The 72089-nt window shown below is 36.1% G+C and overlaps 2 protein-coding genes across 3 annotated transcripts; both read left to right on the top strand.

Moving 5' to 3' along the window:
• The first annotated feature begins 18099 nt into the window (after positions 1-18099).
• LOC110466978 (cartilage intermediate layer protein 1-like) lies at positions 18100-54334 on the top strand. 2 transcript variants are annotated; one of them, XM_021523815.1, is made up of 11 exons: positions 18100-18514; positions 41043-41096; positions 41827-41925; positions 43014-43067; positions 43952-44008; positions 50815-50979; positions 51265-51429; positions 51857-52150; positions 52415-52523; positions 53001-53158; positions 53800-54334. In XM_021523815.1, exons 1-11 carry the CDS (start codon positions 18268-18270, stop codon positions 54309-54311), a joined length of 1914 nt encoding a protein of 637 aa, XP_021379490.1. In that variant the 5' UTR covers positions 18100-18267; the 3' UTR covers positions 54312-54334. The 2 variants fall into 2 exon arrangements, with proteins under 2 accessions (XP_021379490.1, XP_021379491.1); XM_021523816.1 differs by lacking the exon at positions 41827-41925.
• LOC110466979 (cartilage intermediate layer protein 1-like) lies at positions 54309-56861 on the top strand. The gene has a single exon (XM_021523817.1). It carries the CDS (start codon positions 54329-54331, stop codon positions 55946-55948), a length of 1620 nt encoding a protein of 539 aa, XP_021379492.1. The 5' UTR covers positions 54309-54328; the 3' UTR covers positions 55949-56861.
• Positions 56862-72089: the final 15228 nt, after the last annotated feature.

Genomic DNA, 72089 nt, shown 5'->3' with positions numbered 1-72089 from the left:
CTGGTCGTCTGTCAGGTCTATATATCACACCCGATATATCAGTAGTAAGAGCTGGTCGTCTGTCAGGTCTATATATAACACCCGATATATCAGTAGTAAGAGCTGGTCGTCTGTCAGGTCTATATATAACACCCGATATATCAGTAGTAGGAGCTGGTCGTCTGTCAGGTCTATATATCACCCCCGATATATCAGTAGTAAGAGCTGGTCGTTTGTCAGGTCTATATATCACACCCGATATATCAGGGGTAGGATCTGGTCGTCTGTCAGGTCTATAGGTAACACCTGCTATATCAATTATAGAAGCTGGTCGTCTGTCAGGTCTATAGGTAACACCTGATATATCAGTGGTAGGAACTGGTCGTCTGTCAGGTCTATAGGTAACACCTGATATATCAGTGGTAGGAACTGGTCGTCTGTCAGGTCTATAGGTAACACCTGATATATCAGTGGTAGGAACTGGTCGTCTGTCAGGTCTATAGGTAACACCTGATATATCAGTGGTAGGAACTGGTCGTCTGTCAGGTCTATAAATAACCCTCGATATATCAGTAATAGGAGCTGGTCTTCTGTCAGGTCTATAAATAACCCTCGATATATCAGTAGTAGGAGCTGGTCGTTTGTCAGGTCTATAGATAACCCTCGATATATAAGTTAGCTCATTATAATTTGTGTTGAGATTCTAAATAGAATATTGGAGCAATACAAATTTATTTACATATACTTATATTAGGTAAGCAGACACTCCTAACTGACGGTTTCACTCGACTTCGTCTAATTTATCGCTGAACCTGCATGTATATAAATTAAATAAAGCACATGGATTCGGAAATAAACTAGATTGATCTAAAATCACCTAAACAATGAAGACATCAAATGGAAAGTTGGATGATGTATAACCGATGTGATTTGTAACGATGCTTCCATGATGTTCTGTAAAATAGCAAAATATATTTAATGTCATTCCTGATTTTATGCACCTATCCTCCTGTTTAATCAATTTAGATGTCCATCTTCTTGGTCCATAGCATCACCGATGAGTCTTCGAAGGACGAAACAGCTGTATGGTGCATTTCTTTTTTTTATTTCTGGCATACTGTAAACACTGTGTGTCTTATAGTCGTAGACTGTTGTATTTAAAGTTGACTTTCCACACAGTACCCCCCATTTCACGCCTTCAAATAGATCTATGTCTTCAATAGATAACACATAGTCAATGTGATTTTAACAATGCTACTATGTTGTTATGTAAAATGGAAATATATATTAAATATCATTCCTGATTATATGCACCTCTCATTCTGTTCAATCAATTTAGATTTCCATCTTCTTGGCCCATATTGTCAAACTGTATGTATCACTACATTGAATAGGTGCATTAACATCTGTGTGTCATTTAGTTATATACTGTTATATCTACAGGCTGGAGGTAGTTATAGACAGGTTGTTATAGACAGGTGGTAGTTATAGAAATGTGGTAGTTATAGAAATGTGGTAGTTATATACTGTTATATCTACAGGCTCGAGGTAGTGATGGACAGGTTGTTATAGACAGGTGGTAGTTATAGACAGGTTGTTATAGACACGTAGTAGTTATAGACATGTGGTAGTTATATACTGTTATATCTACAGGCTGGAGGTAGTGATAGACAGGTTGTTATAGACAGGTGGTAGTTATAGAAATGTGGTAGTTATCGAAATGTGGTAGTTATATACTGTTATATCTACAGGCTGGAGGTAGTGATAGACATATTGTTAAAGACAGGTGGTAGTTATATACTGTTATATCTACAGGCTGGAGGTAGTTATAGACAGGTTGTTATAGACAGGTGGTAGTTATAGAAATGTGGTAGTTAAAGAAATGTGGTAGTTATATACTGTTATATCTACAGGCTCGAGGTAGTGATGGACAGGGTGTTATAGACAGGTGGTAGTTATAGACAGGTTGTTATAGGCACGTAGTAGTTATAGACATGTGGTAGTTATATACTGTTATATCTACAGGCTGGATGTAGTGATATAAATGTTGTTATAGACAGGTGGTAGTTATAGACATGTGGTAGTTATATACATTTGGTAGTTATAGACAGGTGGTAGTTATAGACGAGTGGTAGTAATAGACAGGTGGTAGTTATAGACAGGTTATTATAGACAGGTGGTATTAATAGACATGTGGTAGTTATAGACTGTTATATCTACAGGTTGGAGGTAGCTATAGACAGGTTGTTATAGACATGTGGTAGTTACAGACATTTGGTAGTTATAGACATTTGGTAGTTATATACAGGTGGTATTTATAGACAGGTTTATAATAGACAGGTGGTTGTAATAGATATGTGGTAGTTAGAGACTGTTATATCTACAGGCTGGAGGTAGTTAAATACAGATTGTAATAGACAGGTGGTAGTTATAGAAATGTGGTAGTTATAGACAGGCTGTAGTTATAGACTGTTATAGACAAGTGATTGTTATAAAGAGTGGAAGGTAGAGACGAGTGGAAGTTATAGACGAGTGGTTATTATAGACAGGTGGTAGGTATTCACAGGTTGTATTTGCAGACTGGTAGTAGTTATAGACAGGTGGTAGTTATAGACATGTGATTGTTATAAAGAGTGGAAGTTATAGACGAGTGGAAGTTATAAACGAGTGGTTATTATAGACAGGTGGTAGGTATTCACAGGTTGTATTTGCAGACTGGTAGTAGTTAAAGACAGGTGGTAGAAATAGACTGGTGGTAGTTATAGACAGGTGGTAGTTATAGACAGGTGGTAGTTAAAGACAGATTATATATATTCTGGTGGTAGTTATGAACAGGTGATGGTTAAAGACAAATTGTATTTACGGATGTGTGGTCGTTATATACAGGTTGTACTGACAGACTGGTGGTAGTTATATACAGGTGGTAGTTAGAGACTGTTGGTAGTTTCGTTATAGACAGGTGAAAGTTATATACTGAAGGAAGTTACAGATTAGTAGTAGTTATAGACAGGTGGTAGATATAGTCGGGAGGTTATTATATTACAGACAAACTGTGTTATATACGATACGTAACCCCTGGAGTATCGAGGATGAGACAGGAGGTAGATAATTAATATGTTATGGAATTGTGATAGTTTTAGACGCATGGAGATATAGACAAGTGGTATATATGGTATAACCTAGTGAACGGACCACCAGGTTGGAGTTATATACACATGTTTCTATAGACAGGTGGTACTTATTGACAGATCGCTTTATGTATTATATTGTTATAAAAACTTGTCTTCATTGTGTATTGGGATCAAAGCATTTGAAAATATTCGAAGGGTTCTCAAGTAAAATATGAGAGACATTTTTTCATCAGGAGTATCTGTCAATCAACATTACGGAGCACTACCATGTTAATTTGATAACTACTTTTGCGGTCTACGTTATAGACCTCATGCAGTTCAAAGGACGTTTATCTAATGATATATATCTAGGTTTGATGCCAAAGTTTCTCCGCTTAAATCCTTATATTTTTCAAATTAAACTTTTACATATTGATAACGGGAAAATAGTTGTTACAATGTATATCTGTGTATAAATTATAGCAACTAAACCCCCGATTTGATGACGACGGGACGGTGACCTAGTTAAATGTGTGCATGTATCATGCAATAATTCTTCAAATTGGAAATTTGGACTCATTTCTATTGTCTCAACTTCAAGATAGTCAATTTTTGAAATAATACTCCAAACACGGAAATTTTGCTATACCAATATTAGTAGTATGATATACATATATCAATATGACAGGTGTTGTTGATGCAGCAGAAGACGCTGACCCTTTCGGAACTCCTGGTCTTTCGTATTTTTTTTTTGTTCTCCATGTAATTCTTTTTCCTTTGTTCATATTTTGCTCTCGTATTTTTATTGATGAGATCGATATTCATATTTTTTTTGTAATTCATTCTTCTCTTGTTATCTCTACAAAATAACAGTTACTGATTAAATCACAACAAAAGGGAACGTTTAAAGTTGTCTCTGAATACAGGTGGTCGCTTAATAGGTTTGGTTATATGAGTATTTTTGATTGTATGAAGAAAGTCAATATAATTAGAGGAAAAATAAAAAGACTTAAGAGTAAGAAGATTAATCCTTAGGTTGACATAACACCAAATGCAATTATTTAACCAATGAATATTCAAAACAAATGTTGTTATAGTCCTATTACACACATTGCCATTGATGACAAACTTAATAAAACCCGGAGGGGTTTATGTAAGGTGGGGTGGGGGTCCCAAAATTACCCCTCCTTTGGTTTAAATTTGCATCAAAACACCCATTAAAATTCAAACTAGTACTTGGTTAGTTTTTCGTAGAAGAATAAAACTAAAATTATCAACAAGAGTTTTACCCCCAAAAGACGAATGTCATTTATGAATCGACCAAACCTAAGGATCATATGCTACAGTATACATATAAAAACCTCTTGCTTTTGTTAGTTATCAGATATTAACAGACAAATCAACAGCCAAAAGCCATCTCAAGCAATCGCATTTTCCAGACTAAAATGTGTTCATCTTAGAATAAAGGTATCTTATAACTTTTGTATACCAAAAAAATAAATTATAAATAAACTTGGTCATGAACTACCAGTGACAAAAATATCAATCCAAAATATGTGGTGGAACATATTCAAAGAAGGGATCAAATAACCATATGGACTACGCATCAGACTTCACGGTAATATGTAAAGTCTAATTATCATGACTGAAAACTGACAGAAAGATGAAAATATTTGTGCCAGTTTGAATGGAATGAATTTTCAATCAGCAGAGATGTTTGGGAAAGATTCGTTGGTTTATTCCTTTTCAAGATGGCCAACAAAATATTCATTGTACTGCCCAATGTGTCGTCAGACTCCCAGGCAATTTTATTGAGATATCAATGGAATTCAGAGGTTGTGTTTATTTGTTACTTTGTTTTTATATTCATTTTAAAGTAAGACGCCCTGTTAACGGCTGATGACATTTACAGATAATGTTTTATAAGATGCATGATTATGAAAAGTGTTCGAATGACAGACTTGAAAAAAAGAAGGAAGAAAAAAACATGCGAGGTTTTGAGTTAGTTTTCAAACTGGTAATCCTAGATTCACAAGAAAACAACTTTTTTCAAGCTTTGTCGGAACTTCTTAGCCCTGGAGTGGAGCGAAGCTGGCCTGGTTTTGAAAATTGCTATAATAGCCGAGATAATAAAGTACACTTTAGATATGAGCACACATTCCTATGGTTCTTTGACCAACTGGGCATTGTCGATAGTAATCTTTTATTGGATTACTATCAGTTGGTGTCATGCTGTACTGAATCCAAACATTATACTGAGTCCTGATTTTGTGTCCGGATCAAATCTGACAACGGATGAGATCTTGTGAGTGCTGATACACGCATATTTCATAATCTCCATCATCACTAAGATGTTCACTGATATAGCCTGGAGCTAATGATAACTAGTAGGTGTCGCACGTTATAGTGTTCAAATGTTCCAAAATTACCTCTAGAAAAGTGAACGAAGATACATCCATCTTTACGAATTCTGACTTTGCTCTTTTCGAGAGAGCTGGTTCTGTTTTCACCCTCTGAGCCAAACAGTTTGAGTTTTAAGTCGACACTTCATCTGTCGTGCGAGTTTTCTGTCTTTTCTGACAGTGTTTTGTAATCTTTGGTAAAGTGGTCCCCGTATCCCGTACAGACATGCAGTCACAATCTTTAGCACTTCCTTAATTATATCAATACATCCATTTGACATAGTTGAGTTCTAAAAACAAGTCCAATGCTTAAAGCGGCCATGATAAGACTCTACATTCCATCGGGATTTAGTTATTGTCCTGTCAATGTTAGCCTTTAGATCAGAGTGTTGGCTCTGACCAGGCTTAAGTTATCAGGGCATACTGGCATTAATACCAGATGCCTATACAAATATATGTACCAGTTAGTATGGCAGTCACTTTTTCCAGAAAGAATGTTTTCGAGAATACAGTATTGTGTGAAGGTATCTTTTCCCTACTTAAATTGTCAGGACCAAGAAACATTCGAACTATGGATTTATTCAATGCTTGTACTATACAATGAAAGACTTTTGAAATACTAGACAGGGAAATGTCCAAGCTTTGTAGCCAGGGACATCAAAGAGAGAATAAATTAGAGTGATTGATTCTTTGATAAGCTGTACGACACTTGTAAAAGGCCATCAATCATTTCAGATGACCTACTTAATAATTGAGAAACCAAAGACACTCTTCCTTGTAGGATAACATCTGTCCATGGGTTCAGGTCATTGCCAATGAGATGAAATGAGCATACACGTGATGACGCAGAACACCACAATTTGTGAGTGAAAATTATTTGATGCCTGGCACGTTTTTGCAGAACTAAAATTGTACATACAAAGACAACATTTTTTTATGTGAACAGGACCAGTAAAACACTTCCTTTATTGTGTCTTCATTCGAGCAATCTATGCCACTTTTAGTCAGTTTATCCGTTAGCCGTTTATGTTTATTTTACATTCATTTTACCTTTCCATTTACGAGATTTCTTGCAGTGACAGTGGCAACATTTACCAATACATTTACTCTTCATTATGAGATGAATGTTAGCAAATGAGTATGAAATATCCCCTAAACACCTAAAAGCAACGTAAAAAGAACAATCTGGTGATAAAATGTATAAGAAATGATAACAAATTGTATAAGAAATCTTTTCAAAAAGTAACAAGGATATTACATTTGATGTCAAAATTGATAAAAACTTTATCAATCACTGATATGGGTCACAGCGCACACAAGGTGTGCTGTGCTGTGACCGATATCAGTTCATATAGCATATGTGTATTTCAGACATTTGTTACGAACACCTGTGATAAAATTGATGTTTTGATACATCGCTTGTGTAACAGGAAAGAGAATAGTGTGCTTCCACCGGGGATCGAACCCACGATCCCTAGGTTCCTAGTCGGACGCTCTACTTCTGAGCTAAATGGGAATTTACTATAGCTCGAAACTAGAAGGCGACCTTAATTCTATGAACAATCGAAATTTGCCACACTTCTATTTGTAAGAGGTACGGTACACAACCTGTCTTAAAAATTTGACTCAAGCTTATCCACAATTTAGTGATATGTATTGATATACATTTGTACTCAGTGAGTCAATGTACATAATGTATTATAATACTCTGTGTCTGTGTTGATAGATAAAAATCTTTGGTACTGTACTATTTTTTATCTTTAAAAGAGCTAAAACATTAAAAGCTTTGTGTTATTGTCAAATTGCAGTTAAGATATGTGCAATGTGGTTCGTTACTACATAAAATAGCTTAATTTTATCTGTTTTATAAGAAACATATATTTTAATTTTCATTAATATTTGATAATTGTTAACTTCCAGAAATCAGGCATTTTATCACACTTTATTTCTGTAGCTAGTGTAAGCGCAATGTTCAAATTTAAGCCGGTATGATATTTTATGCACAATTAAATATTACAATTAATTATGATAAATTTTGCAATTTATTTAAGAAGGAGTGCAGATTTGACTGTGTTAAAAGTTAAAATCTCAATATAGAAGATGCAACAAACCGCCATTTTTTTTATATTGCTCAACATAATTCTGGTATATCTTTTGCAAATGACTTGATTTCATTTCGTTCTCTTTGTTTGGAAAATAAATTCTTGTGCTTATGGGTTTTGTGTATATTTATCAACCCGCTTCTGTTCTGGTGCACATTTCACAACTGTTACTGAGATGTATTGTCCGCAATTCCCTTTTTGTTGTGAGAAATACAATTTTACTGAAAAATTAAACAAGAATACTAAATGCAGTGAATATTTTTTAAATCATAACTTAACGTTTAATAACAATTTACAATAGTCTAATATGCAGAACCAGTTTCCACTAGTTTTTTATTCACTCTTTTTACTTTGAGGTTTATACAATTACAACTCTCAATCACTAATAACCTAGTAATTACCCTAAGTAATATGTACTAAATAACTCCCATGTGTGTCTATATCATTGCCATCTTGTCTTTGGGAATGTACAAAATAGACAAAATATGTACATGTATAACCAGGAAGAAAAGAATCCCAAATAAATCTGCAGTTCACACAAATTGTTTACATACAGAACCAGTAATGTCCTCGATTTGCGTTTTTTTTTTTTATATTCGATAGGCTCACTGTTGTAAAAACAAGGACCGATTGCTATCCTGAGTTGTTTCCCATGTTTTGCTTATCAAATCCAAAGGAAAGACCTGTAAGTTAATATGCTGTACTGTGGTATCTATCTGTGGGTCCAAAATCCCGACACAATATCCCTATGGCTAAAGGGCCTGTCCCTATCATAGGAACAATTTGATCAAAGAGGTTCAGTGTTCGAACTTAAGAGTAGACCCAGATAGGCAATCACAATGGTGTGCATATTGTGTTTTTATTTCAATTTCTCAGACTGCGTTTTATATAGTTATTTGAAATACCGGTAAATATATTTACATCAACATCCCATTAATTTTGTTTTGGATATATATCTTAAAAACAGCTGGGCCAGGACAGTTTCAATGACCATGCAACTCGATCAGTCTGTTATTGCAATCTAAAGTCCAAGGTTTAAATCCAGGACAAGCCCTGCAAAATTTTACACTTAGAAAACTTTTTTTTTATTGTATTTCCTACATTTTTTTTTCATCGTGATTTTTTTTATTCAAGTTCCCCAAGGTACATTTTATGATTTCTTCGACTTTATAACGACCTTTTTTTGTGATAAGGGTATCCAATTGTTGTTTCTGCCCCTATCACAGGGGTTAGCACAAATGCAAAGGGTAAACTGACCAAAATTTCAAAATTCATTTCCAGATTCAGATGAACTATACAATATCAAATACTGCTCATGGGTGAAAAGGTCCCTAGGTGATTTATAAAAATTGGAATTGCGCCATAGTCATCATGTCATTCTTTGAGAGTGGGTAAATTTTATTATATTTTATATACAGATGTAACACTTTCAGGTATATTTGACCTATTTTCAGCAGCTAGTCATTAAGACTTAGTTGGAATAATTAAAATGATTTGGCAATGCCATGGTATCAGAAAATAAGATTTTGCATCGCCTCTGGAGCCAGAGAGGTTAATTACAGGGACACAAAGAGGAAAAAATATAAAAGATACCATTTCAAATACGTCAATAAAATATTCTTCCTGGATGGAAAGATCCTGATGTGCTTTATATAATTGTAAATTACAATGGGGCAGGTAGATTTTATAAGATATGTACGATAGGGAAAACACTATTGTTCCTTCTCAGCAGGTAACCATAAAACTTTGTTGGAATAATTATGATGAAATGGAAATTAGATTGTATCAGAGAGAAAGATTTCTTTATCAACCCTGGAGCCAGAGTGGCAGGGTCAAAATGAGAGAAAATCATTGACAATATTTACAGTTTCTTTTTTTTGCACGACAATCAGCTATGTAAAATGTCCTTCCTGTACAATCAAATATAATGTTCATTGATGGAAAGGTTCTTGGTGCTTTATCTAAAATTGTAAATATTATTACCCCTGGGCTAACTGTTCTCCCTTAGGGAGAAAGTAAAGTTAGGTTAGTTTTCTATAGGGAAATATTCACTTTCTATAGGAAATAACTTTAGAAACTTCTTTTTAGGAATGAAGAGAAGGATTTGAATATCCAACCATATTTGGTTGGATGCTTTATCAGGCGGTGGGGATTCAAAATTATACTTATGGATAGCCTGGGCTGATCCCCTGGGGACTGCTGGGGATGGAGGGTATGGCAAAAACTTCTTTTTTAATTTGGACATTATCGAGATCCGTTCCCTTTATCTTTGTATGCAATTGCTGAGCATCAAGAGACAAGCACAATCAAGATATCATTATTGACTCTGGGGTTTGGCCCCATCACTAGGGACTTAATTTCTGGATATACCTTTGAAACAGTTGAGATCCAGTCCAAATAACCATATGTTTCATTGATGGTCCTCAAGAGACTAACACAATCATGATTTCATTATTGACTTTTGTGTCTGACCTCAACCCTAGGGACTTAAGTTTTGGGTCATAACTTGGAAAAGGTTGCGATCCCCACTCCATAACTATATATACATTTACAGAGAAAAATACAGTCATGACAAATACAGTCATGATATATGATTAACTCTTGGGTTTCTCCCCATCCCTTGGGATTTTATTATTGAGTCATAACTTTGATAAACACAATTTCGATATTAGTATTGACTCTTGGATCGTGTTCACCCAGGGATACACAATTTCTGGGCCATTACTTGGAAATGGTTGAGATTCCTAACCCATAGCCATATATACCAGTGATGGGCATAAATATCAAGGCAAGGTATACAGGTCCTCTGGACCTCTTGTTTATTGTTCGGTCTTTCTTATGACATGACAAATATTCAGTTATTCGTGGTTCTTTCTGTAAACAAGAAAATATAGAAAGCCTGAAGGAAATAAGTTATTTTGGACAAACTCTCGATGACAGGAGGCCATCTTTAATTTTAACAGTGAATGTTATCGCTATTTGTCAGGCAGTTCTGGATGGATCTTTCTTAATTTTTTTGTGCAAGTTCCTCTTAGTCTGTATGTGTGCATGTTAATTGAGACTGATTGAATTAACCAAAGGGCCGAAAGGCGGCCATCTTGTATTTTTAACAGTGAATGTTTGTATTGGCTATTTCTCATGAAGTTTTAGAGGGATTTTTCTAAAATTTCATATATTGATCTACTTATTTTAAACTTTGTTTTATTCACGTTACATATGTAATACACAATGATGAATTGGAGACAGAAACAAGTGTCAATGCACTTATATTAATATGTAACCTTTCATCGTAACCAACATTAACAACTATAGCTACCGGATAGTGACGTGAATAAATTACAGGGGAAGTTAAGAGAGTTGGGAAAATCCAATGTAAACTATGGCACATGTACAAAACACGTTATATTCATAAAATTAGTACATTGTTGTCAGGACAAATCCTTCTGTTGCGTCATAATTAATACACTTTATGGCCGATTTTTAGCCTATTTCGAGAAAGATATATATATATTTGCATATAAGTAAGATCTTACATAAACAAGCTGCATTATAACGCTAATATCAAATATACTATATGATAATCATGTAGATGGTTTTCCCTACGCAGACAGTCGTAGTGATAGACTGTTCACATTCCATACGCTGTTACTGATCAATTGTTGGTCACATCACGGCCTTAACATGTCCTTCTTTTCCTTCTTTCATATCCGTTTCCATCGGGAAAGACCATCCAACTGACTTACTCTACATATGATATATGTTATCATATGAAAATTATAGTCATTGGTTAAGAATCCTATTTAAAGGCGTCATAAGATAATAAATCAGAAATCAGTTGATATATTATTATGTTGGCAACTCAGCTATTTCTTTTGACATATGATCGCAAACAAACTTCAATGTATGCATCCCCACAAGTATCATACATACATACATACACCCCCTCCACACACACATACAGACATACATACATACACACACACACACACACACACATACGTACGTACGTACGTACGTACGTAAGTACATACCTACCCACTTACATACATATTTACATTATATTTACTTGCGCACATGCCTGTCCATGCATGCATACATACATAAATGCATACGCACATACATGGTTTGAGCTACACAATACCATCATAATATTCGATCACCCTAATGCTGTTGAAATTGCTTTGACTTAAGGATGTAGTCTTGAGCAACAAGGACAGTTATTTTGTTTTCTTCTAAAGATAACGATTCATCGCCATATAATAATAAATTGATCTTGCATAAATGGTTTTACGGTCTGCCACCAGGATTAACGCTTAAAATCTGGATCGGATACATTAAGTGGATAACCTGTTATGATATTTAATTTTTGATTGTCTAATGATATTTACACACGTATGACGAGTCTGTCTGAACTTTAACCAGTCTGAAGATTTATTAGGTACTTTAGCTTTTTTATGATTTTTTAACGTTTATATATCTTAAGGCATATTTTCGGATGGTCGTTTTTTCCTATAAGGACATTTTCTTCTAGGGACAGAAGAGGTTGTACAAGAAGTAGTATGATTATTCGGGAAGGTAATTACTGAGTCTATATCAGCGACATCGATGAGTGACCAATCCATTTCAGCCAATCAATTTCTCAGTTCATTGTAATCTCCATATTTATATAACCAGATCTTCCTTCTGTAATAGTCGGATACGTTTTTTTTTTATTAATATCTAATGACGCATAAATTGGATAGTAATACCATATCGGTTTGCCTACAAAAGATTCTCCTACGTATGCTGTGTCCATTACCAAGTCGTTGTTTACTAAAATAACATCAATTAATGATGAGGTGTGTTCAGTATAATTATTAACAAATACATATCCTTGACAAAAAAAAAAAGTCGACCCGTGTCTGTATCATTAGTAGGTTTGTAGCTGTAATTTAAGTATCAGCAATGCCTATTGATCACGTGTCTTAACCAGACATCTGAAAGTTGTAACGCTACCTAATATCAACAGATCAATACAATTCTTATTTGATACTACCTTAACAACATTTATAAATCAAATAGTTCATAATAATTACAGAAGTTTATTATTATTGTTCGTAGGTACCACTGATGCATTTGTATCCATATTTATATTTTTTATTCTTTTTGACATCGGAAAAAGAGTGTCTTTACGATGAAAACAAAATGGTGCATAGACATCGTGTTATTTGATATGCATTCAAACAATTATCTAGTTCGGTCGGGAGAGCTATTATGTCATAAAACTTTGCTAAATATGAGCGTCTCTGTCTGTCAACACTAATAACGCACTGCTGCCAGTGTATTGCTGACGTGATCCTCTAAAAGATCTCAACGATAAACACATACCTCAGTCATCAGACCTGTAAAATGAATACACCTGTTCTACGTCCATTATACTCGATTATGTAATAATGTCGTATTTTATCCTGTGTAGCTTATTAACGGTTTTTAAATTTTCAAGTACAAGAGCGTTTTATCTTTCATCAAGTTTGGCTCCCGTACCCTCAACAACAGCCGATCTGCAAGGTCCCAGTTGTTCAAAAGGTAACAAGCTTAGTCAGTGGTTAGCACAAATTTTAGTTTGTTTGCGTATCTTTAAACACACCCATTAACTGGTGAAAAGTCTAAACAGTAAACTTTTTAGCAGAGTAAAATAACAAACAAAATTATGGGTGTTACCTCGAATATTGATCTAAACTAAGAGGTTGAAAAATGTCGTTTAACAATAAGAAAACCAATAATCTTTTGAACACCTTGGAACTGGTCTATATATATTTCATACAAGAAATAAAGTTATATAAAGCACGCGAATACGGTCGCTTAAATGGCTTTAACCTTGGAGCACGTGTTTTATGACTGGTCGCTTTGTAATGACACGTGACTGGGAGGGGTTATAAATGACTTGGAAATTTACAGATACACATTTTTAAATGATTCATGAAAAATACTGTGTTTGTTTGCATTCATTAACATTACGTAAATGACGTGTTTACCTGAAGTATAACTGGCGATAGAAATATGCGTCGTGCTTTATACTTACTTATACGAACATGGATCCAGATCTTCCTGGTTCATAGAAACTCAGGTTTTGAGAAATATATTGGAATATTTACAAAATGATTGTATTTTTTTAGGGTTTGAATGGTTTTTATTCCCTATACTTGAAGTTTACTTTTTATATATATTAAGAACTTTCAAGATAAAACTTCTACGTGAAATTGTCTTTCAACAAACAAACAAAATAAAGAAAAGAATTGGTTTGCACTGGAAACAACAATAATGATCATTCTTTTCCTTTTGAGCTTTGTTTCTACAAAGTTCACTAAAATAATGTGACAAGATCGATATTAAACGTCAGTGGACACGCCGTGATATTTCGGTGTGTTTGTAGCATGTGACCTATCATATCGCAGGTGGCCGCCGCCATAATTAGGTGATGGGATACTTTAACGCCACCCCGTAACCCCCCTTTCTTAGCCAAACCCAACTCACAGAAAGATAACTATTCCTACCGAAATTTAGAGCCACTGTATTATAACTGTACCCTCTGATGCCGATAACCGTCAATCCTAAGCTTCTTTAACTCTCAACCGTAACATCATTATCCCGTTCACGTACAGATAACCGGGTGGTAAAGTGTCGTGTTACGTTTTACTTCTTTGATTCTTTATAAAAGATCTAATTTGTGCCATCTTCACAAGACACCAGCGTCATCGGACCTTAGATTTATATGTTTTTTGCCAAATTGTTAAATTGAATTGTTAAAAATGTGCTGAATTTTTTTTTCTGGTCGAGGTTATATTTGCTTCCTTGATTTTGAAGTGTTTAACTTAATGATTAAAACGATAATATTGAATAAACAATTCTGTCCATGTTTAAATAACTTTACGCAGCTTAATACAGCTGGAAAACACGATGGTCGGCTTAACGACGACGATAACGTGACGGAAATATTTTCCATAGCATAGATTTTTTTAAATCAGATTTTTATGAAATAACAAAAAACAGATCTTAGAGTACATATATAGCCAATGAAAATTATCACCAGTAAACGGGAAAAACAGAATAGTTGTATTTTTGATTATTACTCAAAAATCACATTCGGAAAATTTACATGAATGAATGGATATCCCAACAAGGCTGTGATGTTTTACTTTTATGTGCATTACACGTAAAATTGACAGCGTGAAATAAACAGACGGTCACGCAGGCCGATTTTTATTATCGATCAACATAGCTGTATTCTAAGAGATCACGCCTGTCTATCAGCTACCCGACACTTTACATTGATATCATTCTCATTCATCATTTTCCATGTTAAACGACACGTCGACAACTATGGTCATGTAGGGCCAGAATAATGTTTTAGTATGAAGCAGCCATTTTGGGAATAAAATATAAATCATAAACAACGTCGTATGTCTTATAAAATCAGCAGCAGGATAGACTAAGAGAGTTAGAATGTTCAATAGGGTAAAATATAAAACTTAGTTACAAATATCGTGTAAAGATTGAAATGGAAAGATATATATATATAAATGCCGTAAAAAGAGTCATATATGTCAATGGAATTACATTTATATAATGCATCCAAGTCTTTGTCGCCTGTGGGGGTATCAATGTTAACACCAATCACCTCAGGTATGTAATAAGGTATCGATGACATTATAATTTGTCTTCAAAATTACTAAAATAAGAGCAAATTTTATTTAAAAACATATGTTATTCAATCAACATCTACACTTACAAAAGACAATTGATTATGATGATTTGGAAACAAGTACTAACGTTTTTTACATAGTCCTTCTCATCGTTATTATACTTTTGCATTAATAGTCTAAACAAGTACATAAGAGCAAACTTTGATTAACCTCGCAATATTATTTTCATTTTGACGGAAAACTGATGAAATCTGCAGAGGAAAAATGTAACAGATAAATAAATGAAACTTTCCACAGCGTTAACGCACGATTTACCAGATATATTACTGCGTCAAGGCACCATTGATTATGACTTAATTATAGCTACTCGACAATCTGATAATACATTTAAAAGGCTTTATTTTCGTTTTAACAAAGATTGTGATTAATGTGTAAATCTATGTCTTGGTGCCACGTGACAATTTTTGTTGATCTAATCATCTGTCCATTGTGTTCTTGATTGGCTGCGACAATTAACAAGGACGTAAGTTAAAATTAGACACAGCTTTAACTCTAGATAAACCTATTTAATTGTGGATGTATGTAGCGTATAGTTAATCGCGTTCACTGTAAGCGTACTGTCTTTTGCGCAATCACATTTTAGCGGAAAGGAGAGAGAAGAACTTATTAGCGCACAAATGTCGTTATCTGAAATAGACTGTAACATTTATATACTGGGTGAACAGTTTATGTATCGGAACAAACCCTTCAGAACGGAGAATCAAGTAAATCGGTCGAGCACCTTAGAATAAAATAAGTTTTTTTTCACGTTTTAAGCAAGTGAGTTTTATCATTTAGGCTATAGTGAAATATTGCATAAATATAATGACTATCGTGTGATCAATAGTCTATGAGCAGCCATGGATTAGCGGACGAGACGTAACGTGAAAGCCGTTAAAATCACAACACCGCTGAACGAATATGCTTACAGTATCTGGAACAATGTGATGTAAATGTGATGTTTCATACTTCATGAAACACCCAACAGCATTTATTTGGAAAGTTTGCCCGCCACACAGTACCCTCCAGTTCATGCCTTCAGATAGATATATGTCTTAAATTGATAAAACATATGCAATGTGATTTTTAACGTTGATATCATGTTGTTATGTAAAATGGAAAAATATGTTTAGTGTCATTTCTGATTTTATGCCCTCACCTTCTGTTCTATCAATTTAGATTTCCATCTTCTTGGCCCATATTGGCATAGTGTATCAATCACTACATTGAATAGGTGCATTAACATCTGTGTGTCTTTTAGTTATATACTGTTATATCTACGTGCTCGAGGTAGTTATAGACAGGCTGTTATAGACAGGTGGTAGTTATATACTGTTATATCTACAGGCTGGAGGTAGTGATAGACATGTTGTTATAGACAGGTGGTAGTTATAGACATGTGATAGTTATAGACAGGTGATAGTTATATGCAGATGGACGTTATAGACAGTTGGTAGGAGTTTAGAGGATGAGACACGTGATAGCTATGTTATGAACTAGTTAAAGTTAATAATAGACCTGTATTTGTTTTATACGCATGGTGTTATAGACAGGTGGTATCTATGTTATGACCTTTTGACCACCAGGTGGTAGTTATAGACGGATCGCTATATGTATGATACTGTTATTAACGCGTTTCAACATTGTGGATGGGGATCAAAGCATTTTAAAATGTTCGAAGAAGTCTCAGTATTTTAGGAGGGACATTTGTTTTAATCAGGCGTATCTGTAAATCAACGTTACGGAGCACTACCATGTCAATATGACAGCCGGTTTTGAGATCTACATTAGGGACCTCCTGTAGTTCAAGTTTATTTTATTATATATCTAGGATTGATGCCAAAGGTTTCTTCCGGAATTAATCCTTATTTCTTCAAACGTGTTGAATTACATTATATTTTTACATCCTGACAAAGGGCAAAAACAGTTGTTATTTATGTCTATAAATTACAACAATTAAACCCTTATTTGATGACGACGGGACAATGACCTAGTTAAAGAAGTGCATGTATAATATAAAAATTCTTCAAAGTTGAAATTTTGAATCATGTCTATTGTCTCAATTTCAAGATAGTCAATTTTGAAATAATACGCGAAACAAGGAAATTTTTATATAAATAATATATTAATATATATATATTAGTATATTAAAATGACGGGTGTTGTTTATGAACAGAAGACGCCTACCCTATTATCTTGTTATCTCTATACATAATCGTTACAAACTAACAGTTACTGATTAAATCACTACAAAAGTGGAACGTTTAAAAATGACGTTCGCCCCGTGCTGGCGCTGCTTTGAGATATTACCTATCTGTAACCAATATTTACAACCCAAGTCAAGATATCCCCATTTGAAGAACATAGGGTGCTGGTAACAAGGTGTAAGACAAAGTTTGTCCTGTTTTAAATAAAATGACATCATCATTTATAATTATGATTTCTGTAAAAACCTGTATTAGTTTGTGCTGATACCAAAAAGCCTATCGAGATTGCCATCTCTCATATATATACCTTGTAAAAGATAAGAGTGTTTCATCATTGAAACAAATATCTTGATGTTTTTGGCTGGTGGTTAATTTGAGCTTTTTAAAGCCTGTCTTTATCGTTTGTTGCATAGCATAATGGCATTATGTAACATCTGATGATATAATTAGTTACACGAAACTCGTCCTATTGTAATTTAAATTACATCATGCGTCATATTCTGCTCGTTTGTGACATCCAATTATTTCTACTTCCTGGTATGTGTATGCCTATCGTATTTAAGAGCCTGCCCCCATTCCATAACGTATATAAGAAATTGCTATGTGTGTTTAACTGTTCAGTGCATGTCAGGACAGGTATCTAGTTAACTGTTCAATAGGCATGTTTACAATATAGATCTTAAATCATCATGAACATCGGTTACTATTCGTGTTATTAACCATACCACTTTCCCTGACTTTTCGTCATGGATACCAACGGAAACAAAAGGTTGGGGCCTTTCAGTGTCTTCATGAAGTTGCAACGAAAGCGATCCGATGTGTACCAAATTGCAGCAAAGCCGGTGTCCTCTCCGAGTCGTCATAAAACGTTCCTTATTGTTGCAACTGTCAGCACAAGCATATGTCTCGTTGTAGCAATATCGATTGCCATGGCGTTGACCATAAGTTCCCCGGATGACGTTAACAAGAACAACCAACCACTGGGGAAAATAGGTACGTAACATTGTTTTATTAAGATCGCAGCATTGCTTTGAGTTTAAAGGTCAATCATTACTTTATGCTTCTTATATCGTATTATAGCTCTTTGTTTAAGGCCAAAACTTTGCTCTATGTGTTCAGTTCGAAAAAATGCTTTGGTGGTTTAAGTTCAAACATATCTTTGTTCTCATATGGGCTATGTTTTGAGTCACAGTAGGACTTTCCTGCCTGAGCTTCTGAATAGGAATATTGCTTTATTAGAATGCCTGCAAAAAATAACAAAATACACAAGTACAACTATTCAGAGAGACTGCTTGTCAATAATTTATTATTACCGACCCTTTTTGATAAAGTTTAAATATCACCAAAGGCATCGATTTTGGGTTTATTCATTGTGAGAGAATAACCTTTAAACTAGCTCAAAGTAACTGCTTGTATTCTAAGATATTTTTTGTGTCTTCTTTTTCTTTTTATGTCATTTAATGTGTGTGCTTAGCTAACAGTATTTCAATGTAAAAGCGTTATTGCAATTGGAGCAGGACAAAAGAAGACTATTCAAATAAAATAAATCGATTGCTTATATTTATCTGTGTATTGAAATGGTCCATTGCAGGATAAATAAAAGTAACTTATAACGAATGAGCATGTCTAAGAAGTGGCTGATATGTAAAAGTATGTCTCCCCACGACAAAGAGAGACCTGTTTTAGTAGTGTTTTCTTACTTCTGGTTCTACTTCTTAAATATTATGGTCCAAGTTTTTATTGTTTAATACTAGCCTATGATATTTCGCACTCAGGTGTGATACCATATGACAATGTGTTGCATTCACTTTGACCTTCATGTAACCTTACCCTGTGACCTTAAGGTCAAAATACTTGATCATTTTGGACATTTTCATGTCTTTAACATAAATTGTTAATTGACATAAGGTTTTAATATTTGGTAAATGGTTGCAGCATATCAAGAAAATGTGTCATAAACCTTGAAAGATACCTCTGGCCTTGACGTTTAATGTAGAGAAAATTATTTTAATGATGAGGAAACATAAGTTTTAATCCACTTAACATTTCACATAGTTATAAACCTGTAATGTGATGTAGTGCAGCTTGACCTAATAGCATTTTTTTTTATAATAGTCATATTTGAAATTTTGAAAGAAAACACTCTGATGGACAGCAACATTGCTAATTATTTCATAATCCCTGGACCATGACCTAGGGGACAGGGCCTCGAAATATTCGTCAAACTGATATGTACTGACAGTAATGCAACTTTATAGAAAATATCATCGATCTATCACACAAGTAGTTCATATCAAACTGTCTTAAGCAGAAAATTTAACAATTGTTTTTTTTTTTTGACGCCGCTGCCGACGTCGGAAAAGCAACATCTATGTCGAGCCTTTCGCGACTTTCGTCGCAGGCGAGACAAAAATCAAAATATCACTTTACATTTAGTTTAACATTGTATTAGGTGATGGGGAACATCATACAATATCTCTTACCTGTTCTTATGATATTTGAGGAATATCAAGCCAAACATTTCCACAGCGGTAGCAGCTTGCATTATCAGAGCGGAGGTACATGAGGTTATTGGATTTCTACTGTTTGCTGCACATGTTCCAACAGTGATGCCACTGTAAACCAATATTGCTTTACATTCTCCAGAACATGATTAAATGTCTTATGCTGAAATAAATTAGTAATGTGTTTCTCTGATATCAATTGTTCTGTACAAAACTTGTTTGTACTTAGACTACTGTACAAAAAAGAGAGATTAATTGTTCATTGTCTTTAAACACTTGAAGACCCTGTTACATTTAATTAGTATCCAGTACTTGCTTCATTAACATAGAATTATATAATGAAGGTGTTATTGCTGTCCAGTTAATAGGATTTTTAGTCGTTTGATTTTTTTTATATACAGTTATGACATTTCTCATTTCATATGCATGTATGTTGCACTTGTAGTTAAATTCTGTTGAAATCATTAGTCATACTAAACAGATATACCGATTTCAGAAAAAATGCAGCGAATAAGACAAGAACCAGTGCTATTTTCTTGCTTTAAAAGTAAAATTGTAATGAGCTTCTATTATCTTAAATTAATCATATAAGACTAGTTACTCCAATTTCACCATTTTCATCTCTATAAACATTGACATGACATTGTTTTTCCCTTTGTCCAAACCGGTCTGTATACCTCATTTGTAGAAACTGCATGGTCCAGTCCATCGCTAAAAATCCTTCAAAGCGCTTTAAATTCTCCAGCTTTTGTATTCTAAAAATATCTTGGTTAGCGTTTCTTACATTATAAGCTTTCTAGTCATGGGTTTTCTGTATTGCGTCCTGGTAGTTTTTGCCTGTATATTCTTTAAAGACATCATCTCCCATCTTGTCAATACCTTTGCACTCATTATTCTCAATGCCATGTAGAAGTTCACACCTATCACACACTGATGTATGAATGTGTTCACAGGGACATTGAACATTTGTTTCAGGGTACTCAAAAGCCACTGAAGACAATAATCAGCACACAGACATGTTTTCTCCAGATGTAGTTTATAGTCTGTTTTGAAATAAAGTTTTGCTGATTTTTTTTTTTTTTNTTTTTTTTTTTTTTTTTTTTTTTTTTTTTGTATTTGTTCATGTTCTTCAGTTGATAGTATGGATCTCTCATGTAGCTGTTTTGTCATTTCTTTAAGTGATTCAAAACCTTCAATGCCCTCAGCTGCAATATTGTCCAATCCATGTAAATTTGTTCGTTTTGTAGCAGCACAAGTATTTAAAAATCTTGGATAATGTGCATTTTGGTTCAAAGTTTGGAGTGTTTTGTTGTTCTAATAACGTCTGGAATAGTTATATTTTCTCCTGAATCCAATTTTAGATCTCTTGTACCATAGGACACCAGCTGCATAAATGAAGTACCACAAAAGAAACTTATGGCATTTTCCAGCTCACTGTCATCCAGTCTTTGACGTGGTACTTCAAAAATGTTAAGAAATGTTAAAATGAAGTCGTGCCTAATCTAAACGATATATAGTTATTCCTGGGATTAATAATTTAAGTTCTGCTTTAGTAAGTCTATTTGTCATAACAGATGGAATTTGAGTTTTTTAAGGAATTGACCACTGTTTCCATGTAAAGCTTTGATAAATCTGCTATTATATCAGTGTCTGAGGGCATAGATTTGGCAGTGTTTGTTGATAAAACTTAATCCTTAAATAGTTGTCCTTATTTTGTCTCACAATGAATCTAAAGATTAATTTGCTTTGCGCTTGTAGTACCTCATTGTTGATTCTTTTACATTATAGATTTTAGACTGAAAGAGAACGTAGAGGACTCACATTGATTGATTCCATTGCCACATTTATTTTCTCCAGTGCAAGTTCACTATAATCACTCCAATTAGATATCTGGGAGTTTTAGGTCTAGGAGTGCTGTTGTGTGTTCTGAAATGAAAATTTAAACATAAATAGACAATAAAATAAATTTGTATAAGCATGGACAACATTAATGAATATTGAAACCCAAAAATCATATGAATGCAAAAATTGATACTAAAAAAATGACGTCAGCAATTGCCTTTTTTGCTCATTTGTGGGCAAAACACAGAGTCTGATGCAAACAAAAAAATAATGTTTATGTGGAGCCATTTTTCATAAATTCTGCCAACTTGATGCTTCTCGAATTGCGCATTCAGGGAGATGAAACATTTTTATGGTTTAGCATGTATATTATTGCTAATTTTTCACCTGTTAACATGTGTTATAATTCAGTCTTACACCAATCCTAAACCAATTCAGAAGAAAATGTGTCCACAGTACAATGGTGACCCACTCACATTATCATTTTCCATGTACAATTGAAATTGAGGTTAAAACCCTAAAATGGCATACAATTCATAAAGATCAAATCATAATGGACATGTGTATTAAGTTTTAAGTACATGTGGCCATAACTTCATCATAAACTACCTTGACAAAAAACTTTAATCTGATCCTGGACGGACGGATTGACGGACGCACAGAGTAGAAACCATAATGCTCCTTTACTATCATAGGTGGGACTTAAAATTTTAAACAATAACCCTGACCTTTGACCTACTGACCCCAAAATTAAAAGCTTCTTTTCCTTCCCCATATCTTCCATTTATATATTTTTCATTCCAACCAAGCAAATGAAACTCAAGTTATCATCTCCAAGTCCTTTTTCCACTATTTTTTTTTAGGGATCGCGATCTTGACTTTTGACCTACTGCCCCAACATCAATAAGCTTATTCACTTTTCCTTTTTCTTCACACTGTATAAATTTCATTCAAATCCAGCAGTGAAAAGTTACCCTCCGGACACAATTGTCCATGGTGTTTTTCATTCTATTTTTTAGTAACAGTGACCTTGACCTTTGACCTATTGACCCAAACACCAATAGACTTCTTCCCCTTTTCGATTTCTTCACAATGTACAAGTTTTATTCCAATCTAGCAAGGAAAAGTCAAGTTACCATCCGAAACCATTTTTCAAAAATGTTTCTATTTTTAGTTACAGTGACCTTTAGACTATTGACCCCAAAATCAATCTCTTTTCCAATATCTTCCATCTGTATATGTTTCATTTCAATAATGCAAAGAATACTCAAGTCATCATCCTGACGGACAGAAGGACAGACAAATCAATTACTATATTTCTAGGGAGTTTAATGAAAGCAGTCTTTGTCAAAAACTTTTTGAATATCAGTCTTTCATCGGACTTCTTTAAAATCATATTGCTTGCAAAGCCTGTTTTCAGGAAGATTTTATTGGACTGACGAAACAAATAATCATAGGACAGGTCATAAGTAATACAATCTTATGTGGAACATGGATCAATCTGTTACAAATATAAAGAATCAAACTGAATGTGTTAGAATTTGAAGCAACCTAACAGTGGTGGAACATTAATTAAGTTTGTTTTATACTACACACTATGTCTTAAAATCATAACTTACAGACAAACTGTCACACTCTTCGTAGTTAATTGATTCATCATTTGAAATCTTTATATTTTCCTTTGCAATCTGAAAATAGTAAACATATGATGTACACATATAAGTTTCTTTTCACAGAGTTTTCAACTGAAACATTATATTCCAATCACACACATAATTGTACGGTAAAATTGTATCTGCTCTTCAACTTTTTTTCAAGTAGTTTTTATTGTTTGTTAATATGTTGTGCTGTTACACTAATGCCGTAGGAAAGGGAGAAACTATCGAATCACATTTTATCTGTGTCTGTCCCAGTAATGAGCCTGTAATTCAGTGGTTGTAATTTGTTGCTGTTTACCATATTTGTTTTTCATTTATGGTTGTTTATCCTGCAATTCCCAATTTTACTATACAGATACAAGGGTACAATCACATAGTAATACAAAATATAGAATACATATATAGTCACGTGGTATCCTGCATATGTTGCGAGTCAACGGATACACTCAAATTACTGTTAACGTCTCATCTTTGGGTCCTCTTCGCGGTCTGCGTTTAAACCATTTCGAAATCAGTGAAAATCAAATTGAATAATTGGGAGGTAAACAGAATATACGCTTAAGTGTAAATTTTAAGTTGCAGGGTTAAACAATATTCATACATTGTGGGAAAATATACTATTTCTTTGTACACGCTACTAAACTGCAGAACAATTTTGCGAGCTATGCTTTCCTCTCTGTTTCGAAAGCTAGATCAAATAAATATTTTATTTCTTTACAATGTACAAATATTGTAAACAGATGTATGTACATAAATCAGGCTGTTTTTTTTCGATTGAATGGTTTAACACTCGACGTTGTGGGGCCTTTTCTAGTTTGTTATGTAGTGTGGGCTTTTGCAATGCATTGATTTGTATGATTGGTAATCATATGACATCTTCTTTTTATATGTTATTCATACTTCAATGTAAACTAATTAAATTGAAATTTGTATACAGTTCACTGGATGTGTGTCTGATTTTGACCCGTAGAAAAAAATGCAATATATCTGTATGTAAGGAAGGCGATACAGATGACGTTTTTTGCATACTTTTTAACAGACATGTTTTTTTGTTGATTAGTGAGATTTGCTGTAGTGTAGATATGTTTATCTTTTTATGCATAACTAAAAACAATTTAGTTGTCTATGTAACTTTTTCATTTGGTAGTAAAATACCTGTTTTGGACTAATCTATATATGTTCTGGTCAGCAATATCACATATGTCATCTTGATCAGTTTTAATCTAAAAAAACAATATTTCAAAAAAGACATTGAGTAATTTCCAGATGTTAATGTGAACAAAAAATCTGAATAAAATGAAATAAAATGCAAATTATTTCGGAATATAGTTTTGAAATCGAACATTCTAACCATGAAATCTCCTGGCATTGTTAAGATGGTAAGCATGGAACAATCCGATTATTGATTTGGAATTGTACAGTGGACGGTCGATCGACTACAGTCGTTTCCATGCGATAACTTATGAACGGTTCAACCAAAGCATTAAAATTATATTATGTTGTTACTGATGGAGGTCAAGTTTGATATTGTCAATTTCCAGTTTCACTGTTCAGGAGTTATGGTCCTTGAAAGATTGGTAAATAGCACACACAAATATATGTTAAAAAAAATCAAGTTTACTGTAATTCCTGACAGCTTTTGTTGTTTTGTATTTTTATTTATTTAATTATAAATCCATCAAGATAAACATTGAATTGTTATTCATATTGAAGTTTTGTTTGTTTTCATATCTTACAAATCTATGGGAACAGGTTTAAATGAATTACATTGGTTTGTATTTTTGAAAATAAAAAAAACACTTCATTTTAGTTCCACTTTCCCTTGAAGGGCTGAAACAAGTAAATTACTATTAAGCAAGCAACAATCAATCATCAATTGAAACAAAGAAAATAGAATTGTAGTGAAGTTGCAACTTATTTGCTGACAAGTTCATGGCCATTCGGATGAATTGAGTTTCAGAAAACAAATTCCATTATACCTTTCAATTGTTAATATGGCCATATTGTGAAAAAGTGTGAATTAAGGTTTTTACATTCTATAAAAGAAAATACCCTCCAAATTAATTCACCATTATATATTTTGAAAAAGTGTTTCTTAAATTTAATAAAAAAAATCCTTCAATTGTCAGAAATGATAAAACTTCTTATCAGTGCAAATCAGGATGACATCTCCCTCAACCAGCACTTAATATTTTCAGTATACATAGCCTTTTCATGTTATTCTTGATATTAATCTTAATGTTAAGAAGAACATTTAGATCAGTTATTAAAACTACAACTGTCATTACTGTAGATACCCTGACATAAATTACCTGAAGATGGATGATAATTATAAATTAATTGCATTAATATAAATAATACATCAGACGACCATCCTCCAACAAGAACAATATGCCACCAAGGTTGATGAGTGATGCTTTATTGGTTACAAATGGGTATCAATAAAACCAAATTGATTAACAATTTAACAACTGGAAGGACATTTTATGAAGCAAAACTCACCTCTGTTTTAACACTGCAAACATGTGTTAGTTGTGATATCCTACTGATGCACTGACGCTACAAATCAAACACAATATTTTAATATCTTTCAATGACTTTTATGTACATAAATTACATGCCAGCATATCAGGGGGATAAAATGAAAACAATCTTTAACAAAACCCCCAACCTTTCCTACATTCAAATGTATATACCTTTCACAAGAAAACAGTTTAAATCAATGACAAATGATCATCACTTTCTTTGGATTAGTTTATAAAATTACCATTTATCAAAAGTGTATGTACATGAACATTACAAAAAATAATAGGAAAACGCGGTAATTAGACTTATTCATTAAAACACAAACAGAAAACATTTCAAGAACAAAATAAATTGTATATAGTCCATGCTATAAATGTATCTCGATTCTAATTATATTTTATTAGAAGGTGTAAGACTTTAAATTCAATTTCCCCTGAATTTGTATCTGGTGCAAGATCTCAGTCACGGAGCAAATATTTTGATAGTTTTGCATCAGTATTCTTCATATTCAAAATAAGGTGGCTTAACTGCTTACTTTCTTAATGTACACACTTCTTAGACTTATGAACTTAATGAATATTATCAAAATATAAAGCATGATAACATACAATGATCAAGTTACATGTACATGTTATATTAATTTACTTCCCTGACAGTATTATGAACAATTTGCACATTTTCACTTCTTTTTATAATTAAATCATCACAAGCCCAAATATTATCCGAACCAGCACACCTGCACTGTATAACACACTACTTTTTATCGATATAGAATGTCAATTGTGTCAAATGCAAGATGTTTGCCGAAAAACTTGATCAGGACAACGTTGAGCGTGACAAGACAACCACTTTATTAAAGCAGTTGCCATGACAGTTACCCATTAACTAAGGGTAACTACTTATTATTACAGCAATTGCCATGACAGTTACCCACTAACTAAGGGTAACTACTTATTACTACAGCAATTGCCATGACAGTTACCCACTAACTTAAGGTAACTACTAATTACTACAGCAATTGCCATGACAGTTACCCACTACCTAAGGGTAACTCCTTATTACTACAGCAATTGCCATGACAGTTACCCACTAACTAAGGGTAACTACTTATTACTACAGCCATTGCCATGACAGTTACCCAATAACTAAGGGTAAATACTAATTACTACAGCAGTTGCCATGACAGTTACCCATTAACTAAGGGTAAAAACTAATTACTACAGCAATTGCCATGACAGTTAGCCACTTACTAAGGGTAACTAATTATTATTACAGCAATTGCCATGACAGTTACCCATTAACTAAGGGTAAATACTAATTACTACAACAGTTGCCATGACAGTTACCCACTAAATAAGGTAACTACTTATTAATACAACAATTGCCATGACAGTTACCCACTAACTTAGGGTAACTACTTATTTTTTACAGGAATTGCCATGACAGTTACCCACTAACTAAGGGTAACTACGTATTATTACAGCAATTGCCATGACAGTTACCCATTAACTAAGGGTAAATACTAATTACTACAGCAAATGCCATGACAGTTTCCCACTAACTTAGGGTAACTACTTATTTTTACAGCAATTGCCATGACAGTTACCCACTAACTAAGGGTAACTACGTATTATTACAGCAATTGCCATGACAGTTACCCATTAACTAAGGGTAAATACTAATTACTACAGCAATTGCCATGACAGTTACCCACTTACTAAGGGTAACTCCGTATTACTTAAGCAGTTGCCATGATATGTACCTACTAAATATTGGCAACTCCTCATTAATAAAGCAGATGCCGTGACGGCTGCTGTGGGCAGTTGGGTATACATGTAAGTCAGACACGAAACCCTCATAAAACGCTTCAGGCTAAAGCTAATTGTTTGAGATAAGAAGACACCTATTTAAACATTCAGTTTTAGATAACTTATTTTGAAATAAATATTTTACAAACATCAATACTGATATTTTACAGACATCATTAAATCATCAATGTATTCTATTCACATCAATAATAGTAGTCTACGCACATCAATAATAGTATTCTACGCTTATCAATAATAACCTTTTACTTACATCATTAATAATACCATACAAACATCAATGATAAAATTATACGCATATAAATAATATTAAAATTTTACAAAACAAAGTTATGTTTCGAACTTAACACATAAAGCAGTATTTTGGCCTCAAACAAGGAAGAACGTTCGATCTTACAACACAAAGCAATGCTACGGTTTAAGTGTTAGAATCATGCAGCCATTCAATGAAATGGCAATACATTGGTCAAAACAAATGTTAAAGGTTTCATGCTTAAATTAAATTAAAATAAGGATTGCTAGTTACTATTACCCAGGTTGTTTTCTTCGTTAATAATGTATTAAACAAAAGTTGGGCTTTATATTTTATGCAGGATTTATGTATAATCATTGTGATATCCTATAGAAATTTGCCATAATTTATCACCCAATAAATACTAAACCCCTTTTATTACATGAAACATTTTATTTTTATGAAAAATATAATGGTCAACTGCCTTTACAAATTGTGTCAAAATATTATACAAATCCTTTATTTCTCAAACAATTGATTAAAAAGTTTTCAAAATTTGACTCAGAAATTATATCCCTTTGTCATAGGGGGCGCTCCACTGTTATTGTTATTGCTATAGTTACAAGACGGCTGCCCCCATGGCTGACTTCAGGAAGTGTTCTCTCCATAGATATTTTGAAGGGGACTGTGGCATTTGCAGCAAATTACCAAATACAAAGTGTATGACTCTTGTTAAAAACTGCGATAAGAGCATAGTTGAGCTTTTGAGGGGTTGAAATGTGGGTTCGACACAAAATGGTTACTGGTTCAAGTTATGGCACGGCACTGTGTCGTATCTTTGAGCAAGTTACTTAAAGTAACTTAAAGCAAGTACATTGTAGAATGCTGGCTGTGATCGCTGAAATGGCAGCACCAACTGTTTGCTCCCCAGGGAGTTGAGAAAGACATTGGCTGGTTGCAAAGGCCCTATCACCTCAGAAATAACCAATACCGTTTATTGTCAGTTTTTAGGGCGGGCCGACATCGGACCAGCATCCATTTGACATTTCTCATGTTGAGGCAGACCTAGATCGGAGCAAGAGACGGACACTAATAGTAGTAAAATCAGGAAACATCTCAAAATTATTTTTCATTTCATCTGTATTAAGGATTCCTGTCCGCTGCTTGCGACAACACACTAGAGAACGATCTTTTAGTGCTCCTTACCTTACAGATACATCCCCTGATTTTCATTACATATACAGCTGATAAACCTCTCTTGGCTGAACTCAACTTTTTATGGGTTTTTATTTAAATTATAGTTTATACTGAAAACAAAGACGCGGTGCATGCTAGAGTTGATCTCAATAGTATAAAAATCCGAAAATTCACTTCCTTGAAATGATCCCTAGAGCAGTCTTCTAAAAATAGCATCAAATAATTTTGCCCCCCCCCCCCCCCCCCCCCCCCCCCCTCAAACACATATTTTAAATGTTTTGGTTGTGTGGTACACGGAGAAAATTCCATCAAAGCTATCGATTTTAAACTAAGTCGAAAATAGCAGTAAACTGAATATATTTCTACTTTTCTTCTGTTGTTACTTTCAGGAGAATAAACAAGAACATATGTCAGTACAGAAAACCCCTCCTTTTATGGCTTATAGTGTAGCTTTGTAACAGATGACAGAATGATAAAGGTCGCTTTTACGCCATCATGCTACTGTTGCGAAGGAACACTCATCAATGTTACTTTGTCACGAAGGGATGCTAATAAACGTCCTTTTGTCAAACCACCTCTATACAAAAATGCAAAGGAATGAACTCACCAAAATGTGTAGAACAAGTACCTTTAGCTTATCGCTATTATAAAAATATACCGTTTAAGCGTTAAACATTTATTTCGTAATTTGGAAATACCGTGTCCTCAGAAGTTTGTGAATAGTGAATTTAATCTACAAATGAATCTGTGATCCCTGTCACTTTTGTAAAATACAAACTTCTTCCAACTGATTATTTTGGCTCGGGGAATTTCTTTAACTCAATCGGCGTCAGCAAAATACAACAGACGTCCCGGTTGAGATCCTTAACGGAGATATCGAAATATCAATTACCACGGTCACATACCTGCCGCTTTGAGCCACGGAAAAGACTATAACGACTGTGGTTGCCGGTTACATAATTTCTTACCCGTGTTACCTTTCGCTTTCTGTAGTCACTTACATGTGTGTGTGTGTGTGTGTGTGTGTGTGTGTGTGTGTACACACTCTGACATACCCTATACACTACGTTCCATATAAGATTAATTTTGAAATGACATTTGTTTTTGCTTGTCTAAGTCTCCATGCTAGCTCAACCCCAAAATGAGAAAGGTCTTTTTGTAACACGTTTTGATGTCGGTCTAATATCGGCAGGTATATCGGCCCGATGTCTATCGGACGTCTTTCCAACATGAAAACCATGTTCCTCACAGTATCTAGATAACATGTGTATGTTGGTCCGATGTTTTCCCGTAATTGATCCGATGTCAATCTGCAGTCTTTAAGTACCAATACATTAAACTTTGAAACTAAAGTTTGAAAACACCCGTAGTCTTAACAAGTTCGTAGCGTGTAAACTATTTTTTTTTCTCCATTTATTACATATTGTTTCTATATATACATGCATACTTATATATCAAAGAAAAAACAGCAATATAAACTATAAAAAATACACCATGAAAAACATAAAACTATTAACATTTATTTATGATATATAACTAATCAAGCCGTTCCCAGGTGGTTATCGCTATGCCATCACTAATTCCATTAAGAACTGTTTAACTTTTGTCACAACATCTGAAACACATATAAGTATTGGTTAATATTAAATATAAATTCACATATATATACGATATATATATATATACTACATATTCTACATTAGTAGGCATTGACGTGTTTAGGCACACGATGTATTTATATGATGGAGTGATACAGAATGGTTCTGTGACATATTGTGTTGCAGACATGAAATATGAATTTGGTTGATATTATCCTCAGTATTTATCCACAGCTTATCTATTGTCCAAACCATTAACGAAAACATTGCCACGAGAGTGCACTGTCACCAGCAGTGAATAATATTAAGTTCCCCATTAGCAAGTGTGATTTAAATGGCAATTATTGTTTCATTGTTTGATTCTATCTATGTAAGATGCAACGAGATACTTCCAATATATGATAAGCCTGTTACACATTATCATAACCCGCAGACATTTGGGCCTTACTGTACATATGTAGCCTCCACAGGGCACACTCCCTTACAGGGGCCGCAGAACCAAATGATTTTCCATAGACGATAGTGGTTACGTTTACCACTGTCTTGATTAACTGGGGTTATCCTCACTGGTTCACCTGGCCTCATTTTGTTATCTCACACACCTGTGACATATGAACCTTTTTATTTATATGTGAGCCGCTATTTTGTATTGAATTCGGCACCAAAATTAACCAAAATCTCAAATTATTCACTTAATCCTTTTTTTTTACATTTTACATCTATATATACTGAACAAAAAAATGTTGTCTGAAGATCAGGGGAGATGACTCAATATTAATCCCTACACCCCCTAAATTTAGGACTTAACGTAAAAAAATCAGGACACCAGTCATTATTTAAAGAAAAGAGCCAATAATCAGACAGAAAAGTAAAGACGTATAACTGTACAAACAGTACAACACCACAATGATAGGATTACAGAATGTTTACATAGCACCAGCTGAGATGAAAGACAGTGATATGAGAGGGCAGGTCATGGTGTAAGGGAGGCAATCAGGAAGTGTTACCAAGGTGTACATTGTGAGTGTTTGACTCAATCACTAGTGTGTGCAGGGAAGAAATAACTGACTAACAGACAACTTATACTAACCAAGTGATTCAAGGTCAGTGGTGGAGAGGCAACTGTGTCAAAAATTCTGATGGAGAAAGTTAATGCCTGTCTCGGTGACTCCGTATTGAAAATGACCCTGTGGAACATGTCGACCCAAAAGGTAGAATCTGTGACCAGACGGCTGAAGTGGTCTCTCCCATCACGTGTGAACTTAACTCGTAACTTTTCAGGGAGAGTCCATAGGGCGGTGTATTCTGTGAACCATGTACGGGGGACTGCCATTAAGAACTATGTAGTGGGGTTGGGTCTCCAATCACAACTGGAAGCTCTGTGTCCAAGGACCTAAATAAAAAACAAAAATGACATTTATACAATAAAGCACGAAGTCAATCACTGCGGTGCAATATTCAAAAGAGAAACATGAGACACAAAATATTCAAATTCAAGAAATTTATATGAAAGACAAAGTTATGATTGAGAAATAAAAGATTCAAATATTGAGAACTTAAAAAATAATCTTTGAATTTTTTTAATATACATCTTACAAGAAAGAAAGAAAGAAAGAAAAAAAAAGGTAAAGGTTCACATCAAGACAAAAGCCTGTTGTGGCGGAGATGACTGAGCTCTAAAATCATGACGTCACAGTCCCTCCTCGGGAAATCCTCCTTCATCCATCTATAATGTACAATCAGTGACAGTCGGTGCACTCTCTCTGTCGTTCTGTGGCCATTTGGCCACCTAACCACAATACGTCCATATCATCCCTGGTCCATGGCCCTCCTGCACACTCTACACGGGTGTATATTTCCATCATACTATCCTCCCGCAGCTAATTTTCCCTCTAAATTCTTCCTAAACATATCCATGATTAGATTCAGAACCAGAAATATGCTGGTGGGTCCCATCATCTGGTGTCTAGGGACGCTAAATGGTGCAATCCGTCATATCCTGTGTCTTTCTATAGGGACTTCAGAACCAAATGATTTTCCATAGACGATTATGATAACGTTTACCACTGTCCTGGTTAAACAGGGTTTCCACACTGGTTCGCCTGCCCTCATTTTGAAGAATGCCATCTCACACAACTGTAAAACAAAAATTGAAAATTCTACCTATTTGAACCTTTTCTCTTTATCTCTTTATATATTGCTCAACCAACACATAAAACGTTTAAAACTTCTGCCACCTAAATATCCAACCAGCAGGCCCCAAGGCAATCACTTTCCTATCAAATCTTCTACCCAAAAGGAAAAGCCCACAATTTATTTTTGATTTGGTTCCGTTGTCCCTACCAAACCAAAGTCAATGCCAACCCCTATAAGAAAACACCACTCTTGATATAAATATAATATCATGTAAAAACTCAACATGCAGTTTTACACCATTCAAAATGATATAACTATATAGGTACACACTTATTTTGTAGTATTTAAACACTCAGTATGCAATCAACTTCTGAACATCTTAGTGTTTACTCATATATAAAACATGATTAGCACTGGTCCGATGTTAAGATTAGTTTAGATAAGACATGATCGTATGAAATAAAACAGCTAACCTTCATCTCCTTTCACTACCCTAGTCTGTCTATGAAATATCCAAACACACTGTCCATATCTGTTATGCCTGCTGTCTGTTCTTTGTCAATTTTGAAAATGCCGGTAACTCGCTTTGCAAATCTTGCGCATTTTCCTGTTAGTCGGTCCGTAGTGAATAAACATGTATGTTTGTATATATGAAAAAAATCGTTTATCTATTAAAACTTTGACATAAATGTAAAAGATATCTTAGCGCTGACAATTATTGTATTCAGTTTTATAAATACATTAGGCAAATGCATAATGTTATGTCTGTATTTTTTTTCTTTTTTACACAACGTCGGAGTGATATCGGATGCATAGAAAATGCATAAGGCCAGTAACCGAGTTATATGGTTTTGGCGACATCGGTCCGCTGTTGGACCGATATCAATTTGTTATGTTTATGCATTTTTTAATTGTTGCAATTTATTATACAAAAAACAGAAAACAGATTTCTACCTGTCTGACCAACGTTTTATTCAGGGATTTCCCTCTATTAGTGCATACGCATAACACACCGTTTCATTGTAAACAAAATGACTGGCCGTGGGAAGTTAGCAAGAAAAAATCGTTACCGCGTCAGCTACGAAGCGAAAAGTTGCACAATGGTCAAAGGATAGCGACAGAATTACGTTATAAAGCTGAAATGGAATCGACAGAATTCTGTTTCTGTTAGAACAAATATCTAACACCATGAACTAGTATCTTTGTCTGAGTTGGAACATAGATTTTGTTATGTTAATGGGCATGTATTTGACAGAGTTTATTTTGTGTTTCTGTATACAGTAGTTTATGCGAAGGGAAGGGATAAGTGACTGGTTAGTTTGATTTTGCTATGAGGCGGCCCTCCAAGTGACAACTGTTTCTGTTCTCTCATCTGTCGGTACTCGCGATCGGGGTCAGATGAGATACGTGCGCTATTAGATTTAGATAGTTTATAATAGTCCCGGGTTCAGTAAAACGGAACGAGTTAATGAATTGCTGGAGTAAAGATTTTTTATTTGCATGCAAGATTTGAATATATATATGTCAAAATGACGGTTCAAAAGAATAACTGAGGAAGGAGTACCTACATAAAGTAAATAGGATCGTAATGTTTCAGAAGTTCATGTTTTCACATGATGTTGGCTTAGAATGTATGATCATGAAACAAGTTTGTCTCTATAAATAATGCATTTTCGACTTCAGATATAATCGGAATACGCATTGAAAACGGGGGGAAATGACGCGTGCTGTCGATAACTACGGCTTCTGTTTCGGACAAAAGAACTGAAAAATAATTATCAAGTATCTCAACACGTTCCATATCTGACAGATACTCTAAATGTACACGTAGTGGTTTTGCCAGAAATGTTTATTGTGTGTGATGGCTATTATGACTAACTGAGTGTTAGCGTATGAAGACAGTGAAAGTGAGAACGAGAGTATGCATGAATATATATATATAATGCATGGTCTAGAAAAAAATATTGCCATTTAGTTGTACAATGTAAGAAACAATCACAAACGTTTCTCTTTTTGTATACTTGTCATTGCATATATACACTTTATGATAACATTTGAGAAGGGATATTCGTCTCGTGAATAGTCCTGTTTGCAGAAAGGTTTGTCCCATGGTTGAGGAAGGTGTTTAGCCCCGTACCATTTGTACCGGTCACATTTCGGTAATATATATTCACTGTTGTCTATACATAATGCAAAGATGCCAACACATATTTCTTCATTTAAATTCTGAATATTGGCATGTGTGCAATTTACTTCTGATGCTTAAAAATTACTGATTCAATGAGTTTCAACGCCCTCTCTGGGGGCCCCTTTGGAAACGGTCAGAACACTTGTGTTTACTGCCTCGTTTCAAAACCGTCATTGGTGCTATTTTTGACAGGACATTCCCGAACAATTCAAGTGGACAAACTGGGCAATCGGAACGGACTATGCATATGGGGATAGCATGGTAACATAAGTGGAAGTGCATACAACAAATACATTTATTAAAAAAATACGTAATGTCCCTTTAGACAGTTGCCATGAGATATACTTAATAAATACCGTAAACACTTTAAACAATTGCAATGAGATGTACTTATTATATACAGTAAACTCATTAAACAGTTGCCGTGACATGTACCTATTATATACAGTAAACTCATTAAACAGTTGCCGTGACATGTACCTACTAAATACAGTAAACTCCTTAAACAGTTGCCATGACATGTACCTACTAGAAAGGGGCAACTCCTTAAGGATGTAGTCAGGTGAAATAAGAAAATGTTAAAAAATCAACAATTGTGTAAACCATGGTTATTTTAAAAGAATAATATGGAAGGGACCAAAAAACGTTATAATAATGATACCTTATGGGCATTGTTAAAAGAATACGACCTCCTTAAAACGCCTTGATATTTGAGTTATTCCGCCTCTGAAATCCCATATCTTGATACCTATATCAATGAGATTTACCTGATATGAGGTATAGAAGCTTAAAAAATATCATTTATCGCCTGCATCTTCATAACAATTGTATTTGAGACACCACTTTACTAAATAGTATACAAAAGACATAAAAAGCTTTGATGTTCATCTATTTTACTAGGTCATATATATAACATACTACAGAATCACAGGTTTCGCTACATATGTATTAACACCATTCCATAACAACATCATATTTGATATATAATCAAAATCTTCAATTTAATATAAATTTGGCATTTGATAGGTTAAACAATTCTCATTCATTAGAAAACAAAAACAAAAATTGACTATTTTTTTTAGTTATTTAAAATCCCCCCTCCCCCCCCCCCCAAACACTTGCTAATTTGAGTATACAAGAAAGGGCATATATCGCTCACCTGGGAATGTGTTTCAATTACTTGATATGAGGTTATGAAGATATAGCAATCTATGGTAGGTACTGCATGTACATATGAAATTTCAGAAAGATCTATCCAGTATTTCTGCAGAAATAGCAAGAATAAACTTCATATGACAAAATCCAAAATGGCGGCCTAGAGGCCATCTTTTTTAAATGAATACACCCAAATAATAACAGATACAATCCTGCATTCCCTATGGTAAAAGAAGGATTTCAAAGGTTATACCTCTATTTCCACTATTTGACCCCGCCCCCTCTGCCCTATGGGCCACACCCACCGTTTATACAAATTGACTGCCCTTGGCCTAAGGATCCTCCAGACCAAAATAGGATGAAATCCCTTAATCACTATGGTAGAAGAAGGATTTTAAAGTTTACATTTATTTCCCCTATTTCGACGTTCAACACGTTCAAAAATCTTCCCACTAGCCAAGTATCAATGCTATGCCATGTATATATTTTTTTTTTCGTTCCTGCGTAAACTGTAGATCAAAGGGACTTAGCTAACAGTGAACCACGTTGAACTATTAAAGATTTATAAACTGACCCAAGTATCATTGCTATACAATGTCTACTATCTGAGAAATTGACCTACACTTAAAATTGAACCAAATCGGGATGGACGTATGGACATATACATACCTACAGACGGACAAGGGTAAATCAATGTGTAAAGTTTTAGATATGTGCAAGCCATGCTCACATTATGCTTACTTGTTATTAAATTGCTTAACTTTAGGGCTTAAACAAGTAATTTGACACAGCTTGAATGATCTTAGCAGACTTTGTTCCTCTTACACTTACACATGTCTCAGATGATACAATTTTGAGTCCATCTTCACCATTTCTATTGTAGGCAAGTTCCAAGTTATGGAAAGACAAATGACTACCAGCAGCTTTCCTGGTCACACCTTTGCTCAAAATTTTCTTTTCTACAAGATCATTGTAAGATGAAATATTTTTCTTTATACACATAGAGTAAGCAAGGGAGGATAAAACATAATTACAATCAAAAGCAGCTTCAGAAAATGAGTGAACACAAACATTGCTTTCATCAACTAACAGCTGTAGAGATGTGACATACTCTAAGGCATCATGTGCATTGTAATCATTACCTGTTACAACTTAATATATACATTTTCTTGTGCATATGAAGACAATTTTTTTTTACAAATTCTGAAATAAAAAAAAATAAAAAAAATCCAATGCATTAAATAACAAAGGCCAATCAAAAACTTAAATGTTATGTCCAGCAAGGAAAACTTGTTTGAGAACAGGATATACTGGATGAGGTTACCACTTTGCCATGGTGATACATTCTGCTCCCTGAAATGGATATGCCTGTGATATCTGATGCACCGTTAGAAATAGGTTGTTTCTGAAAGACTAGATGCTCCATTTCTTGTCACCTGCTGCCATCTGTGTGATGTGAGAAGTCTGTGCTGAAAAAAATTGATAAACATTCAAGCTGAGTTTAAAATATGCCTGAGTTGGTGGTGATTATTTAGTCATTTGGTATATGTTATAACTAAACTGCTACTTTCAAATATAACATTATGTGAATGTGCATTTTAAGTTGGGAAAAACAAGTTTTCTGCAAAAAGAGGTAAAATAAATGATGAAAACTAGATGTGTCATTATGACACTGATGCCCCGCCCACAACAAACTTCTATGACAATGATGTTTTTGAAGTTAAAGGTCATCAACTCAAAGTTCTTATAGCAACAATCAAGTCAATATCTTGAAATTTTCTTTCATTTCATATTCCCATTCACTTACATAGTTTGAGTAAACACTATGATAAAAGTATAATTTTGCTAAATAAATACCTGCTTCATTTTGCCTTGCTAGCAGTGTCCATTTACTGACATGAGGGATATTCAGCTCCGAAAGAAGACTAATGACTTGCCTCTCGCCAATGCCGGCATGTATCATAGCTAGAAAATAGATATCATCTTTTCATTTTCAAATTCATTTTGTCATGTTTGTTATATAACTTTGTGATTAAATGTTTTAGTCATCTCCTTCATGGTAAAATATTTAACATAAAGTGACTTCCTGTGGTATAATTCCGATATTTACCCCTCAATGAATTAAATCTTAAATATTGTTTGTATCCCTTTCTAAAAAGTAAGTGTTTCATAGGTTGGGTTCACACATTTGAGTGAAATTTCTATTTTTTGGGTGCCCAACCAATTACTGGGATCAACATTATGTTTAACTTGGTGTCTAGTAAAAGTTGAAAGTTATATTAGATCAAGTGGCAGCCAAGGTCACAAATTTAGTATATCCAAGAAATATCTAAAATACAAAAGTCCAAATTACACTGTATAATTTATTAAGATTTACATTTGTGCTAAGAAATACCTGATGTGACCTTTGTGCAATTAGCATCCCAAATCCTGTTGTGTCTTTTACTTAATTGGTTATCAGTGACATTCATATTTTTTTTTTGATTTTGAACCTCAACTTAATTATAGCTGATAATCCATCCATAATTGATCATGGCTGTAGCATGGTGCAGGCCACAATTACTGCATGCTGACAATGCATCTGCCAACACTCCCAATTCTACCACATGTCAACCACCTCTCCATACATCTTCTCTGGTACTTAATGTCCCTTCCTCTACAACTAAACCTCCATCCAAAATGACAACTGGCTCACTAGTACTGTTGATGCTGTCATAATTGTGATCTAGTGCGTGCACTTCCTGTAGCTCTACTATCTCTTCATTTCATCGTGCGATTCTGTCACATCTTTAATACTTTCGTAGAATTTCTTTAATACCTCCTTTGCCTTTCCCTGTCTTTCCTTTGCCTTATTTGTTTTGAAATACGCCCTTTTCTTAACTTTACCCATTTTGACCGCTCAAGATTGTTGTCGTCTGTCAATTCGTCAACAATGGCGCCGAAAATGGGGTTGAGTACCTCGTAAAACACCTCAACTTGTTTGATATTTTTGTAGTTATTCATTTAACACATTTACTTATTAATTCCATTTTATTAGGCCTTATTGATAACGCCTGAGGAATAAAATGGTGATACTATCTTCATATGTTACCGAATGTTTACATCTTGACAAAATTGTAGTAAGAGTTACCTCCCGTAGACCGTGCCGATTTCAGACACCGCACTACATCCTTAATACTAACAGTTGTCGTGACGGCTGTTGTGGGCGATAGTATACATGGGTAACGCAGTTGTTAGAACAGTACTGTTACATTATATGTAGGTGCAGGTTATGATATAGCGTCCACATTGTAATGTGTTGACACGGTTTATGGGCGTTCTCGTCATATAGCTTTAACATATGAATATTTTTTAATAAATATTAACCAAATATGCCTACCGATTAATATTCAATCAGGAAGATTAGTTTTGCATTGACAGTCCTATCTTATGACTTGGATTCAGATAATGAATTAAGGTAAGGTAAACAGTAACGCGATCATTATACAAATTTATCTCATCATTACTTGCTGCAACGCGATCATTATACAAATTTATCTCATCATTACTTGCTTCAAAAAATGGCAAACTGTTACGTTCATCAGAGAAGGATATTAAAATGTTTTGAATGGGTTTTATTCTGTATTTAATGTTTATTAAGGCTCGATTTGTTCTATTGTTATAAGCAAGCTTTCTGGTAAGTTCCATTATGAGTTTCTACCTACCTTTACACGGCTTGTATAACGCAACAACAGTACTGCTGTTTAAAGCCCCATTTTTGTTTATTATAAGTAATAGGATATTAACTGAACACTTGTATGGATATATACATACTGTGAAATCAGATATTTCGAAGGGCAAACATTTCGTGGTTTTTCCGACACCTTTTCGTTGGTAAATGACGAGTACCTATTGAAATGGAAAATTTCTTTTCAATCAAACTTGTAACTACGTCATGGACCTCTGGGGTGAAGATTACTCACCAACAAAATTGAAAACTCAACTAAAATAAGTAATATCAAAATAATCCCATGTTTTATTGATGTCAACACCAGCCGTACGTACAGGCAAGTCAGTGGTGACTTCATGATCCTAGTCAAAGAGAGTTCTGATGTGTTTGAGGTTGTCTCTGTTGCTACTCCCAATCATCAGTAAATTTGCCTTATTGTAGCGGCCGCTGTAACCAAACTATACCTTATGTCCGAAACCCCCCCAAAAAAACACTATTTAGAGGAAAGAGGTAGATAGAAGCGATGATATCGGGACTACTGTACACATTATTACTGAAGACTTAAAGTTATCAGAAAGGGTTTTTAGATGGCCCTGACATAAATAGCTGTGCAAACTGATTGTAATGTTACAAAAGAGTGTGAGAACGCGTGTAAAAATCTAAACATATTTCTATCATATTTTTGTTACTTTTTTATAAAAACAAATAATTTGTATTCATTTGCATTAGCCACTCCTTAATCTTGATTTTGATTAACTAAACCTCTTTCCATTTTGTTGTATGCCGGTCTTCCCTTTTTATTTATTTTCTTTCGTTTGCGATCGGAGGCTTCCATATGATCACAACTCCGTATTTGTAGAAAGCCTCTTGGTTGGTGTTTGGGTTCTCGACATAATACCAAACATTCATAATGTTGTTGTATAATATTTTTTTATTTTTTTATTCTTTAGGTAGCCCAACAGCATCAACACCCACTACGACCACAGCAAGTTCCATTACAACAGGTAATAATAGTTTCTTACAGATTGTTGCTTTATGGGGAAGACAGGCTGCGTTATGGATTCGTTGCCCGTACCTGAGCCCGAATAGTTCTCACGTTTATACCCTGGTCTGGTACAGCCAACTATCTATGAAATCGGGATATTAAACAGTATTGTTACCTCCTTCCATAACATTATTTACACATTTATACCCTGGTACAACTCAAAATCTATCAAAGCGGGATTTTAAACTAAATGTATATTGTTTCTACCTTCCATGTAACTACCTACATTCCATTTCTACGAAAACATCAGTATAATGCCTTAGAAATAAAATAAAACAGCGAAATTTTATCTTTACAGATCTAACCGGATGATTGTAAAAAAACAATATTGTCTAACAATTCTGATGTACAGACGAAAAACTCCATCCCATATTTAATTATCATCTTAGTTTCTGTGGTTTTATTTATGTTTTCCTATTTTCTAGCTGTTGTAGTTGTTGTTATTGCAAGTAACACGTTTTAAGTATATTTCCAGTAAAAGAGCGATGTGAAATTTCCCTGTATACCACAATTGGTACCTTCTAGATAACAAAGTGCCTGAATACTTCTCACATGTAAACACCCCATGGCCCTGGTTCACGTTCAAGTAATCATACCTGAGTGATTTCCTTACTGCGGCTTTATCTTTATTTCTCCTCGACATTTGACATAATAATACGTCCTGAATATGTGTAAACGTAATTACATAGGTCCTCAACTCTCAAGTAGTACTCAGAATACAGGTGGAGGTGAGGAGACAACAGCCGTCAGTACTTCTGGATTAGAGTCAACCACACCGGCAACAGGGGGCAAGTATTTAACGTGTTATCAAATTAATATTTCTATTTACATGCCACGTAATTAGAAAATACACATTTGAGTTGGTAGTTTTGGTAAATTTATGATTTCTACCAATGTTGTAATTTGAATATGATTTGAAAATATTTTGTTACTTTTTTGCCATTATCCATTTTGCTTGTAATGAAACTTGTATATTACTGTTAAAAGCCCCCATTTTGTTGATCATTATTAGTAGGATATTTACTGAACACTTACAGGGATAAATATATACTGTGAAATCAGATATATCGTACGGCCGACGACATTTCGTGGTTTTACTGACACCTTGTCGTTGGAACATGACCTCGTTGATTACGCGAACCCATTAAAACTGAAATTTGCTTTAAAATCAAACGTGTAGCTACGTCATGGACCTCGGGGGTGCAGATTACCCACGAAATCAACAAAATTAAAAACACAACGAGAATAAGTAATATTAAAATAATCCCATGTTCTATTGATGTCAACACCAGCCGTATGTACAGGCAAGTCAGTGGTGACTTCATGATCCTGGTCAGAGAGAGTTCTGTTGTGTTTGAGGTTTTTCTGTTGCTACGCTTGCCATAAGTAAACGTGCCTTATTGAAGCGGCCGCCGTGACCCAACCTGGTCTTAAAATAATGAGGTTCTTAACAACGATATCTAAAATGTCAGAAAAAAGAGAGAAAAAACGCTAATTAGAATAAAGAGGTAGATAGAAGCGATGATGTAGGGACTACTGTATGCACTATTACTAACGACAACGTTATCAGAAAGGGTTTATAGATGGCCTTGACATAAATAGCTCTATAAACTGATTGTAATGTAACCAAAAAGAGTGTAAGAATACGTGTACAAATCTAAACATCATTCTATCATATGTTTGTTCCTTTTTTATAAGAACAAATAATTTATTTCCTTTCTTTGGCGATCGTAGACTTCCATATGATCACAACTCCCTATTTGTCAAAAGCCTCTTGATTGGTGTTTGGGTTCGTGACATTATACCAAACATTCATAATGTTGTTTAATAATTTTTATGTAATGTATAATATTTTTATCTATTTTTTATTTTTTAGGTAAAACATCAGCATCAACATCCACTACGACCACAGCAAGTTCCCCTACAACAGGTAATACTGACCTTAATAATAGTTTCTCACTGATTTTTAATAATATTGCTGTAAGGGGAAGACATGATGCGTTATGGAATCGTTGTCCGTACCTGAGCGATGAAAATGTTTTCTTCATACCAGAAGTGGTACAATTTTCGATAGTAGAGTTCCCGAATAGTTCTCACATTTATACCCTGGTCTGGTACAGCCAACAATCTATCAAATCGGTATATTAAACCGTATTGCTACCTCCTTCCATTCAACTATTTACACATCTCACATTTATAGCACTGTCTGGTATAATAAACCGTATTGTTACCTCCTTCCGTTTAACTAATGACACATCTCACATTTATACCCTGGTACAACTCATAATCTATCAAACCGGGATTTTAATCTACATGTATATTGTTGCTTCCTTCCATGTAACAATCGACATTCCATTTCAACGAAAACATCAGTATAATGTCTAAGAAATAACAAATCCAAAAAATTACGAGTTTTTTCTATATAGATCTAACCGGATGATTGTAAAAAACCCAATAACACATTTGATGTACAGACCAAAACTTTCATCCTATACTTAGATATCATCTTAGTTTTTGTTGTTTTATTTTTGTTTTCCTATTTTCTAGCTGTTGTAATTGTTGTTATTGTAAGTAATGCGTTTTTAAGATATTACCAGTAAAGGAGCGATGAAAAATGCCCCTTTATACCAGACGTGCTACCTTCTAGATAACAAAGTGCCTTGGTAATTATCACATCTATGCATTCCATGGTTCTGGTACATGCTCAAGTAATTATACTTAATTGATTTCCTGACTGCGGCTTTATTTTAATTTCTCCTCAACACTTGACATATTTTGATACGTACTGAATAATGTGTAAATATAATTACATAGGTCCTCAACTCACAAACAGTACTTCAGGATTAGAGACAACCACTACGGCACCAGGTAGTAAGTATCTGACGTTTTATCAAGTACGCATTTCTATTTACATGCCCAATAATCAAAAATAAACATTTGAGGTTGGATTAGTGGTTAATAAATGATTTCTACCAATATTGTAATTAAAGTTTAAAGAAATCCACGTTTTTATTGTGTCTGTCTATGATGTTCGAAGTTGTGCCAAGTTAACTGTAAACACTGTAACCTGCAAAATATGTTAAGATCGTTACATCATAATGCGTGATCATCCCATTTTTAAAATGATCTATTGTCATATAATTTTTGCCTTTTTTTGTTTTTTGTTTGTTCAAGTTGTTCTTTAAACATGTATACTGTTAAAATCATTCAGTAGGCAACTTGGATTGTATTATATGTTTACATACAGGTAAAAAACGATAAATTGATAAAACAACTTAAAGAAAAACAATCAGTCAGCGATGACGAACACACGTGCCACGATCCCCGGGAATATGCTTGATCAAGCACCAATAATACAATATTAATTAGAGATCCATGTAAGATGAGTAACCTCTTAATTTCGTTCTGGATGAAACTGTAGCACAAGTAGGCGAGTACACTTCCGTTGATCAATTAGCTGAGATGGTTAAAGGGACAGTACAACAGTTTGAAGTCAATGGTTCCATCTGTTATGGTTTTCTTTTCATAAATCTATAAAATTTTAGTCATGCCAGAAAGAAACCCGTTCTTTGAGCGCAGTTCTTGGCCGTAGTACGGGGAGCTTTCATATGAATGGATATTAGTATGCTGGTACAAATTGAGTTGTTGATACATATTGGATTGTTGATACACTTTGGGTTGTTGCTACATTTTAGGTTGTTTTTACAAATTGGGTTGTTGTAACACATTGGGTTGTTGTTACATATTGGGTTGTTGTTACACATTGGGTTGTTGTTACACATTAGGTTGTTGTCACACATTGGGTTGTTGTCACACATTGGGTTATTGTTACACATATGGTTGTTGTAACATTCGGTTATTGTTACACATGGGGTTGTTGTTACAAATTAGGTTGTTGTTACACTTTAGATTGTTGTTACACATTTGGTTGTTGTCACACATTAGGTTGTTGTTACACATTGGGTTGTTGTCACACAGAGGGTTGTTGTTACATATTAAGTCGTTGTTACACATTGGGTTGTTGTCACACATTGGGTTGTTGTTACATATTAGGTTGTTGTCACATATTAGGTTGTTGTTACACATTGGGTTGTTGTCACACATTGGGTTGTTGTTACACATTGGGTTGTTGTAACAAATTAGGTTGTTGTCACACATTGGGTTGTTGTTACACATCGGGTTGTTGTCATACATTGGGTTGTTTTTACATATTAGGTTCTTGTTACACATTGGGTTGTTGTCAAAAATTGGGTTGTTGTAACATTTTGGGTTGTTGTTACATATTGGGTTGTTGTTAAATATTAGGTTGTTGTCACACATTGGGTTGTTGTCACACATTTGGTTGTTGTCACACATTAGGTTATTGTTACACATTGGGTTGTTGTTACGCATGAGGTTGTTGTCACACATAGGGTTGTTGTCACACATTGGGTTGTTGTTACATATTGGGTTGTTGTTAAATATTAGGTTGTTGTCAAACATTGGGTTGTTGTCACACATTTGGTTGTTGTCACACATTAGGTTATTGTTACACATATGGTTGTTGTAACAAATTACGTTGTTGTCAAACATTGGGTTGTTGTTAAACATTGGGTTGTTGTCACACATTGGGTTGTTTTTACATTTTGTGTTGTTGTAACAAATTAGGTTGTTGTCACACATTGGGTTGTTTTTACATATTAGGTTGTTGTTACACATTGGGTTGTTGTCACACATTGGGTTGTTGTAACATATTAGGTTGTTGTTACACATTGAGTTGTTGTCACACATTGGGTTGTTGTCACAAATTGGGTTGTTGTCACACATTAGGTTGTTGTCACACATAGGGTTGTTGTCACACATTGGGTTGTTGTTACATTTTAGGTTGTTGTTACACATTGGGTTGTTGTCACACATTGGGTTGTTGTCACACATTGGGTTGTTGTTACATTTTAGGTTGTTGTTACACATTGGGTTGTTGTCACACATTAGGTTATTGTTACACATTGGGTTGTTGTTACGCATGAGGTTGTTGTCACACATAGGGTTGTTGTCACACATTGGGTTGTTGTTACATTTTAGGTTGTTGTTACACATTGGGTTGTTGTCACACATTAGGTTATTGTTACACATTGGGTTGTTGTTACGCATGAGGTTGTTGTCACACATAGGGTTGTTGTCACACATTGGGTTATTGTTACACATATGGTTTTTGTAACAAATTAAGTTGTTGTCAAACATTGGGTTGTTGTTAAACATTGGGTTGTTGTCACACATTGGGTTGTTGTTACATTTTGGGTTGTTGTCACACATTGGGTTGTTGTTACATATTTGGTTGGTGTCACACATTGGGTTGTTGTTACTTATTAGGTTGGTGTTACATATTTGGTTGTTGTCACACATTGGGTTGTTGTTACATATTGGGTTGTTGTTACACATATGGTTGTTGTTAAACATTAGGTTGTTGTCACACATTGGGTTGTTTTCACACATTGGGTTATTGTTACACATATGGTTGTTGTTACAAATTAGGTTGTTGTCACACATTGGGTTGTTGTTACACATTGGGTTGTTGTCATGCATTGGGTTGTTGTTACATATAAGGTTGTTGTTCCACATTGGGTTGTTGTCACAAATTGGGTTGTTGTTACATATTGGGTTGTTGTTACATATTAGGTTGTTGTCACACATTGGGTTGTTGTTACACATTGGGTTGTTGTCACACATTGGGTTGTTGTCACACATTGGGTTGTTGTTACACATTGGGTTGTTGTCACACATTGGGTTGTTGTTACATGCATTGGGTTGTTGTTACATATAAGGTTGTTGTTCCACATTGGGTTGTTGTCACACATTGGGTTGTTGTTACATGCATTGGGTTGTTGTTACATATAAGGTTGTTCTTCCACATTGGGTTGTTGTCACAAATTGGGTTGTTGTTGCATATTGGGTTGTTGTTACATATTAGGTTGTTGTCACACATTGGGTTGTTGTTACGCATGAGGTTGTTGTTACACATTAGGTTGTTGTCACACATAGGGTTGTTGTCACACATAGGGTTGTTGTCACACATTGGGTTATTGTTACACATTGGGTTGTTGTTACATTTTGGGTTGTTGTTACGCATGAGGTTGTTGTTACACATAGGGTTGTTGTCACACATTGGGTTATTGCTACACATATGGTTGTTGTAAGAAATTAGGTTGTTGTCACACATTGGGTTGTTGTTAAACATTGGGTTTGTTGTCACACATTGGGTTGTTGTTACATATTGGGTTGTTGTCACACATTTGGTTATTGTTACACTTTGGGTTGTTGTTACGCATGAGGTTGTTGTCACACATAGGGTTGTTGTCACACATTGGGTTATTGATACAGATATGGTTGTTGTCACACATTGGGTTGTTGTTACATATTAGGTTGTTGTTACATATTTGGTTGTTGTCACACATTGGGTTGTAGTTACATATTGGGTTGTTGTCACACACATGGTTGTTGTTAAACATTAGGTTGTTTTACAAATTAGGTTGTTGTCACACATTGGGTTATTGTTACACTTTGGGTTGTTGTTACGCATGAGGTTGTTGTCACACATTGGGTTGTTGTCACACATCGGGTTGTTCTCACACATTAGGTTATTGTTACCCATTGGGATGTTGTTACGCATGGGGTTGTTGTTACACATAGGGTTGTTGTCACACATTGGGTTATTGTTACACATTGGGTTGTTGTTACGCCTGCGGTTGTTGTCACACATAGGGTTGTTGTCACACATGGGGTTATTATGAGGTTGTTGTCACACATTGGGTTGTTCTCACACATTAGGTTATTGTGACCCATTGGGATGTTGTTACGCATGGGGTTGTTGTTACACATAGGGTTGTTGTCCCACATTGGGTTATTGTTACCCATATGGTTGTTGTAACAAATTAGGTTGTTGGCACACATTGGGTTGTTGTTACATTTTAGGTTGTTGCTACACATTGGGTTGTTTTCATAAATTGGGTTGTTGTTACATATTGGGTTGTTGTTAAATATTAGGTTGTTGTACAACATTGGGTTGTTGTCACAAATTAGGTTGTTGTCACACGTTGGGTTGTTGTCACACATTGGGGTGTTGTTACACATTGGGTTATTGTTACACACATGGTTGTTGTAACAAATTAGGTTGTTGTTACGCATGAGGTTTTTGTCACACATTGGGTTGTTGTTACCCATTGGGTTGTTGTCTCTCATTAGGTTATTGTTACACATTGGGTTGTTGTTACGCTTGAGGTTGTTGTTACACATAGGGTTGTTGTCCCACATTGGGTTATTGTTACCCATATGGTTGTTGTAACAAATTACGTTGTTGTCATACATTGGGTTGTTGTTAGATATAACGTTGTTGCTACACATTGGGTTGTTGTCACAAATTGGGTTGTTGTCACACATTGGACGCATGGGGTTGTTGTTACACATTGGGTTGTTTGTTAGGTTGTTGTTTCATATTTGGTTGTTGTCACACATTGGGTTGCTGTTACACATTGGGTTGTTGTCACAAATTAGGTTGTTGTCACACGTTGGGTTGTTGTCACACATTGGGTGTAACATTTTGGGTTGTTGTTACATATTGGGTTGTTGTTACATATTGGGTTGTAGTTACATATTGGGTTGTTGTTACATATTAGGTTGTTGTTACACATTGGGTTGTGTTATTGTTACACATATGGTTGTTGTAACAAATTAGGTTGTTGTTACGCATGAGGTTGTTGTCACACATTGGGTTGTTGTCACACATTGGGTTATTGTTACACATTGGGTTGTTGTTACGCATGAGGTTGTTGTCACACATTGGGTTGTTGTTACACATATGGTTGTTGTTACAAATTAGGTTTTTGTCACACATTGGGTTGTTGTTACACATATGGTTGTTGTTACAAATTAGGTTTTTGTCACACATTGGGTTGTTGTTACACATTTGGTTGTTGTCATGCATTGGGTTGTTGTTACATATAAGGCTGTTGTTCCACATTGGGTTGTTGTCACAAATTGGGTTGTTGTTACATATTGGGTTGTAGTTACATATTGGGTTGTTGTTACATATTAGGTTGTTGTCACACATTGGGGTGTTGTTACACATTGGGTTATTGTTACACATATGGTTGTTGTTACAAATTAGGTTGTTGTCACACATTTGGTTGTTGTTACACATTGGGTTGTTGTCATGCATTGGGTTGTTGTTACATATAAGGTTGTTGTTACACATTGGGTTGTTGTCATGCATTGGGTTGTTGTTACATATAAGGCTGTTGTTCCACATTGGGTTGTTGTCACAAATTGGGTTGTTGTTACATATTGGGTTGTAGCTACATATTGGGTTGTTGTTACATATTAGGTTGTTGTCACACATTGGGGTGTTGTTACACATTGGGTTATTGTTACACATATGGTTGTTGTAACAAATTACGTTGTTGTCAAACATTGGGTTGTTGTTACATATTAGGTTGTTGTCACACCTTGGGTTGTTGTTACACATTGAGTTATTGGTACACATATGGTTGTTGTAACAAATTAGGTTGTTGTTTCGCATGAGGTTGTTGTCACACATTGGGTTGTTTTCACACATTGGGTTATTGTTACACATATGGTTGTTGTAACAAATTACTGTCACACATTGGGTTGTTGTTACATATTGGGTTGTTGTTACACATTGGGTTGTTGTCACACATTAGGTTATTGTTACACATTGGGTTGTTGTTACGCTTGAGGTTGTTGTTACACATAGGGTTGTTGTCACCCATGGGGTTATTGTTACACATTGGGTTTGTTGTCACACGTTGGGTTGTTGTTACATATTGGGTTGTTGTCAGACATATTGTTGTTGTTAAACATTAGGTTGTTGTCACACATTGGGTTGTTGTTACACATTGAGTTATTGGTACACATATGGTTGTTGTAACAAATTAGGTTGTTGTCACCCATTGGGTTGTTGTTACACATTGGGTTATTGTTGCACATATGGTTGTTGTAACAAATTAGGTTGTTGTCACCCATTGGGTTGTTGTTACACATTGGGTTATTGTTACACATATGGTTGTTGTAACAAATTACTGTCACACATTGGGTTGTTGTTACATATTGGCTTGTTGTCACACATTGGGTTATTGTTACACATATGGTTGTTGTTACAAATTAGGTTGTTGCCACACATTGGGTTGTTGTTACACATTGGGTTATTGTTACACATATGGTTGTTGGTACAAATTAGGTTGTTGTCACACATTGGGTTGTAGTTACACATTGGGTTGTTGTCATACATTGGGTTGTTGTTACATATAAGGTTGTTGTTACACATTGGGTTGTTGTCACAAATTGGGTTGTTGTTACATATTGGGTTGTAGTTACATATTGGGTTGTTGTTACATATTAGGTTGTTGTCACACATTGGGTTGTTGTTACACATTGAGTTATTGTTACACATCTGGTTGTTGTAACAAATTAGGTTGTTGTCACACATTGGGTTGTTGTTACATATTAGGTTGTTGTTACATATTGGGTTGTTGTCACAAATTGAGTTGTTGTTACGCATGAGGTTGTTGTTACAAATTAGGTCGTTGTTGACACGCAACATACCACAACAATATTGAGATACGTTTTTCTTTCATCCTTCAATTAAAAATAACGCTGTATCATATGATATCATACACAATCGACAGCCAATGGAACATGGAATAAATGGGGATCGTGGACGTCCTGTGGAGCCACTTGTGGAACCGGATATCACACAAGATACAGAACCTGTCGTCGTTCATCGACGAGTGACCCGATCTGCCAGGGCGAATATGTGGAGACGACAGCATGTTCAGTGGCAACTTGTCCAGGTACTGTAATTGTCTAACCAACTTACGGCCTCTAACCAAGAGACATTGCAAAGTATTTGATTGAAAATTATTACATAATAAATTCATCCGTGTATTATTTAGATATAGTATTGGGCTGTTCTTTTCAGCAGACTCTTATCATTCCTTTGATTTTATTTGGTCAATAAGTAAATTGTATATAAGCCCCATGAAAGGGGAATAATCCTGGTCACAGAACAGGCCCCTGACGCCTTTTGAACGTAGTTAAGAACTGTTTTACATTCAAGCATTATTATTCCTATACAGTGTACGGAGTATGGACCACTTGGTTAGGCTGGGCAGTGTGTGACGTCACTTGTGGAGGAGGTACACAGTTAAGGACGAGAGTTTGTCAGAAGTCATCCTCCTCTTACCTTGACTGTGTTGGAAATTCGTCACAGTCTCAGACATGCAACACGTGGAGCTGTCCAGGTACGATCACTGATCCGAGGTAAACCTTACACATATTTAAGGGTTAGGAAATACTGATTGTGATAAAAAAAATGTGGAGAAATGGAAGGAAAAACTTGAGGATACCTTTTCTGGGAACAAATATTCGGAGTGTTGACGATATATGCATTATTTATCAATGTGAAGCTTGTTTTTTAAAAGACAGCAACAAGTCTAACATTGTCCATAACAAGGGAATAATACTGTACTACTGTCCAGCTAGTTTGTCCAGCGATGCACTAACATGCGACCGTGCACAAATGCAGTCACTGACCACGCTTATCGGCTGTAAACTCTGTTCGCCATTAGGATATTATTCCCTCTCGTATTAATCGGCTGTTACATAAATATCAGGTGTTAATAGATCACAGAAAAGAACTGATTTTTTGTGTTTTACCTTCCCTTTTAGATTGTTCTCAGACTTGTTCCACTGGTGTCCGCAACGCCGATTGTACAGCATGTGAATGTTTGTCTAACACTGTGCATGGAATTGTACGTAACCATGTCAACGTTCCCTTAAACGAGGCTTCAATCGCACACGCTAGCGTTCCATACAAAACGTTAGCAACAACCAATGAAACTGGTGGCTTTGTGTTAGACACGACATGTGAGGCTATAGAAATTGTCGTCACCAGGGCTGGCTACGCTGACGTCACTGTTGTAGTAACAGGCACTACCGTCACTGTACAGATGTCTCTCACAGGTAGACATCTTTTTCGTGTTAAATAATTAATGTGTAATAGTTGTTTAGTCCAGATTATCAAGTATAGTAAGACAGCATGGACTAGGTCTGGTAAAAGTAAATGATGGCTAGAAAAAACATGTTTGCAATTGTTCCTAACTATTGTACTAAATATTTGATCGGTGAATATATTGTGGTATTAAAAAGTTATTAATTGAAGTTGTAAATATATCATGTAGAAAGGTATAGAGAGACATTAGTTTTCAAACATTATATAACTTGTAGAGTACCCTGTCATCAGTATGAATCCAAAGTCCCGAGTCCGTCTCAAGGGAGAAAATGTCACGTTTTGTTGTGAAGCGTACGGAAATCCTGCTATCACCAGTTATGAATGGTATGTGGTCATATTACTCACCAATTGTACTAAATAAGATACAATGCAACGAAATGTTATAGACTTTATAACCATCAACCATAAACCCTATAGTCCAACACTACAACTAGTCACACTGTACAACTAGTCAAACTCTACACATTGTCCGATAATCCATTCGCCACCGACCCGATAATCAGTCCCACTTTACAACCAGTGGCTCATAGAATGTACTAGCTTTTCACCAGACATATCACAATTCGCTGTAAATGAATTATTAGGGCTTGCTGAACATAATCGTTATGCTTTATTAAAATTCTTACCAAACGAAAAAGGTGTTATTGGTTCAAGTCTGTTCTAAAAGCCTGGTTTGTTTTTGGAAAATTCTGCAAAAACGTATCATTGCTTTAGTTTCATATTTTTGAAACAAGAATTTCCAAAAACTATCAATGTTTAATTATATTGTTTAATGAGTATATAATCCTAATTTTATCTTAGGATGAAGGACGGTGTTTTGATTGACGATACAAAGTACCCGGATGGATACAATCTGACACTGAATGACGTCACTATAACCGACAGTGGCGAGTACAAGTGTCGCGCTAACAGCCCCGTGGGAGCTGTGTATTCAGCGTCAGCCCTGCTGACCGTGAAATGTAAGTCAAACTTTCACGTACTTTACAGTGATAGTGACTAGATCAATTACTGTATACTCACTTTTTATTACTATGTTTAGTATAATTGTTTACATGTATTCGCTTTTATAAAAACAGCGCTCTAATCACGGAGGCCGAAACAGGAAAAAATTAAACTGCAGCGAAAATTTCCCGGTTTACTTTAATGTATACTTTTCAACTTACCTTATTTGACAAGCAATATATATTTATAGTTAACATACATCATCAACAAAAAACGCATACAATAATTTCACAATGCATCTGATCGTTTTATAAGTTCATGTCATGTACCATATTTGTTTATTTGTAAAAAATGATATGAGAGTATGCAAGAGAGAAAAAGGGAGGAAGGCGCTAGATTTTTGTTCCGTTTATTGTAATGTTTTAGGAAAATCTGGGATTCAGAATAAGAAAAACTAAACAAAATAGCTCCTACATATCGTAGAGATGTAACGTATTATCAATATGCCAAAATATAGAGATGTCATGGGTGACAGCATATTGCACTACCCAAAAGGGATTGCGTTATGCATCCGACCCTGAAAACTAATTAGAGGACTTAGTTAAGGATATCAAGATAAAATAGTTTTACCTACACCATTGGTGTTCTTATTTTACAGCGACACAAGCCGAGTTTTGCGAGGATGCATATGAAGAGAGAAAAATAAGTCTTCCATCCGACTGTGTTCAGCCTGACAATACAACTCTGTATGAAGTTGGAGGATGCGCCAGGAAGACATGTCGCAGTTCCAACAATGAAGATGGATTATGTGGTCCTAGCAAGAAGTTCTGCTGCACACCTTCTGCAGACGAAGAACGGACGATCCAGTGCAGTGACTATACCCTGGAGGTGATCGTTGTAACTGGATGCTCCTGTGGCGAATGTTCGTCTGCTGATATCAAAGTACAAGGCCAGGTCAATGGACTCAATACTGGTGACGCGTTACGTCTCGGTACAGTATACGTGAATGGGTCATCTGTAGCGAGGACTACATTTACTGGTGTGTTTTCATTCACTCTACCCGCCGGTACCTTAAGCGTAGCGCTAACGATAGAATACACTGTCTTCAAAACCTTATTGACAACCACAAGAGTTCTTACATTTGGTGAAACAATGGAAGGTTCAGTGTAACAAAAAAAATTACGCTGATGGAAGCAACGCCTCGCATTAACATTTCATCATATGTCGAAAACACAGTTTCGATGGGAAACATTAGTGGTATGCCGGCCCTAGCAGAGATGACAATATCTAAAAACTCCTACGTGGACGCGTCCGGCAACCCTTACAACGGAGTGGTAAAGGCTAGTGTGAACATATTTGACCCAAGAAACCTAAGTAGTATATCAGCTGCGCCCGGAACGTTTGAATTCACTGATGCAGAGGGTGACACACAGGATCTTCAGACCTTTGGTGTTGTTGTCATAGATTTAGAAGATGAATATGAAAACAAATTGAACGTTGTCGGAAACGTGACCATCACACTTGACGCTACCCTTGTTGAAAGTACGTATTCCGGAAATGTTACTGATGCTAAGCTTTGGGGACTCAACAAAGTGACTGGACAATGGGAAGAGGTAGGATCTATGGTCGTAGAGACATCAAAACGACGCAAGAGGCAAACTGATGGAAGAACCTATATCGTGGGACAGGTTTCCATAAGTGCATTCGAGGCTATCAACCTAGACTGCTATAGCGGATTCAGCAGATGCTACTTTAAAACATCGGTAACAGACACAAATAATGACCCAGTTAATGGCTACACTGTTCGAGTCATACATATGACGAATCCCGGGGAAAAGTATAATAGTACGTCAGAGTATGTTACGGCGGTCAAGGACATTTCTAGTAGCAGTGGGTATGACATGTTCACATTTTGTCGTTATGATGCTTGGGGATATGTCAAAGCGTACAGAATAGACGAGGAATATGAACCTGGACGTTCAGGTTTAAGTGGCCTATCATCGAAAGAGCGTTCCCGTCTGAATTATGAAACGACGACCAGTCCAATCAGCTTCAAATCGAAGTTCGTCTCATCTTATGATGGTCCTTGGTATACTAGTTGGTTTGCAGCTGCGTCTTCTTCCGCGACACAGTTTCGATTTTTCCAAAGTCGTTCAATTAATACAATCCAAAAATACACACTTATTGATACTGATCCATATGAAGGCATCACGAGACCAAACGAAATTGGACCGAAGTTATGGTATCCGTGTAAAAAACCGGCGAAATTTTCCAACTTTAAAATTTGTATGATAAAAATAGCTGTGCATGGACAAACATCAGGTCTTTCCTTCTCGGTTAAAAGTAAAGCTGGCCCAAAGAGTGGAATAGAGGACACAATCCTGGGAATTCGTACTGTCGCCGTAGAGAATGGTGGAGCTTGTATTGAATATAAATGCAGCGGCAATTTTCCTTTATATAAAAACGGATCATCTCCTTATGACCTTGGGGTGGAAAGCGATTATACAAAGATTGTTATAACACCCGTCGGTCGGTTTTGTACTGTGTCATGGGAAGGCGATATAAAATCAGAATCTCTCAACTCCGGATCAAGCAACATAGGAAGTGTTTCTCATGAATGGTTTATTCCGAACACAGAGGACCATGGCGTCTATTTTCAAGAAACAGAATTATATGACAAAGAAAAATTCGAACAACTACGGAAGGAAAACCTGGACATGTGTAAGGAAGGCGTCAAAGAGCCATCAAGTACAGCAAGTCCGAGTATGAACAAAGATAACCCGGCAGTCAAGTTTTCTTGTATATAACATATTCCGAAATAATGAATTCCGTTTATCATTTCTACTCGACGTGGAAATAATGAAAAGAAGCTACGAACAAATGTGAATCCTATGTAAAAACAAAACTGACAAGATTCTAAAGTGCTATGTGGGGTTAAATGCTCCATTTCGCATAGACTGGTCAATATGCAAACCTTCTGGATGTTATAAATTGCATGATAATAAACTTGAACAATAATTACATGTAGTTACCGGAGTCCACTATATATCGAAAAGTAGACAGGAATGATATCATAGAGCGTCTTCGTTCTATCAGATGAGTTTTGCTGTAAAAGTGCCGAAGCCCGATCTGAAATTCTAAAGACGTTATAGACTTATAAACGCAGGATTGTGTTTTAATGTAAAAATAGAAAAAAATGTATATATGCGTGTCGTTTTTTTCATAGAGATTATGATTTTAACAGGAATAACAAATAACAAATCATATATGGTTTTGTAAAGATATATGAAAAAATATGTTTATGATGTATATACTTTTTAGCGCAAAATTGACATATAATTGAAATATGAATTACTTTAGAGCAATGGATATATTGCATATTGATTTTCAATAGCCTTTCCCATTTTATTTTAGACATAAAACTCTTATCTGTTTAGGGTAGCTTCGAAAACATTTTAATATCTGATAAGATTTCGTCTTATTATCTTCATCAAAGAACCTTATTATAGACATCGGAACTCGACACAATTTAAAATAGTAATTAAGTTTTCTTTGTTGTTGCTGTATAAAATATTGTTCTGACTTGTTTTGTTCTATTTTTCTTAGAGAGAGAGCCGAACGGAAGACAATGTAAAAATCAAATTTTGACCAAAACAAAAAGTCCACTTTTACCATCTCCTTTCTTGTTGCTTAAATTGAATAAAGATGATATATAAGACGTTCTTTTGGTTCGTTTTGTGTTTGGATTGATGAACTGAACGAGAGACAGACGGGCAAATGGAAAGACAGAACGTAATAATCAAATTTAGTTTCACAACAAAAAATGTGTTCTTTCTGTACCTATAAGTGTTCAAATTAATTGAACAATAGTACGGTTAACTTCGGTATATGATTATGATAAATTGATCCCGGTTCGTTTCACCATGCTTTACAATACAATGCTACACAATACCAAAGTTAACCGTACTATCAGTCTATTAAGTTGAAAACTTATAGATAAAGAAAGATTATTATGCTTTATATTTGTATGCTACTTACAATCAATTGTAATTCGTCTGCTGAGTTATTGTCATCTATATAAAAACCTTGTGAACTTCAAGATATGCATTACGTTCATTCTCACTTATCATGCGCCAGTACATATACAGTAAAAGAGGTAAATTAACTTTGACATTGCGAACCTCTTGTTTGCTTTTCTCATATACATGTGTAGGATAATAAACCGAAAGGGTTCTGTTTACTATTCGCTAGTTTTGAAAACAGAAGCGTCCATTCCCAACAAGTCAATGTCAGTAAAACAGATACGTGATCCAATACTTCTTCAAATCATAATGGTTTTTTTTTTTCCAAATTTACCATAATTGCGAATCCAAGATAGACTTTTTCATAAGAACAGACATTTCTGCAACAAATGCCGACTCGTTTTTCTGATCGTATATGAAAAAAGGCATTTGGTCTCGGAAATCATTCAAAACCAATGTATTCAAAAACAATTTTTATTTCATGCTTTGAACTTCAAACTTTTGAACACTTTTCATGAAGTTTTAGAAAAGTCCTTTTTTATATACTTATGTAAATCTACAGTAAAAAACACAGCAACGATACTACCTCGCCTATTTCTATTTTAAGTTGAGTATCATATTGTAACGTATATGTAAACCTGCGAGCCAGAAATACAAATCAAATTTTACAGTATTTTCAATCGAAATAGTATGCATTTTGGTTCTCATTTTGATTTAACTACCATTTATTTGATCTATATTTGAGAAGAAAACACTCATTATGGTATGTTGCATTAAAACAAGGATAAAAATTGTTCTTGTAATGTTTCTGTTCACACAATTTGAACTAGTAATATCAAACCAAACTTTTATATTGAAAACAACTTCACAAAATATTCAGACGTAATTTAACATCAAGGCGGCTTTAACTTATAATGCAAAAGGTGTGTCCGCTACCGTACATATCCCTCTTTTTCAATCGTTACAACCATTCAAAACTTAAACAGATACGTTACCATTCCAACAGATACGTTACCATTCCAACAGATACGTTACACATTGTATTTGTCAAGTGTTACACTCATGCTACATTTTCACTAAAACAAACTTTAAATCGATGTAATTGTGGAGTTTTTAACAAGTGATTATTATTAGTGTTAATATTTCATTAATTAGGATGGATGTTATTTGTTTTTCTCAACTTAAAGGTAAGTCAGTTTAGAAGGTCAGTTTGGTGGTTTCCTGTGTGTTTAAAGCTCAGAGATAAGGGTCCAGTAGCTGTGTAGATATTAATAGGGTCAAAGGTCATGAGCCCCCCTGGTGTGGTATCTTCAGACATCAGAAGAGTTAGTTATAAATAGGTATGTGGTCAGTCTGAGGGGGTGAGATATAAATAGGTTTGTGGTCATTTTGTAGAGACTGGTGTATTAATAGGTATGAGGTCATTACTGGGGTAAATGGGAAGGGCCTGCATATTAAATGAGTTGGTCAGTTGCTGGTATTAATAGATTTTCTAGCTATACATCTAGATCTATTATTAAACATGATCCCTGTATTTAGTACTAGGTGGTTTCCATAGTTTGTATAAAGATGTAGCTCTATTTTTAGTTTATCTTGTCTCTAGTTATATATAGTATATGGTGTCAGTATCTTAAAATAGTTGTTCCTATATAAAGGGTTGTTAGGGAGTTTGGAAAGGGTGGGGAGAGATCAAGAGTGGGGAGATCAAGAGTTGGTCGGAGGAATTAAGAGGTTGTCGAGAAATGAGGATTTGTTGTTGAGTATGGAGTTTTTGAGTAGATTGAGAGGAGAAAGGGAAGCCTGGGGATAATTCTATGGAGAGGATTAGTGATGACTCGGAGAGTATTCGGTAGACTTGTTAGGAATCCAGTGGAGTACTTTGTGGTGTATAGAGTATTAGATAGTTGAGTTAGTTGAATTAGTGTAAACTTTAGTTGTTATTTCGATACATTACTTTTGAGTGACATTTCTCGACTTATAGTAAGTTGGTCTTAACCATAACTAAAATTTCCTACTGGAGTACATTTGGGTAACTTCATTCACTTGAACTTTTGGCAAATACATTGATTACATTCCTGCTAATAAAACTTTAGTTAAACTTATCTTATCTTTAGCATTTGTCAGAACGACTGGACTTTCATTTAACATAGAGAAATTAACAATTACATTAATAGCGAGATGGTGTCAGAAATGGAACCGTAACAAATTGGTATAAAATGCACCTATCTCAAATGTTCACATAACCAAGTCGATTTTATCTTGGAAAATAATGCACCAGAACAGAAACGTAACCAAAGTGAATATATACGTTACATGTTTTCCAAGTGATGTGATCCCTTATCCCACCCTTTTCTTTCATAGCTTTTCACTAACTAATCTTTTAAAATCCATTTACAGTAGGTAAATTTATTTGAACATCTACAATTTAACCATTACTATATTGACGGTTGATGCAAGTACAGTTTGTAAAAGGTCTAATTACATTGTTTCAGTCAAAATCTCACGAAACACAACAAGAATATAGAGTATCTTTGTTAGAAGCTACGATCATAGAACCATGTACAACTTATCTGTTCATAACGTATATGGTCTGCAATAACTGTTTACGTCAACAAAATTAAATGAATTCGTTATTCGCTTTAAATTTACACATTGAACAACAATGTTATACTTAAGTTTTTATCGTGTAAGCTATAAAAAAAGTTCCCACGTCAATGAGTAACACGAGGATCTAAGGTTGGCAGGCTTCTTAAGTCGTCATGTTAAATTCTCGCGAGATTTCTTTACCTTTTCGTGTTCTGAAAGTTCGGGAGTGGGGAAATTTGAATGAGGTAAGTTTTCATCTTTGATATGAACATTACCTGTTTGCTGTCATATTGACTGTGTTCATTCAAAAACAAGCTTTATAAAGTACACACAGAAAGTGCTGACGTCACTGTTTGGGCGACAGGAGTTGTAAAATAGACACGAGTTGGGCGAACCAATATCACACACAGGCCGCCATTTCTGAAACGTTCGCCACCTGTTTGACCTATAGAAGAATGTTTCATCTATGGATAAGAGTAGTCTTTCTTACTTCATTACACGCATATATCAAATTACAGCTATGTTTTCAGGACTGACGAAATTAGGTGCTCCGGTGACGACATAAGGTAACAGCATTTAACGTCGAAAGTTGCGCAAAAATATGACTGCCTTGATCACAATTTATTGAAAACTGATGACATTTAACATCTGACATTAATTCAACAACTTTAAAAACAACATTTATTAAGCAGCCAATTAACTTCACAACTTTTTTAGATCAGCGCAGCACCTGTATAAGGCGCCGTTGTAGTAATTTTGAGGTATTTTCCGTGTCTAAAAAATGACATTTTGATAAAAAAAAAATCGATTGATCAACAACAAAAAATTGTTTTTGGAATTTAGGATATATAACGACTTGCTGTGTAAAGAAGAAATTTGATAATTCATCAGTTTTTAATGAATTACCGTTAGTGTAATGATTACCTTGTATCGGCAAATTTCTCGACAGGTGCATGTGGTAATGATGGTTAATTCATCAACAGCGTTGTTATAAAGTCAACCTCAAAATATGTGGCATTGGAATGTTTCTGTAAACAAAAGGTGAATTGACCGACAAAGCCTACTAGTCGTTGGTAAATTCGATACAGTCTTTAAAACAATTCGGATAAAAATGCATCTTCGTTATGTCACCGGTTGCTCAGTTTAATATCAAAACTCGGACAAGTTTTTTTTATGTAACTCTTCCTTTACTATCTCCGAGAAACCTACAATACAGGACAATACAATAAATACATTCATCCTCTGTTATACATACAATAAATACTACAAAACTTCCGCGCCGACCGAGGTACCGGACCTTTGAATAGAGACTGCTATAAATATATTAATTCAAATAACTAAATGTTACCATCACACGATAGTTATTACGTTAATACTGTTATACATACCGGGTATGATGTTCCTAGTATAAGCCTGTTAATACATGCTGGCGGCAATGTATCTTTACGCCCTCTATATAGTCAATATATCAATGGCTCTATCAGTAAATCTGTAGTACAGTTCCGTCTCTCACGAGTCGGATTGTAAGAATGAGCACTGGGTAGTAAGTATTTACCCAGTAGCCAGAATATAGTGGCAGGAATATAGGGTGCTTTATTCGTGCAAGGGGCAGGTCCAAGGTCTACGTCGTAAGTACAATTCAGTCAGAATGTTGAAACAGAACATAACAACACATGTACATTCATTCCGAACTGATGACGTCACATACACTGTTTACCAGACGGGACAACACACATGAATAAAGACAGTTGACAGCACTCGTTGTATATATATACACACACACCATATATATATATGTATATCATATTATATAAACCCGGGTTACAGTTACTTTTCGGATCAATGAATACGTCATAAACAAAGCGATGTCGCTGTGGATGGAAACACATAGACATGCAAATTGCTTATCAAGAGGCTAAGGCAGGTCATATGAGCATAACAAAGGCAAGCAGGCTTCACAATGTACCAAGAATGACATTGTCAGATAGGGTTAATGGCAGGGTACCGGTTGATGCAAAAATGGGTGTATCAACGGCTCTCACATTAGCTGAAGAAATGTCGTTGTTAAACTATATAACTTATATGGAAAATAAAGGGTTCTCGCTTTTCTGTATAGGAAATCTGTGGATTTGGGTGGTGTATTGGAAAGGAACATTCTAAAGAAGACGTCTTTTCAAAAAAGGGCCCGTCTCGGAAATGGTGGCAAGGATATAAGTATCGTCATCCTGAGATAACATTAAGAAGACCCGACGCTCTGGATAGGGGGCGAGCAGCCATGTGCAACATTTCTGTTACTGCGATGAAGCTGGGCTTTTCCTTAATAAATTCTCCGGACAGAGGGTTGTAGTGCCTAAGAGGGCAAAACACGCGTACACAGTCTCCTTAGCAACTAGCGAGCATATAGCAGTCCATTGTTGTGTTAATGCCGCAGGTGCAGCTCTTTCACCGATGATAATCTTCAGCGGGGGATTTCCAGGGGGATCATACCACAAGAACGGTCCTAACAATGCTGCGTACGCAACAACTGATAGTGGGTTCATGGACAAAGAGACACATGCTCAATTGTTTGATAAAAACTTTCTAAAATATGCTGTAAAGGAGAGGCCGGTTATACTCTTGCAAGATGTTCAGTGTCTCATTTTAGTCCCAATCTAGTGAAATCTGCCATCGACAACGATGTTATTCTCATTTGTCTACCTTCAATGACAACCCATATTCTTCAGTTTATGGATGTCGCCATCTACAAGGCTATGAAGGCAGAAGCCACCAAGCAAATGAGCCACGCACGGATGTTGAAGTCAGATCAATGGGTTTCTAAGAAGAATGTGAGCTCTGTCTTCAAGATAATCTACGAGAAGATGTCAACCATATCCAATGGCTTCAGAAAGTGTGGAATATACCCATTTGACCCGAACGCCATTGACAAGTCCCGCCTCGTTCGTAGCTCATCTGAAATCGTAGTTCCTTACGGCCTAGACATTTCTCTAACAGTTTCCAGTGAAGGCAGGGATGCTACCTCTGCCCAACAGGAAGTCGTTCCAGGCGTTCCCAACATGACAGCACATGTCCAAAGGGCTAACTCAGTGCAGGAAGCGACTGTCACTGCTAGCACAAAGGATCCAATTTCTACAGGTATCAACTATAAAGACTTTCCACAGGATGACCGGTATTGCTCAAATGACTCTACAACTATCCTTAATTTGTCAATTGGAGAAATTGGTATCTTGAGCGGTTCGCTGGCATTCGACTGTCCTACATCTCCTATTGAGAAGAAAACAGGAGAAGTTTTGCATGTCCACCTGAATTAGCGTTTGCGGCAGTAGAGTCGGCATTAATCCCTAGAAAAAACGCTCATATGAGGATGCGTTTGCGTCGGTCACCGAAATGAAGGGAGCGGCTGTGTTTAATACCTGGAAACAACTGAAGGAACAAGTTGCTTAATCCAATAAAGTACAAGACACCCAGAAACCAAGAAAGCATCCCCTGGTTTCTGCTTGACTTATTTCTGAAGAGTTGGCGTCATTGCTTAGTGTTCAAGAACAGCCTAAACAAAAGGAGAGAACTAGACGAAAGAACAACGGTAAAGCAAGAATCCTTAGTACTTTGGAGGTTCAGAAAGAGCTAGACGATTCTGTTATTAAGAGAAAGCTGAAGGAAATGAAAATAAAACGGAAAGAGGAACGTGAAGGGAAAAAGAAAGAAAACGAAACAGAGAGGAAGGAGCTATTAAAGCAGATAAAAGAAAAAATAAAGCTGGTGAATACCATTTCAAAAGTGGAGAAGTCTAAGAAGGTCATGGAGGCTTCCAAGGTTTGTGCAGTCTGTAGGAATTGCGGTTAAATCATTGAAGAGCCTGACCTTGCCTTTATGTGCCTGCTATGCCCAAGGACATTTCATGCAACTTGCTTCCCAGACAGATTTTGCCAAGGTGTATGCCCATGTTGTACTGATAGCGATTTACGATAGGGTAAGTAGATTTTGAAATAATATTAAAGATAATTTCGATTCGTAGTGTTCTAAACTAGAGACTTAAGTTTTATGTTTTCAGTATTTTTCAGACATGAAGACTGTGGTGTTTGGTCAGGTAATGGCCGTTCGGATGCATCGCTATGGGCGTCGCGACCTCGCAGTGGGTGCTACATACAGGTTGGAGGCGGAGCCTAATAAGAAATATGACGTGAACGATTTGGCAGTGTATGATGGTCCACGAAAGGTTGCAAATATTAAAAAAGGATGTGCACTTGCAATCAATAACCTCATGGATATGCATATTGCGATGTCGCCTTTCTTACTGAAACCTATGAAACAACCAGTGACAAGCAGTCACAAGATTGGACCGCAGCAGATTTGCATAACAGAGGTAAAGGTTGCTGATGACAATGTCCGTTTCATTAGAGACTTGTCTAGGCAATTTTTATCCATTAAAACTTTGTAATTTGTCCACATCTTTCATTAAATCGTTCATCAAATTCATGTTTTTTTAATATACTAAAACATATACTGCCGACTATGGGTTACGTGCCATGCTGACTTTAAGTTACCGCGATCCTAATGTCGTCACTTCAGACTTACCTCTATATACACATTTGTTGCTGTAATTCTACACTTTTTATACAGAAACAGAAACTAAGAAAGGGAACCAGAATAATTTTACTATAAAATGGTATACGATACCATATCATAGCTGAATTGTATAAACGGTAATCGTTTAGAGTTTGACCGCTACTGACGACTTTAGATCCTCGTAGGTTTTATTAGACAAATACAGGTCACGTATCTGTTGAAATTTTCACGGACAAACCACGAATATCGACTTTCATACAGGACACTTTATATATACTTACGGAATGAATGTCGATGGAAATATATGCAATATATACCATACCTTTATTCAATATGCAAAAACATTTTAAACTTGTATTCACCGATAATAAACCCTTGTATTATGGGTGTTTTGTTTAGTAACGTATCTGTCAAGACATTTTGCAGTAGATAATCGCCAAAACCCTATTTTAGCTTAAACTATTGATATTGAATTAAATAGTTTTGTTTAGACATAAATAAACTTAAACTATGAAACATACGAATTTTAGCTAAATAGAAAAAAATAAAAGCTTTATGTATCAGAAAAAGTGACGCGACAACGATTATTCGAGTTTATTGGCACGTTCATGTACACTACATGAGCAAATTACCGTACGTTTTCATTATTTTTTTTATTTTTTTTTGGAAAATATATCAATGTTGAAATAGTGATCTATAGTTTTGACGTTAAGGCTATATTATAGGTGGTGGAAGGATCATACGACATGATTTTCGGTTAATGGCGCATGATAAGTGAGAATGGGCGTTTTGCTTGTGTAAGTATCACGTCATCTCTGAATAACTAATATCTGCCTTTAGAGGGCATCAATTCCTGATTTCATTCTATTTCTGTTCCTCTTTATCTCTTTAATATCTATATATATATTCTTACTCTTTACTCTGTGTCACCAATGATAAATCACAGGCTTTTGAGATGCTCTTTCAACTGTATGTACCACGCCAGATATCAATATTCTTACTTAATGCAGCCATTAGCTTTAAGATTTTTTTTTCATTTTTAAACAAAAATCCCATAAAGAGGAACTATAAGTACCAAGCAGTAATCGTTTGTTTTGTAGTAATGACCTTCTCACAGCTTGTTTGTCCAGCAGTAGTTTCCTCTTTAGTGTGAAATAAGAGGTTCGCGCCTTTGAACCTTCAATTAACATTTCTTATATTTCCCTTACAGTAAATAGGACTGGCCCAAATTTCATGAACGTTCCATAACTTCAATGTTTTTTAACCTAAAATCGCTAAGGAATTCCTTAGCTAAGATTTCCTGAAATACGCGTTTCATGAACGTTTCTTAACTTAACTAAGGAGCTCCTTAAATTTAAAGAACATTCTCATTTTAACAAGCATTCTGAGCTCGGAATGTTATCTTTACTTTCAAGGCTGAAAATAGCGTGCATTAGTAAGTTTTTTTCTGAAAATGACCCTAAAATTAGTAAACTGACACATTGGCTTTGTAGAAAATAAAACATGGCAATCAGGGCGCTAACTTGAGTTAAGTGACTCCTCCTTTTGCATCTTTTAGCAATCTTGTTGTACTCCATGCTAGCAAGGCACTGGCTTAACATTGTGACTTTCTTACTTTCGATTGTTTTAACAAATGCACCCTCGTGACCTTGAACATAGGTCATTTTAATTTCGTCAAGGCATACTTTATAACACTATTTTTCGTCAAACAACTGGCAAAATATTATGACTCTACACCTTTTGGTTATCTAATAGAAGTTTGTGATACACTAATCAGACCCTTGGCCTTGGATATTGGTCAACAAGTCTACAACAAGTTCCACTCTACAAAAAGTCAAACTTTACAACAAGTTTCCCTCCATAACAAGTTCCACTCTTCAACAAGTCCAACTATACAACCAGTCCAACTGTACAACCAGTCACACTGTACAACCAGTCACACTGTACAACCAGTCACACTGTACAACTAGTCCCACTGTACAACCAGTCCCAGTCTACAACCAATACCATTCCACAAGAAGTAACACTGTATAACAAGTCCAAATCTACAACCAATGCCACTCTACAACCAGTCACACTCTACAACCAGTCACACTCTACAACCAGTCACACTCGACACCCAGTCACACTCTACAACCAGTCACACTCTACAGCCAGTCACACTCTACAACCAGTCCCACACTACAAACAGTTACACTCTACAACCAGTCCCACACTACACCCAGTCACACTCTACAACCAGTCCCGCACTTCGACCAGTCACACTCTACAACCAGTCACACTCTTCAACCAGTCCCACACTTCAACCAGTCACACTCTACAACCAGTCACACTCTTCAACCAGTCCCACACTTCAACCAGTCACACTCTACAACCAGTCACACTGTACAACCAGTCCAACACTACAACCAGTCACACTCTACAACCAGTCACGCTCGACACCCAGTCACACTGTACAACCAGTCCAACTCTACAACCAGTCACACCCTACAACCAGTCCCACACTACAACCAGTTACACTCTACAACCAGTCACACACTACAACCAGTCCAACTCTACAACCAGTCACACTGTACAACCAGTCCAACACTACAACCAGTCACACTCTACAACCAGTCCCACCCTACAACCAGTCACACTCTACAACCAGTCCCACTCTACAACCAGTCCCCCACTCCAACCAGTCACACTCTACAACCAGTCACACTACAACCAGTCACACTATACAACCAGTCACACTCTACAACCAGTCACCTATACAACCAGTCAAACTCTACAACCAGTCACACTATACAACCAGTCACACTCTACAACCAGTCCCACCCTACAACCAGTCACACTCTACAACCAGTCCCACCCTACAACCAGTCACACTCTACAACCAGTCCCCCACTACAACCAGTCACACTCTACAACCAGTCAATCTTTACAACAAGTCACTATGTACAACACATCCGCCTCTACAACCAGTCACACTCTACAACCAGTCCAACTCTACAACCAGTCACACCCTACAACCAGTCCCACTCTACAACCAGTCCCACTCTACAACCAGGCCCACACTACAACCAGTCACACTCTACAACCAGTCACGCACTTCAACCAGTCACACTCTACAACCAGTCAAACTCTACAACCAGTCAATCTTTACAACAAGTCACTATGTACAACACATCCGCCTCTACAACCAGTCACACTCTACAACCAGTCCAACTCTACAACCAGTCACACTCTACAACCAGTCACGCTCGACACCCAGTCACACTGTACAACCAGTCCAACTCTACAACCAGTCACACTGTACAACCAGTCCAACACTACAACCAGTCACACTCTACAACCAGTCCCACCCTACAACCAGTCACACTCTACAACCAGTCCCCCACTACAACCAGTCACACTCTACAACCAGTCCCACCCTACAACCAGTCACACTCTACAACCAGTCCCCTATACAACCAGTCACACTCTACAACCAGTCACCTATACAACCAGTCCCCCTCTACAACCAGTCACACTCTACAACCAGTCCAACTCTACAACCAGTCACACTCTACACCCAGTCACACTCTACAACCAGTCCCGCACTTCAACCAGTCACACTGTACAACCAGTCACACTGTACAACTAGTCCCACTGAACAACCAGTCCCAGTCTACAACCAATACCATTCCACAAGAAGAAACACTGTATAACAAGTCCAAATCTACAACCAATGCCACTCTACAACCAGACACACTCTACAACCAGTCACACTATACAACCAGTCACACTCTACAACCAGTCCCACCCTACAACCAGTCACACTCTACAACCAGTCCCCCACTACAACCAGTCACACTCTACAACCAGTCCCACCCTACAACCAGTTACACTCTACAACCAGTCACACACTACAACCAGTCCAACTCTACAACCAGTCACACTCTACAACCAGTCCCACCCTACAACCAGTCACACTCTACAACCAGTCCCACCCTACAACCAGTCACACTCTACAACCAGTCCCACCCTACAACCAGTCACACTCTACAACCAGTCACCTATTCAACCAGTCACACTCTACAACCAGTCCCACACTTCAACCAGTCACACTCTACAACCAGTCACACTCTACAACCAGTCCCGCACTTCAACCAGTCACACTCTACAACCAGTCACACTCTACAACCAGTCACACTCTACAACCAGTCACACTCTACAACCAGTCACACTCTACAACCAGTTACACTCTAGAACCAGTCAATCTTTACAACAAGTCACTATGTACAACACATCCGACTCTACAACCAGTCGCACTCTGCAACCGGTCACCTATACAACCAGTCACACTCTACAACCAGTCGCACTCTACAACCAGTCACACTCTACAACCAGTCACACTGTACAACCAGTCACACTTTACAACAAGTCACTCTCTACAACCAGTCCCGCACTTCAACCAGTCACACTCCACAACCAGTCCCACTACAACCAGTTACACTTTAGAACCAGTCAATCTTTCCAACAAGTCACTATGTACAACACATCCGACTGTACAACCAGTCACACGCTACAACCAGTTACACTCTCCAACCAGTTACACTCTCCAACCAGTTACACTCTCCAACCAGTTACACTCTACACAACCAGTCCAACTCTAAAACCAGTCACACTGTACAACCAGTCACACTACAACCAGACACACTATACAACCAGTCACACTTTACAACCAGTCGCACTCTACACCCAGCCGCACTCTGCAACCGGTCCCCTATACAACCAGTCGCACTCTACACTGTACAACCAGTCCAACTGTACAACCAGTCGCACTCTGCAACCGGGCACCTATACAACCAGTCGCACTCTACAACCAGTAACACTCTACAACCAGTCGCCCTCTACAACCAGTCGCACTCTACACCCAGCCCCACCCAACAACCAGTCACACTATACAGCCAGTCCCACTCTGCAGCCGGTCACCTATACAACCAGTCGCACTCTACACTGTACAACCAGTCCCACTACAACCAGTTACCCTCTACAACCAGTCGCACTCTGCAACCGGTCACCTATACAACAAGTCACACTTTACAACCAGTCGCACTCTACAGCCAGTCCCACTCTGCAGCCGGTCACCTATACAACAAGTCACACTTTACAACAAGTCACTATGTACAACTCATCCTACTCTACAACCAGTCACTCTCTACAACCAGTCACCCTCTACAACCAGTCGCCCTCTACAACCAGTCCCGCTGTACAACCAGTTACACTCTATAACCAGTCACACTCTCCAACCAGTTACACTCTCCAACCAGTTACACTCTACACAACCAGTCCAACTCTACAACCAGTCAGACTCTACAACCAGTTGCACTCTACAACCAGCCACACCATACAACCAGTTCCACTCTAGAACCAGTCACTCTCTACAACAAGTCACACTCTACATCCTTTCCCACTCTACAACCTGTCACACTCTACAACCAGTCCCACTCTACAACCAGTCACACACGACAACTAGTCCCACACTACAACCAGTTACACTCTACAACCAGTCCCACTCTACAACCAGTTACACTCTACAACCAGTCCCACTCTACAACCAGTCCCACTCTACAACCAGTCACACTCTACAACCAGTCACACACTACAACCAGTTACACTCTAGAACCAGTCAATCTTTACAACAAGTCACACTCTACAACCAGTCACACTCTACAACCAGTCACACTCTACAACCAGTCACACTCTACAACCAGTTACACTCTAGAACCAGTCAATCTTTACAACAAGTCACTATGTACAACACATCCGACTCTACAACCAGTCGCACTCTGCAACCAGTCCCATTCTACAACCAGTCTCTTTCTAGAACAAGTCCAATTCTATAGCAAGTCCCACTCTACCAGCAGTCACACTCTACAACTAGTCACACTCTACAACCAGTCACACTATACAACCATTCTCTCTCTACAACTAGTCACAATGTAGAACAGGTCCAACTCTACAACCAGTCCCACTCTACAACAAGTTACACTGGACAACCAGTCACACTCTACAACTGGTCACACTCTACAACCATTCTCTCTCTACAACCAGTCACACTCTACAACAAGTTACACTGGACAAACAGTCACACTCTCCAACCAGTTCAACTCTACAACCAATATCTCTCTACAACTAGTCACAACGTAGAAAAAGTCCCACTCTACAACATGTCCTACTCCTAAGCCAGTCCCACTCTACATCAAGTTGCAATGGACATAGAGTCGCACTACTCAATCAGTGGTTCATAGAATGTATTAGCTTTTCACCAGACATATCACAAATCGCTGTGAATAAATCGCTCGGTCTTTCTGAACCTTATCGTTATACTGTATTAAATTATGACAAAACGAAAAGGTGGAATATTTGATCAAGTCTATTCTGAAAACCGGGTTTGTTTGGGACAGTTTTGCAAAAACGTATCATTGTTTTAGGTGTATACTTTTGGAACAAGATTTTCCTAAAACTATGAATGTTTAACTTTTGTTTAAAGATTATATGATCTTAAGTTTAACATAGGATGAAGGACGGTGTTTTGATTGACGATACAAATTACCCGGATGGATACAAATTTACAATGAATGACGTCCCTATAAGTGACAGTGGCGAGTAGAAGTGTCGCGCTAACAGTCCCGTGGGAGCGGTGTACTCAGCGTCAGCCCTGTTGTCCGTGAAATGTAAGTCAAACTATCAATTATGATACAGTGATAGTGTCCAGATCAATGATAGACATTAGTGAATTAACGCCCTTGCTTCGTCATTAGATGGCACTGCTACCAACTTGGACCTACAAATCTAATGCTGTCAGTGGCATCGCATGCCCTTGTTGAGAATACGTATTCCGGGAACGTTACAGATGCGAAGCTTTGGGGGCACAACACCGTGGCAGGAACATGGGAAGAGGTCGTAGAGACATCAAAACGACGCAAGAGGCAAACTGATAGAAGAATCTACGTCGTAGGACAGGTTTCCATAAGTGCATTCCAGGCTATCAACCTAGACTGCTATCGTGGATTCAATAGATGATACTTTAAAACGACGGTAACAGACACAAATAATAACCCAGTTAACGGCTACACTGTCCGAGTCATACATATGACTTACCCCGGGGAAAGGTATGGAAATACGTCAGAATACGTCACAGCGGTCAAGGAAATGTCGAGTAACAGCGGTTCCAGTCAGTATACGTTTTGTCGAAGTGACGCTTGGGGATATATTCAAGCGTACAAAAACGCAGTAGTATATAATCCTGGTGTTTCAAGTGCAAGTGAACTGTCAGCGTCTGCTCGTTCCCATCTGAACTACCAAACAACAACCAATCCCATCAGCATTAAAGTGAAAATCCTGATTTCCGATGATGGCCCTTTCATTCACCGGAATAGAGAGTGGTACATAACCTCGATACAAAATCAGTTTCGGTTCTACACAAATTCTACTGTGATTAATTCTTTCCCAGAATATACACTAATTCCACTTGATGTTGGTCCGATGGAAGCCTATTCTATGTCTACTCGGACGACCGATTACGGACCAAGGTTATGGTATCCGTACCAAAATCCGGAAACAATGACCAAGTTTAAAATTTGTATGATAAAAATAGCTGTTGATGGACAAACATCAGGTCTTTCCTTCTTGGTTAAAAGTAAAGCTGGCCCAAATAGTGGAATTGAGGACACAATCCTAGGAGTACGTCAGGTCGCTGTGGAGAATGGTGGAGCTTGTATTGAATACAAATGCAGTGGCGCTT

The sequence above is a fragment of the Mizuhopecten yessoensis genome, unplaced genomic scaffold, assembly GCF_002113885.1.
Source record: "Mizuhopecten yessoensis strain PY_sf001 unplaced genomic scaffold, ASM211388v2 scaffold11151, whole genome shotgun sequence".
Taxonomy (NCBI): domain Eukaryota; kingdom Metazoa; phylum Mollusca; class Bivalvia; order Pectinida; family Pectinidae; genus Mizuhopecten; species Mizuhopecten yessoensis.
Note: the sequence above shows the minus strand (reverse complement) of the source record. Positions and strands in the feature narration are given on the sequence as shown.

Bases quoted from the DNA above. Each gene is read 5' to 3' on its own strand.
- LOC110466978 (XM_021523815.1), top strand. From the start codon at position 18,268: ATGGATACCAACGGAAACAAAAGGTTGGGGCCTTTCAGTGTCTTCATG. The intron at 18,515-41,042 runs GTACGTAACATT...TTTATTCTTTAG, and splicing joins CCAACCACTGGGGAAAATAG to GTAGCCCAACAGCATCAACA. The intron at 52,151-52,414 runs GTAGACATCTTT...TATAACTTGTAG, and splicing joins TGTACAGATGTCTCTCACAG to AGTACCCTGTCATCAGTATG.
- LOC110466979 (XM_021523817.1), top strand. From the start codon at position 54,329: ATGGAAGCAACGCCTCGCATTAACATTTCATCATATGTCGAAAACACA.